Here is a 72,089-nt window from a genome sequence, read left to right as displayed (position 1 = left end):
AAAGATCAGAAAGAGAAATTAAGGAAACAATCCCATTCACCACTGCAACAAAAAGAATAAAATACCTAGGAATAAACCTACCTAAGGAGGTAAAATACCTGTACTCAGAAACCTATAAGACACTGAGAAAGAAATCAAAGATGACACAAGCAGATGGAGAGATGTACCATGTTCTTGAATTCAAAGAATCAATATTGTGAAATGACTACACTACCCAAAGCAACCTACAGATTCAATGCAACCCCTATCAAATTACAGTGGCATTTTTTACAGAACTAGAGCAAAAGATCTTAAAATTTGTATAGAGACACAAAAGACCCCGAGTGCCCAAAGCAGTCTTGAGGGAAAAAAATGGAGCTGGAGGAATCAGACTCCCTGACTTCAGATTATACTACAAAGCTACACTAATCAAGACAATATGGCACTGGCACAAAAACAGACATATAGATCAACGGAACAGGATAGAAAGCCCAGAGAGAAACTCACGCACCTACAGTCAACTAATCTATGACAAAGGAGGAAAGGATATACAATGAAGAAAAGACAGTCTCTTCAATAAGTGGTGCTGGGAAAACTGGACAGCTATAAGTAAAAGAATGAAATTAGAATACCCCCTAACACCATACACAAAAATAAACTCAAAATGGATTAGAGACCTAAATGTATGACCGGACACTATAAAATTCTTAGAGGAAAACATAGTTAAGAACGCTCTTTGACATAAATCACAGCAAGATCTTTTTTGATCCACCTCCTAGAGCAATGGAAATAAAAATAAAAATAAACAAATGGGACCTAATGAGACTTCAAAGCTGTTGCACTGCAAAGGAGACTACAAACAAGACGAAAAGACAACCCTCAGAATGGGAGAAAATATTTGCAAACAAATCAACAGACAAAGGGTTAATCTCCAAAATACATAAACAGCTCAGGCAGCTCAATATTAAAAAAACAAACAACCCAATCCAAAAATTGGCAGAAGACCTAAGTAGACATTTCTCTAAAGAAGACATACAGATGGCTAATAAGCACATGAAAACCTCCTCAACATCACGAATTATTAGAGAAATGAAAATCAAAACTACAATGAGGTAACACCTCACACCAGTTAGAATGGGCATCACCAGAAAATCTACAAACAACAAATGCTGGAGAGGGTGTGGAGAAACGGGAACCCACTTGTACTATTGTTGGGAAACAAATGTGTAATGCAAATAATAATTATCAGGAATTAGGCATGTAAGAGAGTTAATCACTGCTGATTTATACATGTTCAAAAGTTAATAAAAGACTAGCATGGACAACTTTATGCCAGTTAATTTGGCAATTTAGATGAAATATTGAAATTCCTTAAAAACATAAACTACCAATCTTAATTCTGGAAGAAATAACCTAAATTTCCCTATAGTTATTGAATGCATTCAATTTATTATTAAAAACTTTCCCAAAGAGAACTCTATAACTGAGAGTCTACCAAATATTTCAAGAAGAGATAACAGCAAAACATTTCAACATAGATGAGGAGGAAACACTTCCCTACTCAATTTATGAAGCCAGCATTGCACTGATAGAGCTTGTGCTGACATAGTTTATTCCATACAAATTATATTTCAATAAAATGTACAAGTAAGGTATAATTATAATATATAAATATATACTTTATACAAATATTTAAATATTATATATTTAATATACATATATATTAAGTATTTGTCCCTGTTTTATATATATAATATTTATATATATGTGTGTTTTATATATATATGGAGCACAAGGAAAAAAGAGGCCCTTAAACATTCTCTGGATACATACCAATGGAACATAATAGAGAGCACAGAAATAAACCTATGCATATACAGTCAACCAATTTTTGACAAGAGCACCAAGAATACACAATCAGGAAAGGATTATCTGTTCAATAAATGGTGGTGGGAAAACTGGATATCCATATTCAAAAAAATGAAGTTTGGGCTTCCCTGGTGGTGCAGTGGTTGAGAGTCCGCCTGCCGATGCAGGGGACACGGGTTCGTGCCCTGGTCCGGGAAGATCCCACATGCCGCGAAGCGGCTGGGCCCGTGAGCCATGGCCGCTGAGCCTGCACATCCGGAGCCTGTGCTCCGCAACGGGAGAGGCCACAACAGTGAGAGGCCCGCATACCGCAAAAAAAAAAAAAAAAAAAAAATGAAGTTTGACCCTTATCTAACACCATGCACAAAAATGAACTCAAAATGGATTAAAGACTTAAACATAAGACCTGAAACTGTAAAACTCCTAGAAGAAAATATAAGGAAAAAGCTTAATATTAGGTAAGCTTTTAGTTAATATTAGTTAAACTAACTAATATTAGTTCTTGGCAATATTTTTGGATATTACACCAAAAGCACAGGCAAAAATAAAAAATAAACAAGTAGGATTACATCAAACTAAAAGGCTTCTGCATAGCAAAAATACAATCAACAAAATACAAAGCAACCTATGGAAAGGGAAAAGAAATTTGTAAACCATATCTGATAAGGGATTAGTGTATATCTCCAAAAAAGCCATACAAATGACCAAAAGGTACCTGAAAATGTGTTCAACATCATTAACCATCAGAAAATGCAAATGAAAACTACAATGAGATATCACTGCACACAGTTAGAATGACAATTATCAAATATAAGAGATAACAAATGTCAGTGAAGATGTGGAGAAAAGAGAAAATTTGTACATTGTTGGTAGGAATGTAAACTGGTGCAGCCACTATGGAAAACAGTATGGAAGTTCTTCAAAAAATTAAAAATAGAACTACCATATGATCCAGTATTTCAATTTATGGGTATATATCCAAAGGAAATGTAATCATTATCTTTAAGAGATACTTCACTCTCATGTTCACCACAGCATTATTCACAATAGCCAAGACACAGAAACAACCTAAGTGACCATCAACAGTTGAATGGACAAAGAAAATGTATATATGTACATATATACATATATACACACACACACATACATACACACATATATATGTATTCTATTGTATATTTATATACACCATAGAATACTATTCAGTCACAGAAAAAGAGAAGAAAATCCTGACATTTGTGACAACACGCATGGGCCTTAGGGCAAGTGCAATAATTGAAATATCAGACAAGAAAAGACAAATACTATATGATTTCACTTATATGTGGAATCTAAAAAAACCCTGAACTTATAGAGAGTAAAAATGGTGGTTTTCAGGGGCTGGGGTGCCTATAGTTAACAATACTCTTCATATGCTTAAATTTGCTAAGAGGGTAGATCTTGTGTTAAGTATTCTCACACACACAAAAAATAACAATAATAATAATAATATGATAGGAAACTTTGGAATGTGATAGATATGTCGACAGCTTTGGTGGTTGGTGAGGGTTTCATGGTATACACTTATCCCCAAACTCATAGAGTTGTAAATATTAAATGTTCAGCTTTTTATACGTCAATCACACCTTAATAAATTGGTTTTAATCTTTCTTCTCACATCTAAGAACACAACCCTAACTAGGCTCCTATGTTATTTCATGAGGAATTTAAATTTCTCCAATGGGACATCCAACATGACAAATCCTATATTTGGTGGCAGCCTCTTTGGATTGATTTGAAAATTCTATCTCAGTGTCTGAAGGTTCTATAAGAAAAGGGATTCTTTCTCACAGAAATGTACTGTGGGTGTAAATATGTTATTTGTTAAGGATGGTACTTTAAAATATTGTCATTCATTATCTGTATGTCATTATGTTAGATTCTTAAGAAATGGAACAGAAAATAGGTATGTTTTGATTGTAAATGGTTTAGAAAGTGTTCTTCCTTAGAGTGAGTGTAGAATAGCTTGTCCTTCCTCAGATATTTCAGATAGTCATTTCGTCACTTGCTACTCAATGTGTGACTTGAAAACCAGTATTATCAGCATTGGCATCAAAAAAGGGCTAGTATGGGGACTTCCCTGTTGGCGCAGTGGTTGAGAGTCCGCCTGCCGATGCAGGGGACGCGGGTTCGTGTCCCGGTCCGGGAAGATCCCATATGCCGCGGAGCGGCTGGGCCTGTGAGCCATGGCCGCTGAGCCTGGGTGTTCGGAGCCTGTGCTCCGCAACGGGAGAGGCCACAGCGGTGAGAAGCCCCACCGCAAAAAAAAAAAAAAAGGGCTAGTACATAATGCAGAATCTCAGGCTTGGCCTGATCTAATGAGTCAGATTTTTATTTTAACAGGATCTCCAGGTAAGTAATGTGCACAATAATTTTGAAAAGCACTGATTTAACCTACCACGACAGAAAGAGAAATGACAGCAAGAAGGAAACCCAGCTTCCTGAATATTCTCAGTTGCCAACGACTGTTACCTTTAACATCTACCCCCTCCTCTCTATTCCAATTCTGCTTTACAAAATTTAGCTTGTATTCACTCTTGCCAGGAATCTTGCAATAACTTTGTAACTATTCACTTTTTTAAAAAGTTGCCCCCACTCTTAGATTTGAAATCATCCAATCTTGACTTAGCCTGTCTAGAAATGGGGAATGTGTAAAGGGGATTTGTATCTCACTCACTCTGAAAACTTATAGAGACTTGATATGTGCTAATTATTGCTAAGGGAAAATACAAATGAATTAATGGATTCAAGAAGAGATTTAATATTTCCAAATGCTGTAAATTAAGTATACCAACAATGAACATAAATAATGTTATTTCAGGGGTGAAGTGTAGAAATGAAGATAAACTACAGTTGCTGAAGGAAAGATCAATGGAACCCAAACTTAAAAAAATACAAATAATGAGATAAACTTTTTCATGAAATGAATACCTCAGAAAAAAATATAAAAAAGAAAAAGAAATGATATGTTAATAATATCCAAAGGGGTTTTCAAAGAAATAAATAAGGATTTTATATATAAATATATATATATATACACACACATACTAATTAATGAGGAGAAAATAATGAAATCCACAAAGACTTTGAAATGACTAGGATATTGACCTGCTTTCTAAAATTGTCTTTAACAGAAGATAAATAAATAAATAAATAAATAAATAAATAAATAAATAAAGCTTAGGTAGGGAGTTGAAGCAATCAGTATGCAGTGAAGATCTTGTTAAACACAGAGAAGACAGGGTCATTTCAGAAATCAACCATTTTGTTTTTCTACTATACAGTCCAGTATGTTGATAAATACACACATACATAAATATATATATATAAATACATAAATGTGTATATATATATTTTCTTTTTCATGCCACATTTTTAAGACAAAATAGGGAGACATAATCTGTTCAGTGAGCTTGCTTCCCAATGATAAGCACAGCTTTGTTTATTTTCACAGGTAACTTGAGACTATAAAAGAGAAAAGCTATGAGCAAACAAGGCTCTGTTTTCTTAAAAGGAGAGCAGCAGTCATCTCAACTCTTAGTAAAATAAAGAAACAAATCCTAAGATAAATATTGGAAGACATCTAGAGGATAAATGAATTATGAAAAGCAAGCAGTATGATTTTACAAAGAAAAAAAATCATGCAGGCAAATTTAATTGCTCTTTTTTCCTCGTGGATCAAGTTTTGAGATTAATAGATGAAAGCAGCAATAGATGTGGTATATCTTGATTCCAGCAAAGCAAAAGGATAGCGTATCTTATAAAAATTTTACTCAAAGAATTAGTTTAAATTAGCTTGGATATGAACACTTTTACATGGAGTAAAAATTGGTTGAAGTATCAAATAAAAGGGCTCATAATAAATGGCAGCTTTTCTGGGAGGGAAGAGGTGTCTAGAGGACGGCTACAAGGGTTAGTGGTGAGTCCAGTTCTTTGAAACAGGCTCGTTAATGATGGGAATGAGGAAGTAAACATCATGCTAATTAAAGTCACAGACCCTGCTAAGCTGGGAAATATTGCACACATGCCCAAGATTGGAAAAGCAATAATGAGGCCCGAGGAAGTCTGATATACGTTTAAAACTTCATTTTGATTTATCCAACTTGGAAAATTCATTGGGGAAAAAATCCTAGGCCACATAGTAGACTCAAGAGCAAGATACCCACAAAAGCTGCAGGGCTAATTGATATCTGTTCAAGAAGCAACCAAATCTCAGAGGCCTCATCATTTGAGTCAAGATATGATAAGTCTAGCTGGTTTGGAAATGTGTTACCTAAATCCCTTATATTCTAATGGTCAAAGCGAGGATTCATATTTATTGTGTGTCGGTCTTTTAGAACACAGAAATTTGTTTTAGGCATCTCATCTCCAGGAAGAGGTTAAGAAGAAATAAAGGTGGTCCAGAACACAATAACAAAAATATTGACAAAGGGTTAACAATGGAGAAACCTTACTAGGATGGTTTATCTAACATGGTATCTCTGTTGAAAGTTTGCTTCACTTGTTGATAAAACTCCATTCCTTTCAGTTGACCAATTTCATGTATAGTACCATCCTTTAAAAAATGTTAGGGGCCTTATGAATAAAAATGTTTGCCAAACTATTACTTATCATAGAAGAAAAATACTGGAGGACTTTCCTGCTGCCACAGTGGTTAAGAATCCACCTGCCAGTGCAGGGGACACAGGTTTGACCCTGGTCCGGGAAGATCCCACATGCTGCGGAGCAACTAAGCCCGTGCACCACAACTACTGAGCCTACGCTCTAGAGCCCTCATGCCACAACTACTGAAGCCTGCACGCCTAGAGCCCATGCTCCACAACAAAGAGAAGCCACCACCATGAGAAGCCCGTGCACCACAGTGAAGAGTAGCCCCCACTCACCACAACTAGAGAAAGCTCGCACGCAGCAATGAAGACCCAACGCAGCCAAAAATAAATAAATAATTTTAAAAAATACTGGAAATAACCTAATGTCAAAAATAGATAACATTATGACAACATAAAGGATAATTTTGCAGCCATAGGAAATATTTTGAAAGGATTGTTAGAACACTGAAATGAAACACCAAATGAAAATAAAGATATCAATAAACAAGATGCAAAATTACACATACAGTGTCTTCCCAATCTTATAGTAGTATATGACCTGAGAAAAAATATTGAAGGAGATTCACCAAAGCATTAAAAAATGATTATCTCTGGGTGGTTGTTAATGATTACTAGAAATTTTTATTTTATTTTCATATTTCTCTGAATTTTTGAAGGCTATCTGACTGTAATAATTATTAACACAAGAATGCAATTTATAGGACATAGACATGTAAATAAAGAAAAAAAAAGAAAGCAACAAGACTCATACATTAAATTTCTAAAGGAAGCCAAAGTCCTAGAGACTACCCTCTCCCATAGTCATTTTTAAGCCAGATTCAAAGAATAGAATGGAAATACAGATGCATTAGGAGTCCATTACATAAGACCATTTTGATGGCATGCAACAACAGCAACTTTATAATACGTATATATGCAAATAAGAGCTGATAAATTGGAGCTCAAATGTATTTGTTCCATAGTCTCTTTGGAATACCATTAGAAGTCTGAAATTTCTTCCCAATCATAGAACTCTTAAAAAATATATATATATAGCAGTGTGTCCATGCATCGTACTTAGAATGGATAAGTATATCTGAGGTTAAAGAGATTTATAAACAAACTTATTGATACATTTGTTCTTAATATTGTAAGTTATATAGATTGGTTTTTCAAAAAGTAGATTAAAATTTTTTCACCGTGTTCCAATCAAGCATTAGCTTACAAAACGTCAGTTTCTCTGTTGATCTAAGGAATGCTCACTAACCTATATTGTTATTTCATACAATTTGATATATCTTTCAAAAGTGAGGTGTTGTCCATGTTTCATACAAAGGCATTGTATCTGAAATGTGAAGAACACATTACATACAGCAAAATTAAGGATTTGAGTCTGGAGATCAAAACCTCTCTGTACTTCTCCTATGATCCTTTCTTTATCAAGCTATACAAAATTGTGCTCCTCATCTACTATACAGTGTGGGGACGTTCATCTTGTTTTACCAAAGGGGATCTTGATCTTTTCTCCGGTTTGTCCACATCTCTTATATGAATGTCAGCAGGATCTTTACTGTTTCTAGACTAATGGCAAAGAAAATAGAAATATTACAACTGCTGCTCTGCGTGTGGTAATCATTTTGAAAAACTGCAGTTTAGATACTCACATTGAGCTTTCATTGCAATCCACAGTGTATCAAACAATAAGAATATCTTTAGGGTTTTATTAACCCTTAAAAAAAAGTACAGTGAAAATAAAGGAAATGGCTCGATTTATTCTTACACTAGGAGGTGTGGTATATATGGAGTAGATGTTTATTCTCATATTCAACATATTTCTATTTAACAGAATTAGTCCCAGCTATCCTGAAGCTGTTTATTCCTTTTCTAGATTTCTCCAGATTTTTTGACACTTTACTGTCAGGATCTAGGGCCCACCCACTGGTTTCAATCAATTAACAAGTAACAACATAAAGTTGTTTATGAACAACAATGAACAAAAAACAACTTGTTCAATTCTTTAAATACTGAGATCAGATAGTTTTAGGAAACTTCCAATGTTTTCCTGTCCTAATAGCTCTCCGAAGGACCTAACAGTGTGTGTTTATTAGCTTTTTGATGTGTTATCATCGAACTATCCACCGAGCCTACAAAGCCTTTTCCTTTTATGTTTCTGATTATTCAGTTTATGTACATGGACTTTATAATAAATTGGTTTGGACTCTGGAAATAGTTGATGTTTTCGTAAAAACCACACATAATTTCATGATAAGTTAAAACACCTTAATTCCATTTTCACAAATTCTACTCATTTAAATACAAAGTAAGATTAATGTAGTCCTGGAACTCATTTTAATGAAAATTAAAAATGACCTGTTTATTCAAAAATTGTTCATAATTTCGGAAAAGTAAGTTTAAAAAAGGAATAGAACTTACTTAAAAACTAGACTCAACTTCTTTTTTCAAAAAATTAGAACTATAAGTGAATGAAGTAAAGTAAAATGATTCAAGTTTTTTAGCCTAATGATCAATGAAAACACTGAATATAACTGTACTTTAAATATGTGACTAAAGGTTAGGACAGATACTAAATTACTTTTAGCTTCTATTATTGACTAATTATCAATGAACATTTTGAAATATAAATTAAAATGCTGATATTCAATATAATAAATACATATAATTACACAAAGAATGGACATTACTCGAATTCCAAATTGATGTCTGATAACTTATTCCAATGGAACACAAGTTTTCTTTTCTTAAAACAGAGCTTTTCTTAGAATGTATTTCCAATGGAATGTCTTCTGGACATGTAATGGAATGCATAAAGAACGATTTACATAGTCTGCTATCCCTAAACTCTTCTCATATTCTTTAGGTAGAGAGGAATGCCATACTTAGAATAAATTTAGCATTCCTATTTAACACTACCTTTTGTTTCTTTAGTGCCAGATCACTAACACATTATACAATTTTGATCCACACCACAATTTTCTGAGTTAAAGCCTTAACCTAATAACATTTATTTTAATAACACAATTTTCTTTTTTTGCAGCAAAATTTCTTTAATACAAGGCTCTCTGTAAGGTAAACAGAATCAACTCACTACAGCTGATAAACATACACCAACTAGCTCAAAGGTCTTAGAACAGTATCATAATATTCATCTATAGCACTGTTATGATCACCATCCTCAATATTTTCATTACAGTTTACTGAATACTTACTATCTTCTAGAAATTGTCATTATTGTTTAAGATTCGTTATTTCATTTATTTCTCACAATACATAAAGCAAGTACTGTGATTGTCTTCAATTATAATGCTGGAAAAATATGATCAAATAAATGATCACTTATCATCAAAGGTTATTGTCACTTGGAGAATAATTCATGAGCTAAGACGTTAGAAGAGCCATACTAGGGGCTTCCCTGGTGATGCAGTGGTTAAGAATCCACTTGCAAATGCAGGGGACACGGGTTCGAGCCCTGGTCTGGGAAGATCCCACATGCCGTGGAGCAGCTAAGCCTGTGCACCACAACTACTGAGCTTGAACTCTAGAGCCCACGAGCCACAACTACTGAAGCCTGTGCGCCTAGAGCCTGTGCTCCGCAACAAGAGGATCCATCGCAATGAAAAGCCCGCGCACCGCAACAAAGAGTAGCCCCCCCTCGCTGCAACTAGACAAAGCCTGTGCGCAGCAATGAAGACCCAATGCAGCCAAAAATAAAATAAATTAAAAAAAGAAAAGCCATACTAACTGCTTATATATCTTGACTTGTAATCAGACCATCTACACCAGTATCCTCAAAAAAAAGGTACTAAATCAAATGATCACTATATTCCATTCCACAATAAATGAATAGATATTAGAAGCATAGACAAGCTCGATTCCATTTGCATCACTACTTACATGATAGTTGTAATCAGAGAAGGTCGAGAATTTAGCTGTATGAAGGGATTTGTACCCATACAATACTTCACTTAGGCACATATCCAAAATTAAAGACCTAAGGGGAAAATTAACAATTAAATAAACAAGTTCTTTAGGTTTAAAATCATAGCAATAATTAAAATTATCTTAAATTTATGATAAAATAAAGTTATTTCTCTAATAAAATAGTTTCTAGTAATTTTCAAATCATATTTACAATAATCTTCCACTGTCATTACATTTTTTTTTAACATCTTTATTGGAGTATGATTGCTTTACAATGGTGTGTTAGTTTCTGCTTTATAACAAAGTAAATCAATTATACATATACATATGTTCCCATATCTGTTCCCTCTTGCGTCTCCCTGTCATTACATTTAAGTAACTATATATTGACAGTCTATGGATAGTATTTTCTCACCTTATAATTTTTACCTTTATTATACATCTATTTAATGGTATACATTAAAAATCTGTTTAATATTATACAAAATCAAAATATCCTTCAGTTAAACTACAATCCCTAAAATAATGTGCTTATAACTATTTAAAGATAATTGCTAATGGTCCATGTAATTTATTTCCCCATATTTTAATAAGACAATGTTTGTTTTGATTTGAATAGCATAAGATTCAATTTCATTATTATTTCAGCATACTACAATATTAACTATAGAAATAAAATTTATTTGTGGGCATATAAAATTAATATATTTTTAGCTTTTTAAAAAAGTAACAGCTTTATTGAGATATAATTCATACAACATGAAGTTCACTCTTTTAAAGTCTATAATTCAGTGGTTTTAGTATCACTAAACAGAGTTGTGCAACTATCACCACTAATTCCAGAACATTTTCATCACCGCAAAGTGAGACCCTCGTAACTAACCATTAGTAGTCAATCTCCATTGTCCCTTCTCCCTAGCCCTTGAGAGCCACTAATATACTTTCTATCTCTAAAGATTTTCCTGTTCTGGACATTTTATATAAATAGAATCATGTGGCCTTCTTTTATAGCTTCTTTCACCCATGTTGTGGCATGCAACAGTACTTCATTCCTTTTTATGGCCAAATAATATTCCATTCTGTGGATAAACCACACTGTATTCATCAGTAGATAGACATTTGGGTTATTCCCACTTTTTAGCTTTTATGAATATCCATGTACAAGTTTTTGCATGGACATGTGTTTTCAATTTTCTTGGGTATGTACTTTGGAGTGGAATTGCTAGGTCATATGGTAACTTTATGTTTAACTTTTAAAGAACTGCCAGACTGTTTTCCAAAGTGGTTGTACCATTTTTACACTCCCACCAACAATGTATGAGGGTTCCAATTTTTCAAACATGCTCACCAACACTTGTTATAGTCATCCTAGTAGGTGTGAAGTGGTATCTCATGGTGGTTTTAATTTGCATTTTCCTAATGACTAATAATGTTAAGCACCACATTGTATCTTACTGACCATTTATAGCCAATATTTTATAATAACTATAAATGGAATATAACCTTTAAAAATTGTGAATCACTATATTGTACACCTGTAACTTATATAATATTGTGCATCAACTATACATCAATAAAAAAATAAAGTGAAAAATAATCCACAGAATGAAAGAAAATATTTGAAAATCATATATCTGATAAAGGTCTAGTATTCAGAATATATAAAGAATTCTTGCAACTCAATAATAAAAAGAGAACACATTTTAAAATGGGCAAAAGATTTGGATAGCTTTTTCTCCAAATAAAATTAACATATTTTAATTTCAATTCAATTGTGGATATCAAATTAGGCCAGTTTCATATGCATAGATAAATAAAACATGAAATATTGGTATTTTCACATCATAGATTATGAAGCCAAGGTAATTTATTAATCACAGATATCTGGGGAAGGCATTACTCTAAAAGTCATATACTCAGGGGCTCATTCATTGGAGAAAATTGGATATGATCAGAAATGAATGTAGATTTGACCCAATAATCAAATGTTTATGAATATCTGACAAACCTAACTTTTTTTTTTTTTTTTTTTTTTTTTTTTGCGGTACGCGGGCCTCTCACTGTTGTGGCCTCTTCCGCTGCGGAGCACAGGCTCCGGACGCGCAGGCTCAGCGGCCATGGCTCACGGGCCCAGCCGCTCCATGGCATGTGGGATCCTCCCGGACTGGGGCACGAACCCGTGTCCCCTGCATCGGCAGGCGGACTCTCAACCATTGCGCCACCAGGGAAGCCCCAAACCTAACTTTTAAATCTGCCACTCGTTGGCTGATATGGCTAGGCATAGTTAAATTATGAAACTGAATCTTTAAGGGATGTATTTCTAAGAACTGCTTAAAGTCTCACACTGAATAGATAATAGAATTTGAGCTATAATGAGAAAATGCCTTATTATTATTATTATTATAGCATAATAATTATAGCTGACATTTTTATGTGTTTACTGCCAGGCACTTTGCTAACAATTTAAAAATACTTCTTCAAGTCTTTCTTTGTACAATGCTACAAGATAAGTACTACTATCATCTTATTTATAAATGAGAAAATAGGGCTTGGATATATTAAGCAATTTGCCCAAAGGCACACAGTTAGTCATATGTTGTAGAGTAGGTTATAAATCTAAACCAGTAAGAATAAAAATTCTATAATTTCCCTACTCATTTAAAAAGTTTTTTAAATGAAATTACTTTAAAGTAATCTGAAGTTAATGGAAGAATTTAAAGAATAACGAAGTGCTTACATCCAGGTCAATCAACTTTTTTGCCACATTTACCTTAGTTCATTGACTTTACCCCTAAATACTTTGTGTTTTTCTTAAGAACAGGGCAACAATAATTTTTTTACAAAAACACAGTACAATTATCAAATTCAGGACATTTTACGTTTATACAATACTATTATTTAATATGCAATAATGCTGAAATTCATTTATTGTCCCATTACTGTCAGTTATAGCTATTATAATTTTCACTGAGCTATGATCCAATATAGTGCCACACATAGCAGTTACATGTTGTGTTTCTTTATTGTTCTTTAATCTGGAAGAGTTTATGATACAAATATTTTGAAAAGTACAGGCACATTGTTTTGTAGAATGTCTCATTGGGGTTTTCTAATGTTTCCTAATGATTATATTCAGCTTATCTATTTTTGGTAGGAATACTCCCTAAGTGATGCTGTGTCCTCCTCAGTGTATCATTATTAGGGGGATCCAGATGCTAGTTTGAGCATTATATGTCATGTGTACTTTGATCACTTGGTTAACTTGGTTTTTATCATGTTTTTTCACTATAAAGTTACCATATTCCCATTTGTAATTAATAAATAATATATAAAATTATTCTGTTTCTTTTTGAAACTCACCTAATTTTTGATTATCTTTGCACCCTTTGGTGATCCCTACTTCAATAAATTATTACATTTATTTCATAGAATTGTTTCAAAAAAGGTGACCTTGTATTATTTCTTGTACATTTACTAATTGACATTCTTTATGAAAGGAACATTCTCTTTTTCACATATAAATTATCAGTATGGACTCAAGGATTCTTGTTTTATACAATGGTTTAAAATTAATTTTTGTCATTACTTATTTTAAGTGCTCAAACTTTCCAATATTTGGCCACTGTGAGTCCCTTCAAGGGACTACAATTTTTGACAGGCCTGCCATTTCAAGAAAATAAGTGCTGTCTTACTTTCTAATATAACAAGATGGTCCAGCTTCACTCTATACTTCCTCAAACCCAGCCTTGGATTCAGCTGTTTCTCCAAGGTGCACTGATTACTTTTATTTGGAAAAGATATTTAGAAACGAAGGTGTAGATGCTAGGTATGCTAATTGCTTTCAGGGTATTACAGCCCCAGAGCCCAAACTCTTAACTTAAGATATACAACCAACTCTGGGCAAGATAGAAAAGGTGTGTAAAATAAAGCTTGTATGCTTATGCTTATAGTGTATTCACTCAACAAATATTTATAGGCATTGGGCAAAGCATGGGACAGGCGACAGATCATAAAATAGGATTCTAGAACTAACACAAGTTCTTATGGCTCCTCATGTCAGAAGCTAGGAAGTCACCACTCATCCTAAAAACAAGTAAAAAGCTAAACACTATGAAAAATCAACAAATCTTCTTGGATCTATAAGAAAGGGGAGGACATAGGGCAAACCACTGCTGTCAAGATTGGAGAGACAGGTAAACACAGAGTTGAGGCTTACCAAAGCAGAGACTCAGGAGCAGAAACTGCCACAAATATAAAAATATCTTGATATTTTTATTGAAAATAGTGTAAACATTTAGTTGTAAGGGAATAAATATCAAATCGGCCTAGAGTAGTTGGTAAATGTATAATAGGGGAGATGGGACTGAATGCTTCTTAAAGAAAAAGTTTTGATTTTCATTATTGGAGTGAAAGAGTATTATTCTAGGCTGAGAGAAACATGAGTAAAGGCAGATAAAATGGTATGTCTATGGAGGGTAAACTTTATTTTGGAATAAAATTTAATCTGTTTTGTTTAATTAATTTAGGTAGATTGAGTCCAATTTTCAGATTATGAAGTACCCTGAAAACCCAAAGTATATTACTTAGGGCAAGAAGAATCTATTATAAATTCTTTAGCAGAAGAGCAATATAACAAAACTATTAGGACATCAGACACATTCATCTTTTGCTGTTGCGTGTTTTTTTTCATAAGCTTCCTTTTTCAAATGTGGAAATTGTCTTGACTTGCTTTTTGTTATTCAGCTGGAAAAAGGTAAGGCTAGAGGAAAACTGACTGCTTGACTGACAAATTCCTACTTTTAACCACTGTGGTGCAGATTGCAACCTGTCCACCAGAATCCCTTCTCACTCCCATCCATGCTGGTTCCATGACTGACCAGCTGTACTGCATTTCCCAGCCTTCCTTGCAATTAGGACAGACCATGTGACCATGTTCTCACCAATACATTATGAAAGGTCTATGTCAGCTGGGGCCTGGACATGAAGGCTTCTATTGTACAAAGGACCACAAACTACAGGAGATGCAGAGAAAGAACTTAGAGGGAAAGCAGATCCCAGAATGACCCTGTGGAGCACAGCCATTGTGATCTCTTTGTCATTGAAGCCTAGCCTTACTTACTGTGCTATATGAAAATCTTCCCCTTCTTGAAGGGCATCTATCCTTCATCATTTGTTATGATGACAAAAGAGTTGTGCCAGACAGAAGCTACACTGATCTGGGAATCTTTAATTTATACTGCAAAATTTACTCATTTTAAGTGTACAATTTAAAGGTTTTTAGTACATTTACTGAGTTGTACAATCAACATTTTCTAATGTTAGAACATATCTATTACTCCAAAATATCCACCTACTCCAGACATGGATTTGCTTTCTCTGCTCATAGTGATTCTATCAGAACCATCATCTAAAACTCTCATAATGCCTGATATAGTGGCAACTAAAATATCCTGCTTAACATTGCCTCAAACCAGGGGCCCCATTTATGGCAAAGACATGACAATGGGTGCCTAAAAGTGGAATCAACTGGTCTTTATACCTCACTATTTGGAATCATCTAGCCTAAAAGAATGAGAGAAATAAGCTAAGCTAAGGTGCCAGCTTGGGAATAACATCATACAGGCTTACTGTCCTGTCCTCCAGGATGTAGTACTTGTGTTGAACTAACGGCCAATGTACAGTGTCCTTTCTCTAATAACTAGAACATGGATCTAGAAACAATGAGGTAGGAATGAGGGAGGCTTCTCTCACCCTCTCATCATCACTTCCAAGGAACCACTTGTATCATATGTCCTCTATAACACTCAACTCTAGAATCTGCTACTAGATATATAGCTTGGTTTATTTGTTGTTTGTTTTGTTTGGGTTGGGGGAGAAAGGAGAGAGCGCAGTGGGGAAGAGGAACACATCTACCAGAGGACACACAATAAAATTTTCACTGATTTGAAGCTCTAACTACTGTCTAATTGCTTTGACACTTAGTGCCATTGGAACAGGAGGCAAAATTAGGGATGATAAGCTTACTATAAAAAGCTATGGATATGTTATATACTATGGGCAAGAAGAAATATGTCTGAAACCTAGGTGATTCCCTGGATGATCTGAATATTTTTGTCTAATGATAATGGTATATGGGTAATATTCCCAAGAAGGGCAAGTTAAACTAGAAGTTCAGACCCCTTATGGATAAAGGTCTAAGCCACATCATTGTTCATGGGCTACATATCTACCAAAGCACTTGCTGGAGATGAAGAATGCCCATTGTGGCTGGTTGAGAAAGAAAACGAAAAATAGCAATTAAGGTTTTGAATCAATTAAGCTACAGTGGCTGGGACCATAGCTTGTTTTATTGCCCTCAAATTGAATATATGTAAAAAGATTCCTGCATATTACCTTGAAAGGGATTTAGATGAATTGAATTTAATGAAGGGCACATGGGATTTGAGTAGTGCAAGGATTTGAGTTGACTGTATTGGATGCATACTTCTTGAACTTTCGCTCAAACACTCTCTCCCAGTCTTATTACAACTTCTGCTGTGCTGACCCGTTTATTGTATCCAGTCAGCTTCACACAATGAAATGTCACAGTGCTTTAGTGTGGACTTGGGTTATGCACCTCTCATTTCCTGTTCCAGAACTGGGCACTTACATATGTGTAATCCAGAAGTGGAGAGGAGTAAATACCTTACAGGCCATCTCTCAATCATTAAATGAGGGAGCTGACTGATAATCTTTCTCTAGGCAAGAAACCTCTGAAGATACATTTCAGACAGTCAATAGGATAAAGCATCCAGTTGCCTGTAGAGGTGGCTGATTATTCCATTGGCCAGTGTAACAAGGATTCTTTATAATGGCTCCCTACTTTGCTCCTTCTGTCCCAGGTTCCTACATTCTGGACTGCACTCCTAAATAAAGTACTTGAATTTAACCTCTGGCTCAAGCCCTGCTTTTTAAGAAAAACACATTGTCAGTTATCACAGGCTCAAGTGGGTACCCAGGTAAATGTGCATGAGAGTTTTCTCACAGAGTGCAGAATAGATTGAAGAAAGCAGCTAAAGTCCTTGAATTTCCCAAGACAGAGAAAGCTGGTGGTCAACATTTTTCAGCCTCTCAAGGGATACTGAATTACTAAAAAGGCTAGCAGAAGTGTGAAGATTGGAACGAGAATGGTACATTTTTACGTATCAGACAACTGAAGACCATGGCTAAGCTATGAGTATTGAGTGTATGCAGCACAAAGCAAGGACCAAGAAAAACAAGTTATTCCTGAACAGTGACCAGAAAGAACAGAGCCTATCATATAGATCAGACACCACTCCACCTATGTGTTCCAAATCCGCCCCATAAGGCTTTTGAAAAATCACTTCCAGCAGAGTATGCAAACTGGATGGGAGAATACTATTTTTTCCTCTTTGCATTTTACCAAATACGGAGACTTAAACCAGTAAGTTACTGTAAATTAGTAAGACATAATTCTGTCGTCAGTGGAAATAAATGTTCAAGAGCACAATTAATTTCAGATAACTATTGTTTTAAATTCTACACAGGGATTTATACACTGTTTGAAAATATAAATTTCATCTCACTAAGGCTATATACCCAAATAAGATGGCCCATTTTTTAAAATCCCTTTTTTTATTTTAATTTTTAAAATTTTTACCTTTCCATCTACTTCATTTTTTTAACTTTTTATTTTATATTAGAGTATAGTTGATTAACAGTGTTCTGTTAGTTTCAGATGTACAACAAAGTGATTCAGTTATACATATACATGTATCTATTCTTTTTCAAATTCTTTTCCCAATTAGATCATTACAGAATATTGAGCAGAGTTCCCTGTGCTATACAGTAGGTCCTTGTAAAATGGTCCATTTTTAGAGCAGATTTTTCTTAGTGTTCTACACAAAGATATGCTACCAAACTAACATTCTATCTGTGAATATAAGCTCTATTTAAGGGGATATAGTATTATATAGCTTGTGTTTTGTTTGTTTTGTCAAGTGAATAAACCATGGAGGCATACAGAAGATTCTTAAGCTTTCTTCTTCTTATTACTTTAATGTACAGTTTTAACAATACAGTTATTTTTGTATCTATTGGAAAGAAAACCCTTGGGCTGACCAGTGCTAATGTCAACTTAGTTAAAATGGAAACTACATTTTTCAGATTTACCCACCCTTAAGGTTTAGGATTAGAGCTGACCAACAGAGGAGCCCATATGAGATGTGAAGGTGGAAGGAACTGAAGGCCATTACTAAGAGAAGTTCAGGGGTTATTTGAGTGACAAGCAGACACAGAAGTCCCTGGTGGTCCCAGATTGCCCTCATACTTCTCTGCTGTACCTCCAGCTCTTCTTCCTGACTGATAGCCCTGCTGACTACCAGGGCCCCAGGCCCAGCAAGAGATACTCCCCTGTGGAGTCACAGAGATGGCAGTTGCACACAGAAAATGGCTTCCCAGATATCTTACAATAAATACCCCTTTACAGTACCATTTTGAAGGCTGGATGTGCTTAGCTCCTCAGATTTCCCTGTAAGTTCTGACTTATTCAGTCACGCAAGACTTCAGTAGGAATGATTATGGATTCTTTCCATGATCTTCTGACTTCCTCCCTCTCTACATTATTTCCCAGCTTCTCGCACATTTTAAAGACTGGCTAATCTATACAATCAATTATCCATTCACATAATACTCCTTGTACCTCTGCTTCCCTGAATGAACCCTGACTCATACAAATCCAAACTAATCTCATTTTCAAAGAAACAGACATTTGCTGGGCACCTTTCTTAACCTAGGCATTGGCTTAAATACTAGTAATTCAAAAATCTTCATGATTAGTAGGAATAATTCAACCAGACTTAAATAGGGTCTGTACTTTTAAATAAGTGACTTCAATCCAAAATTCATTTCAGAACTTAAAGACATTGATGATCCAAATCTTATCCAATCCTGATAGGCATAATAATGTTTCTGTGTTCCTAGCAGTACCCCTAGCAGTGAGTCTGCTTCCCAAGTCCACTGGGCTATAGCTTTGGGGAGTACAAAGAGTGGTGACCGTAAGTCTGAGCCTGCTTTTACTGGTAGAACAACTCTCACTATTTTATCTGCATCTGTTATGAAGAAAAATATATTACCATGGATCTCTTAAACCCAGACCAGACATTTGAACTGTCATTTTCACCTCTGATTTCCATCAAGGTTCACAAAGCTTTTAAAGGCACTCAGTAATGTATCCTGTATATCAAGATCCACAAAGGCGACGTTTCTGTTCTACAGGGGTGAGAGGCAGAGCGCTGGACTCTTTGTAGTCCACGACCAGGGAGTTCAAAAGCACCAACAAAGGACTTTTATGCAGCCAAGGACTTTTTTCTATGACTTTTATTCTGAGCAAAATGTATTCAGCCAAGAAAGAATGGGAAATAGTGGTCTTAAAATAATTTCTACAGCAGAAACTGGATTTCAAATGATATAATGAACTAATGTGCAGTAAAGGAATAGAAATAATTAGCTTAGACAAGGCATTTGATAGAGTTGGCAGAAAAATAATTGATCTACATTTTATGTGATTCTTTTAGAAAAGGACTATATGGATAAATTAATAGTCTTTGATAGCTATATTCCAAAATATAGATACATGATAAATACGGGCATATCATTTGTGATACATCATATGGACTTGATTATAATTCAGATATTTGTTCTCTTTATGAGCCCAAGACTAAGTTCTTTTTCATAATGGAAATTTCCATTTAGATGTGCAAATTTTAGTATATACATCTTGTTTATATTTTGGTTATTTATAACTTTTACGATTTCATAGAGATGTTGACAAAATTTACAAAATATAGTCACAATGAAGTTGTAGCATGCATAAAACATTGGAACGAGAAATAAATTAGACCAAGATGGGAAAACTTGAAAGAATATGTTTACCTGCTTTGTCAAAAGTTGGAGCTATTCTTTGGACAATCAATTTACACACTCAGGTCATTTATTTAGCTGTAGTATGGAATTGTGCTGATCTCTCCATTCTCTGAATTAGGAATAGAGTTATTGGTTATGAATTTTGTATTTCCTCAGCACAAAGGTAAACTGCTTACAGAGGATGGAAGTCAATTGCTTAGGAAACCACATAGTTCACTATTATTGCCTCATCTCAGGCTACTTCCTGAGGGCCCTTTACATCCTGGTGGTACGACCAGTAGCTTTGGGCTACTATTTCTGCTTCAAACGGAATACCCTTTTTAACCCAATGACTTCACAGCTTTTAAATGACTGATTTCAGTACTCTAAACACTGGCAGTTTTAAACTGTCTTTTGCCTGGAGCTTTGCCCTAATTTTGGTATCCATTTGATCTAGTGCCCTAAATGTAGCTTCTTTGGGACCTCATGACCTATCTCTCCCAGACTCTATCTGATGTTAGTGTCCAACTTTTATTCTGATGTATGCCCCTGTCCTTAAATGTGACTATCTGCTACCCTTAATCGCAGAGTTACAAAGAATAACCATTCATTCATGTTCATTTTTTTCACAGGAATTTATCCTTTGCTGTCCTCAACTTGTCCTAAATATATTATTTCCAATTTTCCAACCAAGTTATTCTTCTAAGTACTGGTATTATAAAACGTTCATGCAGTTTTAAAAAGGCACTCAGTAATGTATCCTGTATATTAAGATATATACTATTATTATCCATATTATCATCTTTAATAATAAGTTACAATTATTATTTCAATTTTTAAGCAGAACTATAAGCCAGGACTGTGATATTAGGGACTGAGTCATGTTGTACAACCCCTGGAGCTGTGTAGTGCACTCCACACAGCAGCCGTAGTATGTGCTAGACACTTATAATTCCTTCTTATTTCATCTCTACAATAGCAATACGAGATGGTTGTTATTACTCTCATTTTATAAAGGTAAAATTTAGTCATATGCTCAAAGTCATACAGCTAATAAGCTGTAATCTGGAGTTTTTATTTCAGGCTTGACTCCCAACCTCATGCTTTTGTCATTACACTGTGACTTTGCTTTAATTTTTAAAAATTATAAACAGTACGTGTGCTTTAATACATAAAGGATAGAGCTACTGGCTTATGCCAAGTCTTTCTTGTGACTATTTCCTGTATTTCACATTTTCCTTCAATCATTATATATTAAAAGGAGGGGTGGTAAGAGAATACAGCAATCTACCAAACTTTATTCAAGACAGGAAATTTTGGGGGTTTATTTCTAAAGGCAATTTGTTTAGTCCTTAGACTTAGGAAATGCTGCAGTTATCTCTATTATAATGCCACCATCACTGTTAAGGCAGGAATATTTTCAAGGTTATAGGCATATGGGCTGAACTAATCAGCAATTGATTATACTGGTTGTTCTTAGACACCCTTCTTTAGCCTTCCAGAATTGGTAAAGAACACATTCCATTGCCGTATTTGACACATTCATTCACTGGTTGCTCAAAGAAATGAAGGACATAGTGTCAAAAATATTTTGAGGCTTTTCACTCTTTTTTGGGAGATACTCAGTTTAAAAATAACTGAATCCATTCCTACTTTAAAACTCTTTTGAAGACCAATCTGTTAAACCCAAATAAAATAAATAAAAAAGTAAGACTTATTTGAAAAAGTCTTTTGCAATGTACTATGGCTATGTGAGATGTTATCATTGGGGGAAGTTGGATGATAGGCACAAGGGAACTCTAAAAATTTTTGTAATTCTTATGCGTCTTAAAACTACTAAACAATAAAAGTTATTAAAATGTGAAAAATTGATAAAAATCATTTGTACTCATTGTTTTAATTCATTGTCTTTTCGGAATCAGATACGTGGTTCTCTCTAGGTCTTCACTAATTGAAATGCCATTCATTGATCACAATACAATTAATTCTGTAATAGTAGTCACATTTATCCATCTAGAAGCTAATTCTAGGAGTGTGGGGGATTAGTGTAGAGAGGAGAAATGAAAAAGGAAAACAGAAAGATAAAACAACAGAGGGTTTCTAATTGTGAGAGAGGATCGTGAGGAACCATGAACAACATGGAAAAATATAATTTTGATTGTCTGAATGTTTGGTAAATTATGAACTCATTTTTATTCCCCAACAACTGTTTATGGACATCTGTATAGCAACATAAAGAAAAAAGTTTAGGAATACAATTTAAGTTAAAGGTGGAATGAAATTATGGGGCTGAAAGGCACTTCTTTATCATCATCATTATCTTCATTCTTGTTACCATTTGTCAAATACCTATTTTTTGTCAGGTACTGTTCTAAATATTTACAAATTTTATATTAGAAGCCCTTAGATTCTAGCTAGAACTATACACTTTTTTTCTTTTTTTTCCGGTATGTGGGCCTCTCACTGTTGTGGCCTCTCCCGTTGTGGAGCACAGGCTCCGGATGCGCAGGCTCAGCGGCCATGGCTCATGGGCCCAGCCGCTCTGCGGCATGTGGGATCTTCCCGGACCGGGGCACGAAGCCGTGTCCACTGCATCGGCAGGCGAACTCTCAACCACTGCGCCACCAGGGAAGCCCTATACGGTGCTTTTTATGAACCCGACTTGCAGGTGTTAAACGGCCCTGCTCAAGGTGTCCGTTAGTAAGGGAGAGGGTAAAACCTGAACCCAGGTAATCTGCCTCCAGAGTTTGCACACCCGCCACCTGGCAACTCTGCCTTCCTTAGTAAACAGCTAAGAATGGCCTTGCCTTTTGGATACTAAATAATGTAGACCTTCCCTTCACTAACCTGGTACTAAGTTTGAAAGACACCTTTTTTGACAGTTTTAATGTGTTCAGATGTACTGACCTGCCTTCCAGCATTTTCAAATCTTTGTCTTTTTCGTTAGTATAAGAATGGGATTATCATGGACTTGTTAAAATGGCAGGGAAACCTATAGGCTTCTTTTAAAGAGCTCTGACCTAGTTTTGTAAGTGTGAGATGTGCTGTTAAGGTTTAAGGGTCAAGATAAGGGTTTCTTTGCCTTAAATTTGCAAATCTCTGTTAATGAACCTCAATTATGGCCTCTACTTGGTTGCTTCTCTATATACCAGAGCCTGAATGAGACTCTTAGCCCTGAAAAATTTAGAGTTGGAGGAATCTTTAGTCATTTGGTTCAACTCCCTGCTTCATAATAGGAGCATTTAATTGAGTTGAAACTCATCAATCCAAATAACTTGCCAACATAATTACAATATCATGAAAATTAGAGTGAAACGTGTTAATAGAAAACATTGTTCTTTTACAAAAAGTTTTTTGTTACTTTGAATACTGTTAAGTTCTAGGCAGTGTATACCGTAAATGCAGTATTTGAAGTTTGCAAAAAGAGGAATTAAGAGACAAACCTCTAAAAAGGAACCTTTTCACTGTATTAAAATCTTATACAAAATATTTTTTATCTTAATGGGATGGTACAAAGGGAGTAATGATGTTTGTAATTTTTCAACACGTTTTTAATAAATTCACTTTAAATGTATCTCAAGTGTTTATAAATTGTATTGTTTTAGGGAAACAGATTTTCTCTTAACATTTTTAGGATGGGGTGCAATAACAGTCAACTTGCTTTCAAATCCTGGCTATACATTAGGGTCACATGGAGGATTTAAAGAAAAAAAAAAATTAATGCTATGATCTCATCCCAGGCAAAATACATCAGAATCTCTTGGGTGAAACTCTGTCAATGCTAATGTTTGAATGCACCTTCCTCCCACCTAGGTGACTTTCATGATTCATACCTTCTTCTCTTTCTTACTTACTGACCTCCAACTGTGATGCCTTTCTATGCTTGTGAAAATATTTACAGGGTTCTCCCAAAGGCCTTTTCTTTTCCTTTAAAAAATTTTTATCTTTGTGCATTTAAATATACTTATACTTCAATTATTTGGTAAATTGAATCTTGACATTTTCTTAATAATACCTTGACCCTAGTTAAAATTTTCCTTCATTTGCACTTTCCCAGTCTTTTAAATCTTCCTCTATTTAGCATGCATTTGGTTGTTTATCTTTGTGATTTAATTATAAGCTTTTAGGTTCAATTTCCAATACATTTTATATAACTTTCCAATAGTATAAAGCACTGACAAGATTATCAACAGCTATCTGCTGAACTAAATTGAATTTGGAAATTTGATAATGTTTACAGTAAGAAATAAATGTGGAGAAAAAACACAATACCTCTTCCTTACCAAGGTATTCTTTTGTTTCTGGTTCACTTATATCCTACTTTTATCATCCTTTTGTTGAAATTTCTTAGGGAATAAGGCCAGTTTTGAAATAACTTTTAGAAATATATATGTAACATAATATGTATATATATATATATTATTTATTTATTTATTTATTTTTCTCCAGATTCATCTCAAGTTTAACCTTCTCCATGAACCTTTTCCTAACGCTGTTCTACCTTCCCTCCACTTCCAGAGTTGATTTCCTTTGTGCTCCCACAGTACACTGTACAAATTGGTCACTGTCCTCATTGTTTTTTTTAACAAAACGTCTGCTGCTTGAGGGCAGGGATTATACTTATTCATCTTTGTATATCGAAAACTTGGAACTCAGTTGTCATGAAAAAAAGTTATTTGATTAAAAGGATGGAAGATTCTGTGGCAAACAGCCTATGTGTATTGTTGATCTTGTTCAATTCACAGCTGTATTAGCAGTCAGGACCCAATTTCTCTCTCTCTGCAGAGTCATCTGAATTAGATGACTCTGCAGCAAATAGGCCGTTAGTTTGAGGCTCCTGTGCAGGGTTTCTAATTATATTGCCAATTTTCATCTCTTTTATAGATATTTTGTTTTTTTGAAGGATGATTTTGGGGGATAGGAAAATTTATATAGTACCATGCATAGTCCAAACAAGTAATTATTAGAAACCTGGCTTCATAAGGGAAACCAGTGTGCATATGGAATGATTTGTTTCAAAGAGTGATACCCCTCTTGTAATTTTCTGTGTTTTCTTTGCTTTTACCTGATATTTTTTGATGCTAAGTAAAGCCCTAGATTCTGTTCTTACATTTCTCTTTCTCAAAAAAAAAAAAAAAAGAAATTGTTCCATTCTATCTCTGTGCTATGCACAAACTTACATGAATTTTAAGGCATACTTTACTTCAGAAACCTTGTAAAATTTTCTGCTACTTATTAACTATAAATACTACCTATGTTTTTCTATGGTGATTTATTTGTATCAAACTAAAATGCAATGCTTTTCCTTTATATGTGCTATTTGAAAAAGAAACTGCCTATTTAGTTAACTCTAAAAACTGGTATTAATACAAATAATTAATATCTTAAATATACTTTTTAAAAATTGTCACTCGTTTTTATTTCTTATCTGTTTGTGATGTTCTTCCAAATCATTATGAGAAGAGTCTTAGAAATCAAACTGAACAGCAAACTGTGTCTTTCAAAGCTTCACAAACCCACCTTTTTATTTTGTCTTGTGCTGTTATGTAAAATTTGCCCTAGCATTTTGCTCAGCAAGATGGCAATTATTAACAATATATTTCTCTAAACTGTTGCCGCAAAGCTATTATTCACGCAGGGTTACAACCGAGTTAATTTTGGAAGAGAGCTGTTCAAAGAGGCCCAGAACTGTTGTGCTTATAAACACTGCCTTTTCTCTTATTTCTAATTAGTGTGAAATGGTTCCAAACAGGAGTCAGCCCCGCAGAAGTCTGTGTAGCACAAAGCCAGGCTCGTTAACGGACACAGGGAACAGTTTTGTTTTGCTGAATAAATAACTGCGTCATAAAGCCTTTCAAAAGGAACACAATCTGATTTACCATGCTCCTTAAATGTTGAACGTTGTTTATGCGCCTCCAAGTCTTTTTTATTAAAACTTAAAAGGCCTATTATTATGACAATGTAGATGATAGGTTTGCAATGTTCCCTGCAGTAGGACTGTACACTTCCCTAGTAATACAATTTCCCCTTCTCTTTTTATTTTATAAATAAATTTTTATGTTTTGTTTTGTGTGTTTCGGATGCATGACGACCCTTCTAAATTTCACATTATACCATGAAAGTAATTTTGCTAACAATAATTACAATATTGTAAGAAAATCCATTTATCACTTTTTCTACAAAATTTGGTTTATGTTGTATTACAGATTATGATTTTCTTCCAATAAAAATTCACAACCCATATTGTTAGTAATTTGTATGTGTGTTTAAAATGGTGTAAATATAATTCACAACTGGAGACCTTCCGACATTTGCATTAGAGGAGTCAATTGGACAATTACATCTGACTGAGAATATAACTCAGATTTCCCATTTGGTATGCACTATAGAAAAGCCCAGACACCTGACTGTATATTACTAGACAAATCATACAAATTGTGGTCTTATGTTTGCCCTGGATCACTCAGTAATGATGTGCAAAATTTCTGTTTCTTCTTGGGAAACAAATATGTCTTATGTTTTCTGCATCCTTCCAAAATGCTTAGCATATTTCAAGTACACAAAGTGGGTGGGTGCTCAATGAATGTTTTTTGAATAAATTTATGAATGGATATCAGCAATATTGCTCTCCTCACTCAAAATAACATGAAAAGCTAAATTGCTTTAAATGAATGCATTTAAAATATGCTTACATGAAGTAATATGTGTATTACTGTATTATGTTTACTGTGTAACTGTGGAATGTCATTCACTGTTGTACTCTGAGATACAAAGATGTTTCAGATTCAGATCAGAATACTTGAGAGATTATAAAGTCATAATCCCTTATTGCCTTGACGTTGAAATTGTGCATTCATATTTAGGCAGGAATCACAAAATTTAATTCTAAATGTGTTTTTCATTCTGAAATCAGTGGAAAATTTATTTAACCAGTGAAATGCTAACTGCTATGGAAAGTAAGGCTCACTGAAGTGGTCTGGTTAAAAGAAAAGAGTGCCAAGAGAATGTCAGTTTATGTGGTCAGGTGAAAATAAGCATTCAGAAGCCAAGGAGCAGGTCTGATACTTTCCCCCCCTCTTCTGATTTAACTTACTAGATCCTAAATTCCAAGATACTTTCTTTTTCTATCTTTGTTAGCATTATCATGATCTTTTCCTTACTGCATATTCACAAAAACCAAAGAGATGTTTTAAGGAGGTAAACAGTAGCTATAGGTAAAGCTGTAGACATAGATTATTTTTAAGAAGATATATATATATATATGTATACACACACATATATGCATATGTTATGATTTGGAATATTGTTTAACATTAACTTGTAGTTATTTCCCCTGATAGTCTTGGTATATAGTTTATTTTTACTGTGTTTCAGCTGTATGCTCTGAGGAAAGGGACGAAATATTGCTTAAAGAGCAGAGTATCAGCAAAAACATGACCTGAGAATTTTCCACCTTTCACACTGATACTTCCCACAGCAAAATTTCTCAATTCCTGCAGTGTCTTTTTTTTCTGCCCCTGAAATCTCAGTAGCTTCAGCACTCTACTCAGAGATCTAGAAAAGAGTTTCTTCCTATTAAAATGTCACATTTAAAGATGGGCAAATCAATTTAAAAAAACAGAAAAATCTACATGAATTAATTTCTAATTAAGAATTAGAAAAATCGACGTGAGTTGAAACTACTGAAGACAAACAGTACCTTCTTCCCAGATCGTAAGTTTTCATATATTTGTTTGACACTAGCATCTCTACTTAACATCAGGCAAATAACCCGTCTTCTAACCTAACCAACTCTGCTTTCACTGAAAGAAGTTGAATTTGCAGAGTTAGTTCTTATATGTTCATGTGTGTGTGTGTGTGTGTGTGTGTGTGTGTGTGTGTGTGTGTGTGTGTATGTTTTGACCAGGCTAGAAGACATCTCATTTTTTTTTTTTGTTTGTTTACTTTCTTGCCCCCTTGTGGAGTTTTATTACTCCTTCATTAATAAAACCAGTATGTGAAGGGGAAAACAAACAAGATCCAGTTTTTATCTAGAATGTCTTTTTGAAACACTAAAAGTAGAACAAATTAAGAATAAGTCAAAGTTGGAGCTAAATAACCACACAGAAAAGACTAGCTATTCTTTTTACCTTCTGATTTCACCTTTCAGTAGTATTTTAGTTAGTTCTCAACACTGCCTGATTAACGTGCTTTTCGTGAAGCATACAGAATTTTTGCAAGATATTAATTTACTAAAGCTGAAATTAGGTGTCAATATGCTATGATCTGGTGGTAATTTAGGGAAAAAAATAAGAGAACAAGTAATTTGTTACTTCCTTTACGATACTGGGATATACCTAGAGTTCCCTTTCTAGTAATGTGAAAGTGTTCATTTAAGTTTCACATTAAGAGGGCAATCCTGGGTGAAAGTCAAGCACTACATATCTTTAACACTGTCACAGTAGAGGGCTCATAGATGAAAGAAATGCAGTGAGAATTCACCACCTAATGCTCCTCCCTGTACCATAGGATTCCCTTACCTGTAGTTAGCCTAATTAAACTGGATAGGGGACTGTTCTTAATTGGTTCCCTGCTCTATTAAGTAATGCAGATTTTTTTCCTAGCTGTATAAGGAATCTTCCCTTTTTGGTCATACTCTGTATGACCTGGAAATTATGCGTTTCTGCACTTCCATGCTTTTCTTTATTCCCTTCCTTTGAAATTATGAATATTTTCATTATTTATCACACTAAATAACACTACAGTCTCATAATTTAGATGAAATTTATCTGAGTGAAGAACACTGTTTATTAGATTATTTAATTTCCAAATTGCTGTACTGTTAAAATTGTCAATGGTACTAATGGAGTTTTAATATGTATTGAGTGCCTGCTTTGAGCTACATATTATGCTGAGCATTTTCTCACTCATTTCCTCAGTTGGTCACCCCTATGATGGTGGTGGTAGTATGATCTCCACTTTAATCCCTGAGATAAGACATATAGTATTAGACATTCAATATTTTAACCTGGGACTACACAACTTCACAAAATCCATTTACACCATGTTGTCTAAATATAACACATTATTAAAATGTCTTTCCCACATTGGTCAACCCAGAGATCCATCCTGAATCCAATACAGTTTCTAATGAAAACAACAACAAAAACTTCAAATCAATAATTTTTCACTGTTTTATCACATTTAAAAAAATCATGCACTGTCACTTATTCTTTTCACATATGTTGTTGTTGTCTTGGGTTTTTGTTGTTGTTTTCATTAGACAGTGGTTGCTGTTTTGTTTTGTTGATTTTATATTTCTTTGTTTTGCTTTTGTTTCTATGTTTACTTTTGGGAGCCCAAAGATTCTTTATGCTCTGGCCTATAACCAAGTATTCTGATTATGTCAATTTTAATATTTTTATTCTGTCCTCCACCCCCCTTCCCTCCTTCTTCCTTTCTTCTTATTACCAGAAAACCTATGGTGATGACCCAAACCAATCCCCTGTTTCAGGTCTTGAGTTTTCATCAGGACTGAGATTAGAATCTGAACCTTCTGATTCTGGGATAACTGCTCAAACTACCTAAACTGTTTTGCTTTGTGTTTTTGTTCACTTCGGTTTGGTTTGGTTGTTACAAATGTTTGTTGTTTTATTTATTTTTCCTAATACAAAGATCACTTTAAAAAAATCAATTTAAGGGCTTCCCTGGTGGCGCAGTGGTTGAGAGCCCGCCTGCCGATGCACGGGACACGGGTTCGTGCCCCGGTCCGGGAGGATCCCACATGCCGCGGAGCGGCTGGGCCCGTGAGCCACGGCCGCTGAGCCTGCGCGTCCGGAGCCTGTGCTCCGCAATGGGAGGGGCCACAACAGTGAGAGGCCCGCGTACCGCAAAAAAAAAAAAAAAAAAAAAAAAAAAATCAATTTAAATAGCACTGATGGTGTAGATCATAAACTATTCTTTCATATAAATCCAAGCGTTCTAGCCTCTTAGACTTCAAAGAGATTACTGTGTTCTAATATCATTATGTGGCTTGAGAAAATTTTAAGAGGCAACTCTACATGTTATAGGACTCAAAATCTAGCCAATAATGTTCACCAACATTTTTTTTCTTATGTTTACAGAATGATGAAGATTTGCTCTCAGTGGTGGGGTGCATTTGTTCTCAAATGTTCTGATATTTTGTCAAAATGGAACATTTCCATTTTGGCTATAAAACAAGTGGAAATTTCAAATTGCAGCAATAAACTTCTGTCTGTCAATATTTAAAAGATCTATACCAGATTTGCATGCACCATTGTCCTCCTTGGTAATTATTCTGTAGTATCAAAATTCATAACTGGTGTGATGTACAGTACTGTTGCCTGGCTTAGTTGACTGTGATGCTGGTGTGAAAGTATTGCAGGAGAAAAATGTAAATTCAGGACTCAGGTCACTTTCCATATTTTTCACTAGCTTAAAAAAACGAAAAAAAGATAACTTCTGAGGATTTTTCCAATATATTGATAGTGTGATAAACACTATATTATTACAAATGGCTACCACTATAAATAGAAAAGCAATACATTGGTATTTGAGCAAAAGAATAGCATCCAATCTTACCATATTGTAATATTAATAATTAAAATTTTGGAAAGGTTGGTAAACAAAACTAATTTGCCCGTGTTCTATTTTATTTTAAAAAATCATATTTTAAAAAGTCTATTCTATGGTTTCAAAATTGAAGCCATCAGCCAAATATGCTATCATTTACAACAGATGTGCAAAACACCTCAGTACAGCTGTTGCTTAGCAAGGCCTACTGGTTTGTGATATGTGATAAATATGTGATATTCTGGATAAACTGAATATTCACAAAAGCTCCTTTTCAATGAGTTGTTAGTAATGAACTGAATTTTTTTATTGTCTATAATTATAAAACAAAACTCCATTGACATAATTGTTGTTTTCTTTCAAAGTATTATTTTTTAAAGTATAGAACTTTCTTTTCCCTAAAAAGTCACACAAATAATTAGAAGTGAAGCTAGGATTCTAATCCCTGCAGCCTGACCCATTAACTAATGTACATGTTGCTTATTCAAGCTGATTATTTGGTAAACTGACTGCCTGTTATACTCACTTGCTGTTTCCTTTGGCTTCTTATGTGGTAACAAATACTTTGGATACGAGTTTCCAGCACAAACAAGAATTTCAAATTATCTTGAAAATACTATTTATCTTAAAGATTTAGATGCCAAAAACAGAAACACAAGTGAATTGTTTTAGGCCATTGGGTTGATTATGGCTAGGAAACTACTTTTTTGTGTTTCTAAGGTTAGACTGAGAATAACATTTCATTTTCAAATGACAAAAGAAGGAAATAAGACCAAACTTCCAAAAATCAATTAATGAGCAAATATTAAGAATAACTGGAGCATTTATTAGCAATGTGATATAAAAATACTATAATAGGGCTTCCCTGGTGGCGCAGTGGTTGAGAGTCCGCCTGCCGATGCAGGGGACACGGGTTCGTGCCCCGGTCCGGGAAGATCCCACGTGCCGCGGAGCGGCTGGGCCCGTGAGCCATGGCCGCTGAGCCTGCGCGTCTGGAGCCTGTGCTCCGCAACGGGAGAGGCCACAACAGTGAGAGGCCCGCGTACCGCAAAAAAACAAACAAAAAACACCTATAATAATTACAATCAGTATTTGAGTACTTAAAATGTACCAAACATTCTATGGAGTGCTTTATCAATTTTCCATATTGACTTCTTACAACTCTATGAAATAAGTATATTGCTATGCAGTTTCCATATGAAGAAACTGTGGTTTGGATTGAAGATAGTTATGGTCTGAATGTTTATGTCCCCTCAAAATTCATATGTTGATACCCTAATGCCCAATGTAATGGTATTAGAAGAGTGTTTAGGTTATGAGGGTGGAGCCCTCATGATGGGATTAATGCTCTTATACACAAGACCCCACAGAGCTCCCTCGCCCCATTCACCGTGTGAGGACACAGAAATAAGGTGCTGACTATGAACCAGGAAGAGAGCCCTCACCCAGAATACAATTATACTAGTGCCTAGATCTTGGACTTCCCAGACCCCAGAAATGTGAGAAATACATTTCTGTTGTTTATAAGCCTCCCAGTCTGTCATATTTTGTTGGAGCGGCCCAAACAGACTAAGACATGTAGCTCTCCCAATAATCATTATGTACTAAGTTACTGAGATGGAACGTGAATGAGTCAATAGGGTTTCAGAGCTTATCTGTCAGAGCTTATCTGATTAACCACCATGCTCTCCTCATACAAAGCAACAGAACTATCTTTTACTGTATTAGAATATACATGTGTATGTGTATTTAATGAGTTATTTACTACTATTACTATTACTTTTAACACTATTTTATAGATGAGAAAACTGATGCATGAAAAGATTAAATAACTTGTCCAATCTAATCTACACTGCTCTATAAAGAGAAAGAAAACTGGAAGTCATCCTCCTTAACAGTCCATGAGCCCTCCCTCCTCTATTAAAATCTAAGTTCTTCAAACATTAATTTAGTATTTATTATATGTCAAGAACTGTGTTGAACCAATCCTTTAAAATCATTTAGTCAAAGAGGTTTTTTTTATTGTTAGATGAACCAGACACAACCATTAGCTTTTTGGAGCCTCCAGAGAGCTGTCAAGTTTTCACAATGTTCTACAATTTTACCTAGATATTTACTTTAGTGACCCAAATAGAAGAGCTTATTTGATCACGTATTTTGTAAATAAAATATGAATACAGGTTGCCAGTTATCAATAAAATAATCTGTTCAAAAATAAATGATTAAAAAAAATCACTAGAAGTAAATCACAGAGTTGGATAAAATGAAGTCTGTGCTTCATTTTCAGGTTGCCATGTTCCCTGCTCTCTCTGATAAAGATAACACAAAGGATGTGTGGTAGAATATAAGACAGAATTTAAAGCAAAAGCCAATCAATGAATTAAAAATCCCTCTGCTTTCTTAGGACAACTTGCTTGTGAAGAGCATAGGATTCAATGCTATTTTTTTTTTTTTTTAATTCTACTTAAGTGTAGACACAAATTTGATTCTGGATACACCTGGTGTCAAATCAACTCAAAACCAAGAACAAGGGAAAAATTAATATCATTTTAGCTATTCATCTTAATGGTTAACTCCAGTTATAATTTACTCAGTCTTAAATGCCTTAATATCATATGTAGATATGGAAAACTTTTCGACATGATGCTGTTTGCTTAGTTATTTGTTTTTGACCTGGGCAAGACTCTCAATCCTCCAAATAAAATGTTCATTAAGGCTAATTTTCCATTATGTATTAAATAACTTCTGAATAATAAATTAGTAAGTATGGAAAGTAGTTTCAAAGAAATTAAAAATTTGAAGGAACTCCAGCATGTTCAACCTAATCAGCATTTCTAGACTTTATATTTTCCATCCAGAACCTCATTAGGCTCTAGTTGACCAGTAGTCTGATCTCACTTCCTGTTTTCCAGAGGATTTTATGAGTTGAGATTATCCTAGGTCAATAGGATGGTATTACAGCAAGTTGTTCTGGATGAAACAAATCAAGATAACTTCTCACCAAGATGTCTCAAGGAAAAAAAAAAATGAGCCAATTGCATACCATAACCTAATGTTACAATGTAAATGTCACATGTTAGAATACACTGGATATGACTAATTGCTTATGGCACAGGAAAAGTTATTGCAAGAGATTTGGAAGAAAGAGAAAACAGATTATTGTTACACATCTCGTTCAGTGGTAAGCACACATTTAATTTTTTATTTAAAAAATGTCAAATTAAAATTTGCCGAAACATACTTACAAAAAATGGCATATTTTCAGAAGATTTTCTTTTTACAATAACGTAGCACATTAAATTACTTTATGTGCTTGGTATCCAGTGTCTCTTTCACCTTTCCCTCTCTTGAGAACTCTTTTTTCCTCTTTGTCCCCTGCACTTCTTTGATTTACAATATTGCTGTGTGTGCAGTCCTCTAGAAATGTGAAATGGAGCAAGAGGTTGTAACAGGGGAGGGAAGAAATCTAACAGCTAAACAGGTGCACACAGGAAATAAATAAAAAATCAGAAATCAGGCCCTACGGGTGCTATTAAAGGAGCACTGGGTGAAAAACTAATTTTGTAGCCCTTGTGCCCTGTGAATTATTGTTGTGATTTACTCAATCACACTGTCTAACAAACTCAAATGGCTTAACACTCTAATTATTCTGTGTGCAACATGCAAGAGAGCAACTTCTAACTGGCCAATTATTAAAGAAAAGAAGTGATTCTGGTTTTCTTTGCTTTGTTTATTTATTTATTTATTTGTTTGTTTATTTTTTGTTTCCCACTATAATGGAGGACATATTCATACTTAAAGAACACCTGACTCACATTGTAATTTTTTAATGGTCCACATAATTACATGTAATATGGTAATTGCTTAAATGTTAACTGGTTATTTTTGTATAATAATAATCAGCATAGTATTCTCCTCCTTATTCATTTACTAAAGATTTATTGAACATCTACTGTGTAAATACCTACATACAATGACTGTGCCAATTCATATTGGGACTCCAGACATTTGGAAATTTTTATATTTTAGACTAGTCAGTCTACATAATGTATTTTCCCAATAATATCTTATTTTTTGTTCTAGCATTCTATTCCATCATTTTACTATTTACTTGCTAAACTCATGAACTTTGTACAGTTAAAGCAAGTTAAATTTAACAACATGTAGCTTTGTTTCATGGTTACTGGCTGTCAAGTTTTGTGCTAAGTGCATTCTATCTTTTAATCATCATAAAAACTGCAATAATTATCTACTATTATTATCCCCACTTTAGAGATGATGGAATGGAAATTCAAATAAGTAACTTGCCTAAGGTCACACCTTTAGCGTATACATTCAAACTCAGATAGCCATGCTTCAGAGAACAATCTGTTAATGATTATTCTTTGTATTATCTGCATGCAAGTTCATGAAAGTTGTTTGACATATAAACAAAATATAGAATTTACACAGAATGCTTTTTTATTTTATCTAATATCTGGCTGCCTGTTTTTTTGTCTTTTAATTTTCAAGAGGAAAGGGGTAGAATTAAATAATTTCATAAAATGTTTCCTTTAAATATGACATTGATACTTTTCTGTGGATTTTCTAAGAAAATCATTGTAATAGATGACAAATTCAAAACCAAATGAGTTACATATCAAATGCATTTCAGGGTATTTAGTTATCTGTCTAATTCTACTGACCTGTGTTTATTTGTTTTTCTTTAGATAATTCAGCCTCACCTCTTCACCACATTTTTTTTTTCTTTTTACCTGTTTTTTTACTTTTCCTCCCCATTCACTTTAGGGCTTTTCCTCCACTTTCCTTTTATCCTATTCATCTGGCAAAACTTCAACTCAGAATGAACCCCACTGTCCACTTTCCCAGAACTCACATAGAACACCTTAGTGGGAGTCTCAAAAGAGCCTTATTAACTCCACCATAAATTCCTAATCACCAATCTCAAATGATGCTCAAAGTACCATTAATTCTATTACTGTTTTACTGGTCAACTCACATTCACACCTTCACCAACAATTTCAAATCCCCCCTAATGTCTTAAAACCTCTGGCTGCTCACTTTCCTCATTAATGCTTACTCTGGGCCAAATACTATGATATGTCATTTATTTTTCATAGCCACTTTGGAACATTTACTCTCAAATGTTTCAAAGGCATATAACCCTTAAAATCCTGAAATCCAAACTCACCATTAGCCACTCTTTGGGAGTTCCTAATTTCAGTGATTGGTACCATCATGGATCCAACTGATAAAACTAGAACGTTTGATGGTATCCTTGACAATCCTTCTTCACACTTTATACCCAATATATATCAAGTACTAATGATTCTGTTTCCTAAATTTCTCTCAAATATGTCTAATTCTCTCTGATACCATTATCTTAGGCCAATGTACCATTATCTTTCACCTGGTCTCTTGAAGAATTGATGCATTAGTTTTCCCAAAATTAGCAGCTTAAAACAGGGCCCTTTGCTCAATGTCTCACAAGGTTCAAATCAAGGCGTTAGTCAGGCTGTGTTCTCATCTTGAGCTTGGGGTCTTATTTCAACCTTAATTCAGGTTTCTAGCAGAATTCAGTTCCCTGTGACTACAGGAATGAGGACTCCATTATCTCACTTGCTGTTGGCCAGGGAATGTTCTCAGGTTCTTGCCGCGTGGCTATCTCCATAGGCAGTTCACGATATGGATGTTTGCTTCTTCAAGGTCATCAGGATATTCTTTCCTGCTTTGAATCTCTCTTCCAGGAAAAGACTGGACCCTTTTTAAAGGGCTTTTTTAAGAGGACTCGCATGATTAGGTCAGGGCCAGGATGATGTCTCCTTTGTTGATCTCAAAGTCTTACTGCTTAATTAAAACTGCAGAATCCTTTCACCTTCGTCATATAACATAACACAATCAAGGGAGTTAAGTTCCATCATATTCATCAATCTTACTCAAATTCAAGGAGAGAGTATTATACAGGATATATATAATACATAAGGGAGTGAGGACCTTGGGTGCCTTCTTAGAATTTTGCAAACCACAATTGCCAAGTTGTACCAAAATTAATTCTGACCAATCTCCACCTCCATTCTTTAATGCTGGAGGAATCTTCTCAAACACAACTTCATCATTTTGTTTCCTAAATTAAACTCTACTTTCACTGTCTATTGTTGTTGATATGAATTCAGTAAATGAATTTTTACAGGAACTATGAAAGCTAGCATGGTCTGTCTCTATCCACCTCTCTGGCTATATCTTCTACCCTATTCTCTTCACTCTGAATTTCAATCAAAATGATTTTCTCTTGGTCCCTTTATTTACCATGTTCCTTTTCACACACCCTCATGTCTCTGCCTGGACCTTTCTTTCCTCCCTTTTCATCTAGTTATTCTAACTCATTCTTCAGATCTCAAAGTATCACTTCCTCAGGTTAACTCTCTCTTTCATAGGCACTCTTTGCAGTATATACCTTTTTCACAGCACTTTTCAAAGCTGAATTTTCTCTGTGTTGTGAAGTGAATATTTCTGTCTCCTCTACTAAGCTTCTTAGGGCAGGGGCCAATGAGAGGTTTTATACCCTTGGGTACCTCCTGTATTTGGAATAGTATCTAGCACAAACTCAATCAGCACACGTTAACTGACCAACTAAATGAATAAAAGTTTCTTATATAACATCTACATTTGGTTTTGAAAAGAAATACAATGTTCTTCCTAAAGGAATTATAAATATTTCTGCATGTTTATTCATAATATATTTTTGAAGCATAATTAATGTTCACCCTTTAATAGAGTATGTAAGTGAGTATTGTGAAGGTTATGTTATTTGGAAATTGTCCTTTCCATGAAAAACATGATTCACGTTTTGAACAACTCAAAACAAATTAATCTTTTACAGTCATGGGGGGCAAATAATTAGAAGGCACGTGAAAATATTTGCAGAGAAGATGTTTTAATTGCAGGTTTTTAAAAAAGAACTATACTCTGACATGCTGTGAAGATTTGAGAGGCATTTCAGTATTAAAAGTTGGAGATGTAATAAAATCTAGTTGAACAGATAATACCAAAAAGTAAAGCAGCAGAAACTGATGTAGACCACTAGAAATCTGTTTTAGTTTAAAAAAGTAATTAATCAGGTTGATTTTACTTTCAATCTGATTAACTCTTCTTTATGAAACTACATAAGTAACATCCCAAGTTAAAACTAGAATATTAATTTGAATAGAACAAGGAATATGTAGGGGAAAGAAATCTTGCTAAACCTAATGCCTACCAAACAGAGATTTGTTTTGTTGAGTAAGACTAATCCTCTAATTCACCATATTTTCAGTTTGAATTTTCTTAATTCTGCCTAAGTATTTAGATTCAGCATTCTAAGAAGTCTAAATTCAAGACTCATCTCTGCACCCAAGCATTCTGAAAGATTCGACCCTGAATACTTTCTGCTCTCAAAGTTGTCAAACTGCCAAAGCCCTAGAGGAGGAAGTACTCTCAGTAGTTACTCATATTATTTCTGATTTTAGAAATATATTTCACCAGTTATAGACTAAGATATTTACTTATGTTAGTGGATATGTTGAATGATATGATTATTTTGAGGGCTTATTGCCCTGTTTATTACAATATTTCTGAAGTGAAGAACTCTCTCTCAAACATGTTGAATTCAAATTCAAGTCTATTATTAAACATATTAAGGATTATTATAGAATAATCCTGGTAGACTGGTACCATTATACTATTATCCCTGTTTTTTCACTTTTATGAAATCAAAATCACTTGAGTTTTATAGACAGTTGCTTATATTAATATTCATAATTTCTACTAATTCATTTTAAATTTAGAGTCAACAACAAATATCCATTAAGAGGTGGATGTGAATCAGGTTTCATTCTGTGATAGAGAATTACGGAAAAGTATACAGAGGATCAAAGACACAAGAATTAGAAGAACATGTGGTGTCACTGATCATTCATTACACACACGTGAGTTTTCGTTGCATCATATACTTTTATATAAATCATAATTTAGACAAATGTATTAGAAGTTTGACAAAGGCTGTATACTATTGGAAAGCAGGTGCAAAGCTATATAAATATTAAAATAAATCACAAAGATGGAAGTTATTATATATATGTATATCTATCTGTGCATATGGTATATAATCACAAAAGATACTTCTTTGAGACTGTTAGCATAGACACACCCTTAACGTTGGAGAATGTCAGCACATATATAACACCTGATAGCAAGTGTTTTAATAAAAAAATATTTGTGTTAGTCTTATGAAACGAAGTATGACTCATTCTTTAAGACTTCAAAGTTAATGTTTAAAGAAAAAAAAACTCTCTTCCCAATAAATTTTCCACTCTGCAGTCAGTGACAATTACTCAATGTTCTATATTTTACATTGTAGATTTATTGCTGTCATGATAATATGTGGTTTTTTCTACCTTTTATTCTTTGTTTTTTAAATTGCTATCTGCTTTGAAAAATAAAAGCACTATATCAATAAAAATTATTTATGTCTTTTGAAAAAATTTTTTTAATTTGTTAAAATCCAGCATAAAATCCTAGTTTCTATCTTAGGCTGACAATGCCTAGGATTTTTATCTGAATTCATCAAATATCTACAGAAACAGATGGCAAGATGAATTATAAAATATTCCTCCAGATTTGGGATAATTCAAAAGTTTGCGTGGCTGTAAATGCAAAATATCCAGAAGTACTTTTACATACAGACCTAACAAAATATAAGTGTTTATAATTAAGGCTAAGTCAAGTCCAGGAGCCAAACATACTTAATCATATTGTGACCCAGGTATTGTGAGAATTTAGGACTAAAATAATGCAATTTGTTCATTCTCATCCATCTGTAGTGTGACTGTTAAAAGTCACATTGTATTGTCTTTTAAAGTAACTTAGTTTCCTCATTTGGACAAAGTGTTAAATATATATGCACACTAAAAGGCTCTTTATCTGACCTAATAACCTCCCAAACCAGCACTCGTGAATAAAAGCTATGGCACAATTGTAGGTGTTTTCACATTATTTTAGGGGAATGGGGAGTATAGAAGTGCTGCAGATACAAATATTTGCTATATATGAATACATACTCTCCTAATGACTGTGAGGAAAGTTTTAATTCCCACCACATAATGGTCCATTTGCCTCGAGTGTTTCAGATGGTTCAATAATCACTAGCCATGTGTGTAGTTTGTTGAATTATTTAAGCTTATTTCCAGGGGGAAAAAAGACGGGGAGGAAGGCAACTGATTCAATGCAAATGAAAAGCTTTTGAAGCTCCCTATGGTGAAGATGTGATTACAGTCAGACAGTTAATAACCTAGACTCAGAAAAATCTGAAGGTTTTAAAACTGTCTGGCCAGTCAGTAAATGAGGTTTTTCCACACTATCGACCAACTGCCATGCGTTGTAATGGTTTCAGATCTGCTTGGAGTTGGAGTGGACCCACAAATGAAGTAAGAATACCACCCCCTGTACTTTTGATGATTAAGAAAAGTAGTTTGTAAACCTCAACGGTTTTCCTTTGGATTTGGGACTGAGTCTTCAATGCATACAGTTCCTAACTTCAATTGTTGATTTGTAAAGTATCTATATGTTGGGGTAGGGACTCCCTCTCAAAATGACCACTACTCCTCCACCCATGGACATTCAATGCATGTTGCATAACTGGAGAAAACTGATGCCAGAAGAATTTGTGGGCAGCAGTACTCCTTCTGGTTTATTAGATCAAATTGAAACAGAAATTTGAAGACCTCAGATTTTATTTTAGCTGCTACTCAAAACCCATTTGACACATCTGTAGAAAATATATTTTTACTTTGTTAAATGTTCTTTTAATTCCGTGGGGTACAAAATTCTTTTTATCTACAAATCTCTTTGCAGAGATGATAGAGAGATATTTTTGTGAGTTTCATGAAGACGCTTTAATAATTACACAAGTGCTATATGTTTGAACTCAGATGAGTCTTTGCATCATTTATACAATGGTCACAGAGAAGTCTGAACTTGCTTTGAAGAAATTAAAATAATGTCAAGTGTTTTACCAAGTTGAGTAAATATGACTACAAAATTCGTCCTGAACCCTGTGGATGAAATCTTCTCCCTAGACTCAAAATCTCGTTTAATTGATCTACTTTCCTAAAATTTTATGTGTCAGTTATCTTGTTGTTTATGAGGATGAGAGAAGAAACCATTTAAAAATATTTTACCTTATAAGAGGTTTTGATTTTCTTCTGTAATAATTTCCTTCTTAGAACTGTCTTATTAAAAGTGAGGGTTTTACCGTCAGGGCCAAAGGCAGCCTATTAAAATGCAGTTGCATTAACCCTATTTTGGAATGCATGTGTTGTGTTTTTTTCTTTCAGTAAAAAAGCCAAAAAGGATATTAACATTTCCAGTCATCTAAGGGAAACTTCTTACTTCAGACTCAGCACTAAACTTGCTTCTGCATTAGCAAAGGTACAAGATTTAAGTATTTATATACTCATTCTCACAGAAAATTTTCATTATTTACTTCTCTTTTAAACATATAAAATCCCATAAATCATGCAAAAAAAAAAAAAATCCTCAGAGTGGAAGATGATCAGTTGTATAGCAAATGCAGTATCATTAAATATTCTACCAGTATCATTAAATATTCTATCTCATGTTCACCAACCAGATTAATTAACATTAAGAAACTTATCTTGGAAAAATGTTTTGTTATGGCTCAATTATTGATGGAGTTTACATATTGAACTTAATCAGCAGTTTTTGCTCTCTGCTGCACTACAGCATAAAGTCTCCCAGTTCCTCATTGTGAATGACAATTTTTTTGTCCAGTGAGACTTGAAGACGGTTACTTTTCACGTAATCATGTTTTTGCTTTCCCTCCCACAAACACTTGTAAAGAAAAGAAGAAGAACCGTTAATGTATTATGATTGGGAACTATATGAAACTTAATTGATTTTATATTCAAAACATTGGAATTAATTTTTAGTTTTTTAATCTTCTCTTGAGAAAAAAACACAAGAAAAGATATTTGTGTGTGGCTTCTTGAGTAAATTTACACACAGCAATATTAATGATAAAGAGAGAAAGTATTCTTTACTGCAGAGTTAAAAATAAAATTTTACTTTCACAATATGTGGTGAATTCTACTCACAATTTTTAGCATGTGGTTTTAAACTATTAAGTTTTATATCAGGAGTCGAAATGTTCAATTTGACATAGCTACTATTTCATTTTGAAAAATACCACATAAATAGCCTTTCCTTCTCCAAAATTATCAATATATGATTTATATCAACACACATAAACTGAAAAGAAATAGGTCATTTATAAAATTATACACTCACACTTCGTTCTAATGTAATAAAATATTCCAAAGCAAACAAGCAATAGCACCCACACCCATGATTGAAAACTTAACCCTCTCTATACTGTCTATGTTAATGACAGTCATTGGATAAAAATATATTTTACATGACTGTAAAGATCAACATTAGAATCTGTGTAAAAGACTAGGGATTTAGCTCTGGAAAAACCCTGAATGCAAACTTTTAACATAAAATTGTATCGTTGTCATTTGTAGAGTATCCGTTTCTCTTTTATATATACTTAGATAAATTATTTGATGTGATTATTTCTCAGGAAAACAAAACTGTAAAGTAAAAAAGTATCAGAATCTAGCATCATTATACGAACTTTCTTCTGACAATATCCAAATCAGCAAATTGGCTACCTTTAAAAGGAAATCACAATTTCCAAAGTTTTACCAGGCTACATATAAATACAGTAGAATGAAAAAAGGATGCTTAAAATTAATATAAGCTAAAAGTCATTGACTACAAACATGGACTATATAATATAAAGTGTTTTCTTCAGTGTTTGTGTGGTTTTGGCACAAACACAAAGTGTTTCCTCAAAGTTAATATGTGGTCTTTTGTGAAATATTGGTTAAAGAATTTGCATGAATGATATAAGCTACTATGTCATAGGTAGGACAAGAATGGTACTTTGCCAAAACTGGATAAAGCAAGTATAAGCAGTAGCAAAAAAACAGAAAACATAAAAAACTTCACCAATAAAATTCTTACAAACTATATATTAAAGGGAAAAACTATACAATATTATTATGTATTTAATATGTGAACAGAAGCCTTCTACTACTTAAATCGGCTCAATATTTTTTCAACAACCATGCAACTTTATTAAAGTTTATTTACTATGTAAATAGAATTTAATCCAAAACATTGTATGACTATCGCTTTGCTTGTACTACTTTCCCAATAAAATAAATGAAGAGAAAGGACTTGATTACAAAAGTTTCCTGTAATTTGACAATGAACAACAGATTTGCATTACTACTTTCTCTCAGATTTTGAAGTTGAAGTTCCCTGGGAAGGCAACAAATTCTGTGTAGAAGGTGGATTGCTGACAAACACCAGCTTCAGCATATCCAGAAATTGTATGTGGTTAAAAAACAAAATAAAAACTATGTCTCCTTAACTCAGCATCCTATTGGTGTGAGAACTGAAGGGGGGAGGGAGAGAAGAGGATTTTAATTGATTCTTAGAATCCAGAGAGTTGAAAAGGTCAGCATGCAGAGTAATCAAAATGTGCAACCAAATCCTAAACCAGTGAAAGAAATAAACCTGGATAAAACTAGGGCAGTTTTCTGTTTCTGTTTTTGTTTTTGTTTTAAACAGGGTGAAAGAGCAGTTTCTATATGTAAGAAAATAAACCACTTAGAAGCATCCATGCTTAGAGTATTAAAGTGGATTATTTGCCTTGTTGGTTTGGGAAAGTCCCTATCAATAACAGGTGAGACTTAAATGCACTGCATTAAAAGACTAGATTGTTCATTAATAAAAAAAGGAAGAAGCTAGAACTATAAATCAACAGGGACTCCTAGGGAGTTTTATATTAGGCAGTAATTAAATAATAGTTCATGTTGCTTTCTTTCACTGGGAATTACATCCTTTTCACCTCTTCTCTGCTAAAGCAGAGACATCCATTACGACGAGAGGCTACAACACTTGTCAGATGCAATCAGCTCCAAACAGCTGAAGGCCAACTGACGTGTACTCTCTTAAAGCAGGGTTTCTTCTCCCCACCAAGCCCACTGTCCTTTCACGTGCATGCAACAGTCAAAAGGGATCACATCACCTAATGAAGAAAAACAGAAGCATATGGTAGGAAGGGGCCTCAGCAGGAGATGGCTGAAATGCCAAGGCTTGCACATAAACAAAATATATGCAAAAATGTGTGTTCATAGAAGCTGTCAGGCACAGCTTCAGGAAATAATAAGCCTGCAAAGGAAGATAGAGTTTTCTGTGATCACAGTTACCTAGGAGTCTGTATTTTTAGTTTAATATTTTACTACTCTGTAAAGTGGTGCACCAGAGCAGGCTAGTCCCAGATAGTTAATTATGCATAAGCAGTTGTAAAGTTTGAATTTGCTGTATAATATTGAGCCACATATTCTTCACAGTGTATTTTGCTTATACCTATTGCAGACTTCCACGTGGCAGCTGAATTGCAAACTGTAAGTTACTTCAGCGCTGCCTTCCTTTTTGCACCCATCACCATCCATGGGTGAATGTTGAACTCAGTTCCTGAATTCACCCTGTCTTCGTAACACTCATCTTTTCGGAGGTGTATTAATTAAATATTTTAGATGTGCATTGGGCACATCCTCCCGTATTGTTTCTTTCAGATTTGCTTCTGTGCAAAGTTAACGGTCTTCATCAAAATCCTTTCTTCCCATAATGGCTCTGATCTCGGGACTGCAGCTGCCCTGCTGCACTGAATGTTTATCATTTGCCAGGGAAAACGCACATTATTTCCCCTTTTGACTTGTCAGTTTTTATGTTGGGACAACACTAGTGTTATCACTTTGTATAATCAGTTTGACTGGAACCTTGAAACTTGTGTGTCCCTTTACTGTGAACATTTTCATATTCTATGATGATATTGTTAGAACTGGGGGATTTGTAAGGACAGAACTCAAAGACAGAACTCTGTGTGATTTCTAAAATATGACTACAAGCATTTTATGTACCAGTGCTGACAACAGATAAAACGAGCTATTGTTCTAAAAAACCAGAAGTGATAATGTGCTCTCCTGTAGACCGTTGCAGTTATGAAAAAATATACTACCTTCAACCTGAGTAAAAATGCTTTCTTTTAAGTTTGAATTCCATAAATAATACACCTTGCTCCATTTAAATATTTTGTATTTTACATGAAGGATGATCACATTTCTAACATTATATTTAAAATTCATTTTCTTAACCCTTAACCATCTGTTCTCAATGGCACCTAAGAAAGAAAATACACATTTATTTATTGATTTATTTATTTTGAGGATAACATTAAAACAGGCTATATGCTTTTAATTCTTAAAAAGAATCCTTTATTGAAAAGGTGCCTGGAATCTGCGATTTAGCGTCTGTCTAAAACTAAAAACTTAAAAGGGATGCAATTGGTTATGTGACTAAAAATCTGTGTATAAAGTTTGGTTTCCCCAATACTCCAAATGCTTTATATCCATTTATTGATCCATTTGTTTCACTGTAGGAATGTAAATGTGTAAATGGTACTTGTGAGCAATTTTCTTTCCTTTGGAAGTGATATGAAGACACTTTGCCAGGCATGGACATAATCAGAATATCAGGCCTGTATTAATCTTTACTTTGAGCTAGACAAGCATCTGACAAAACACCTTCCTGTCAGAGAGTCCTACTGTTGGTAGTAACACGTGGATGTCTTCTTGGATCACTTTTAAAAGGTTTGTTCCTCTTTTTCTCTCTCAGCATTTCATCCTAAAACTTCCACTTTGAGTAAAGGAGGAAATCAGAAAAGACACAACTTGGGAATATGCATCTTTCTGAAACTCACTCTTACACTAGCACTGACTGGATCAAAATGAAGGCAGAGTTCAAATAGGTGGTAATTTATTGCAGACTATTCAAGACCAACTGATTGAACCTCGAATTCTACTCCCAGTAAGGTGAACCATGCCTTACCATACATTTTCTTCTCTGTGGATAAATATCGAGAATTGGATTAAGATACTTTTCAGAATCATTCTTTCTTTTGGCAATGATTCTTTAGGTGGATCTAAGACAGCTCTGTTTGGCGCAGGATTGTCCCAAATGTCCTTTTAGCTATTTCATTACAGGCAAGGGGAGAGCCAGAGAGAGTAACTTCAGGCAAAATGTTGACTCCTCATGGCATGCCTTTGATTTCAGTGCGAAGGTGTCTTCAGCATCCTGTTATGCCCCTGATTCATCTCCTAGTGCTCAATGTGTTAGCAAAGCTTGGCCCTGAAGTGCTTTTTTTTTTTTCCTTGAAGTACAGTCTTTCAGACACTTCTGGCGATTTGGTTTTAAAATGTGGAGTAAAGAGAATAGGTCGGTAGTGCCAGGGGAACAGCTGCACTACACAATTACTAGAATAATTCAAAATAGAAGTTTGCCTGAATACTGTGGTCATTATGTAGGTTTAAAAGAGCTTATTGGGCAAATATTTTGCAAGAGGGAATAAACATTTGTGAGCAGTTCTCTAGGATAGTTTTGAATGCTTACTAATTTTTCTCCTGTACCCTTCAAAAAGTTTCCAGGAATAAAACAAGGTAGACATCTAATAATATCTTAACACAATCAAACACAAGCAAACAGGACCATTGCTTACCGTGTTCACAAATATATTCAATTTCCTAAAACTTTTATTATTAAATAGCTCTTGGATAAAGCATTTAGATTATTCTCATTTACTATGATCATGTGCAATTGGTAACAGATAATTTAATTTATTCTTTGCTTAACACATAATTGAAGAAATTGACAAATATCTCATAAAGAAAAAATCTGTATGGCATCAAGAATTCTGAATTCATATTGAATAGTTGAAGATTGTTTTATAAACATGAAATTCTTCCTTTTAAATTATAATTGAAGTTATTCAGAGAAACATGTGTTGGTGTTATAAAATATTTTAAATGTTAAATGTATGTTGAGAACAAAGGCATGATTTTTAAGAAGTGAATTATTTGAATATAAACTTATATTTTTAACCTCATCAGAGGTGGTGTGAATGCAGATTAAACCCATCTTTTTTCTTATATTACTAGGATTGTACTATATCTTATGGAATTTGAAAACACTGAGTATTTTCATATCTTATTTGATCTCGTGAAAATGAAAAGACCACTAATACCCGACTAGAGGCAAGTGGAAGAATCCAGCTGAACATATTTCACAAATTCCACAAAATTAAGGACTTTGTTATTGGCCAAGAAGTGATGTCTCTTATTCAGCTCTAGGCAGAAACAATTTCTCTTCTCAAAACGATATTCTACCAAAGGCAGTTGTTAGTGTGGTGTTTCAACGCAGACACACACTTTAGAAAATACCTAGACACAGCAGATCTGTGAAAGGAACCTTGTTCCAATGCAACCCTTGGAACCCTCTTGTACTGTTGGTGGGAATGTAAAGTGATACAGCCACTATGGAGAACAGTATGGAGGTTCCGTAAAAACTAAAAATAGAACTACCATACGACCCAGCAATCCCACTACTGGGCATATACCCTGAGAAAACCATAATTCAAAAAGACACATGCACCCCAATGTTCATTGCAGCACTATTTACAATAGCCAGGACATGGAAGCAACCTAAGTGTCCATTTACAATAGCCAGGACATGGAAGCAACCTAAGTGTCCAACCTAAGTGTCCTAAGCCATAAAAATCAACAAAATTGATTTATTTGTAGTGAGGTGGATGGACCTAGAGTCTGTCATACAGAGTGAAGTAAGTCAGAAGGAGAAAAACAAATACCGTATGCTAACACATGTGTATGGAATCTAAAAAAAAAAAAAAAAGGGTTCTGATGAACCTAGGGGCAGGACAGCAATAAAGACACAGATGTAGAGAATGGACTTGAGGACATGGGGAGGGGGAAGGGTAAGCTGGGAGGAAGTGAGAGAGTGACATGGACATACACACACTACCAAATGTAACATAGGTAGCTAGTGGGAAGCAGCCACATAGCACAGGGAGATCAGTTCGGTGCTTTGTGACCACCTAGAGGGGTGGGATAGGGAAGGTGGGAGGAGATGCAAGAGGGAGGAGATATGGGGATATATGTATACGTACTTTTATTTTCAGTTATAAATGAAATAGAAAAAAAAAAGCAAGTCATATGTAAGTAGAAAATAGACAGTGCAACTGTGGGAAATCAGGAAAACTGAGTAAATAAGAAATTGAACAAGTACATTGATGATTCTTGGTATTGCTAGATTGTTGAAGCACCTCAGATAATATTGATTTGACTTTGGGACCATTTAGTCCTTTCTTTTTTTGAATTCTTTTTAAGACACTAAAAGCCCTCTCTTGCCTTCCTTGGTCCCTTCGCATTTCTATGTGTTTACCAGGCTTGCTGTTATATATCCTGTTTTACTAACATTCAGTGCACCCTGCTGATATGTAATGATTCATTTATTTTATTGTTGAAAGCTTGTGTAAAGAGTTTAATGTCTAAAATATCAAAATATAAAATGCAAACGAACCTCTGGATCAGTTTCCAATAAGCAATAAGAATAAACGTAGTAATATATATCCCTCGAGAAAAAGTCTGAATACAAAAGAAGAATAAAAACACTACTTCTGATTGGTAGAGTCATTCAATACATTTTCACATGGAGGTGCCAAAGCTGGATGTATTAAATGTATTTAAGTATAAAAGCACAAAGATCATGTGGTATCAGAAACAATACGAGATGTGGTATTTTACCTTGCATTTTAGCAGGAGTGTCAAAACATTTGGGGCTTCATTTATTTTTAAACTTAGGTGCTTTAGCAGTGATACATTTGTAAAGCTCTAAATATTAGCTCCCAGAGGTTATGCTTTTTATATTCTCTAACAGCATATATTATTTGACTAGCTGACAGATATTTCAATTAGGAGAGCCTTAAGTTGAAGATTGTTTCGATAGAGTAGCTTCAGAGATTGACAGTTTGGCACTACCTTTCAACAGGCTTGGCATGTTGCTTTCAAAACAGGCAAACAAAATCATCCCCCTTAATTAATAATTAATAATAATAATACATGGGTCTAGTACAATTAATTTTCTATATGGATTGTGGTTTTATACCCTCTACTCTTTTCCTTTGACAGGTAAATGGTTGAAGACAGAAGACTTATAGATTTTATATCTAGCCCATGAGGATTTTGACTGATTCCATTGAGCAGGCTCAGGTCAGCTAAGTCCTTCCCTTCAAAGCATCATGGGTGTCTCCGAGCATCATTGCAAGCTTGTCCTGGCAGTAAGCCAGGCTTCAAAAGCCGTTCACTGCAGTCACTGACTCACTAATGGGCAACTGCAGGCTTTCTGATTTTCCTTTCGTTTCATGTGTTCATTTGACATAAATTTAATTAAACCAAATCTGGTGTTAGAGCAAGACGAGATAAAAGTGATATGTCTCAAATTAAAGAACTGTGAAAGATACAGGAAACAGAACTATGCTTTTTTAAAAAAATCTGTTTCTGTAAAATATTGTCAGTTTTCATAAGCTCACTACTTAAAGTCGACCAAAAAAAAAAAAAAAAAAAAAAGATACCGGTATGCATTATTAAGAATAATGTGTATCCAGGGTTAGATGAAGGTCTTGGCCCCATATTCTCTGTAGTAAAACCTTTCATAGAATTCTTATGTTTTCTTTCATTCTCACACTTCAGGTAGTCACCTCTTCACAGGATATAAGACAAGTCTGCCCTTCTTCTGGCTACATAGCTCTAGTTGTTAGACAGCTCAAAAGCACACAACAGCAGAAACATGAAAAGATCACATATTAAATGTAAAAGAAATCATCAGTTTTCAAAGGTCTCTTTTGGTTTTTACTTAAGGCTAAAGAGGAGATAGAGTGAAAAAGATCATGTTGCTTAAAAAGCGCCATTTAATTGCTTTGAATGTTGCTTTAGGAACCATCCAACTTTCTCCTTTTAAAAATTGCTTTTTCCCCATTAAAAGAAATCCCAGACTAGAAATACACTATGTGAACTAAAAGCAGTTTTGCAATCTTCCTCAAGAATGCTCAGACTGATCCTCTTCCTTCCTGCAGCTGAAAGGCTGTTACTTCCTAGGACCACACTATAAGTCCTGGATGTAAAATGCTTACTCTGAGCAAATACACACAAACTAGCAAGTGATTGCAGTGTCCTGTGGATAAGAATCAGGAAAACCAGAAGAATTGAGCTGACAAATTGTGTGATAGAAGGTAGATTTCCTTGGGGCAGAAAACAGTGTGTGGCGTGTGGACCCTCTGCCTTTCTTGCATTCCAACTTTTGATGGCCGACTTCTTTCATTACAAACAACTCAGATGCCTCCTGCGTACTCCCCTGACTTGATTTCTTTCTGTAGAATTCACTGGGATTTAGACTCAGGGTTTAGGATTATCAAATCCCTCTGTAACTTCTTTCATTTAAAAGATGAAAAATTAAGGGCCAACAAGATTAAGTGACTTGTTCAGGGTCACACAGCCAGTTGTTAGCACAGCTGAGACAAAAGCTACATCAACTGACTCCCAGATGAATGTTTTTGTTTTTGTTTTCAGCACTTTGAGTACTTCATTAAAATGGATCTTTTGGATTCTTTAAAGTAAACTCTTTGTATTTCCAGGTTTTTGTCATGCCTCTGACCTAAGAGAAAATATTCCTAATGGAATAGGTAGCATTAAATCTATTTAAGATTTTCAAGCGCCTCATATAGATTTCTTCTTTTAGTACTCAATAAATGTTACTCATTGGTCAAACCTTTGTTTTTCCAGAATTACCAATGGGACCATGTTTAGACTATGATTTACGTGGAGCAGACATTACTCGTGAAAGCTATTCACGTCTTTAATATAACCACAGAACAGAGACTACATTTCATCCACAACCAAGCAGAGTGGTGACCCTCAATACAATAGACAGTCATTTAGTCCTTAAGATATTTCCTTTTAAATTTTACTCTGAATTCAAATTATCATTGAAATAGAAAAGACAGATTGTTATATTCCCCCTTAGACAGAAAGCTTTAAAAAAAAAAGAAAACCCTTCTGATCCTTTAGTCATGGACCTAAGTTTACTTACAGAGATATTATAAACTTTCTATATCCATATCTATTTATCTTTCTATCAATATAGACACATTTTTAACATAGACTCTAGTCTTTATTAAAACTAAGACTTGAAGACTCTAGTCTTAAGTTTTAAAATGCTTAATGAGACTTTGACAAGGTCCACAATGATAGCATGTGTTAACATAATTTTATCAGTGTTTGTTCAATTTACTGAGTTCATTTATTTAACAAATATTCATTAAATAAGTACTATATGCAATTCACTGCATACACACAGCAAAAAGGGTGAATCAGCCGCTGAGTACTTGGTAATCACTTTACCCAACAAAGATGCTGTATTTTTCTTATGATATATACATATTATATACTCAAGTAATTTTACAATGTTAAACTTGACACATTATTCAAATTACTGTAATTTCACAATCCTGGAATTTAAGTATTTTGTTTTCATAAAGGCTGACCTGCTAGTGATAGACTTTAAAGGTAGAAGTTCTATAAGATGCCATACTAACAGTTGAGTTGATTAATCAAAATGTAATTGACAGTGTTTATAAATCTCGCTATGCTGAACAACTGATGGTTTAAAAAAAAACAAATTAAAAAAGCACAAATAGGGCTTCCCTGGTAGTGCAGTGGTTAAGAATCCGCTTGCCAATTCAGGGGACACAGGTTCAAGCCCTGGTCCAGGAAGATCCCACATGCCTCGGAGCAACTAAGCCCATGCGCCACAACTACTGAGCCTGTACTCTAGAGCCCACAAGCCACAACTACTGAAGCCCACGTGCCTAGAGCCCATGCTCCGCAACAAGAGAAGCCACTGCAATGAGAAGCCTGAGAACCACAGTGAAGAGCAGTCCCCGCTCGCCACAACTAGGGAAAGCCCACACACAGCAACGAAGACCCAATGCAGCCAAAAACAAATAAATAAAATAAATTTATATATTAAAAAAAAAGCACAAATAAATTTCAAATCACCAGTCTTAACCATAAGGGCAGGAAAAAAGTATCGTTATCATCTAATGCTTTAATGACCATACAACAGTCTTCAAAAATGTCCCTTCCTTAATTGTTGCAAACCTGTCTAATCAAATATCTTTGTGATGTCTCTCTAAATATTTGGGAGTTTAATTTTTAAACTTCATGTATCAATTATAACAAAATTAAAACTTCAGATGTTCTTATCACAATATTTAGAAAAGCAGGTAAAATGCAACTTTGCACAGGTAATAAACACCTGTATCCTTGATACAGGACACAACCTTTGAAAAGCAGAGTGACTCCTCAGGTGCAGGAAATCCTGAGTGTGTCCCTTTAAAGCATTTTCCCCAAGATTCTCAACAGTAATAAATCACTTCTGACAAATTAGCATCAAAGAGTTTTTGAATAAGTATAAAAAACTATCTGTTCATCACTTCTTAAGAGTGTTTAGAAGCAAATTGCTTATAAAAACTGACGTGTGAAAAAAATCAGAGTTCAGAAAAACAAGTAAGAATTTCAAAAATAATCTGTACAAATCACGTTTTAAAAATTCCCTCTGATATTCAGTGTATTGGCATTTCATCTCCAATACTTAGAATTTGGTTTAATATCTTAGCAACCATTATTAGGCAAATGGCTCTTGAAAATGACTGAAAAATGTAGACTGACCCTTGGGAGAGTCTATTTTTCTCCTGTTAAGAATTTAGATAATATCTAAGGCTTGGTGCTTGACATCTTAAACTTCCTCACAATGAAATTATGGTGCAGGGTAACCCAGTACCAAACATGAAATGACAAGTAATTATTTTTTAAAACAAGGTTTGATAACATCTGGATGAATGGTTGTCTTTTTAAATCTATGTTCCCCCCATCCTTGCATCTTGTTTGGCATCATATTAGACAGAGTCAGTCTTGTACACGGAATTTCATCTAGGTCTCAGGTCACAATTGGTCCTTTTCCTCTCCCTCCTCTCCCTCCCCCTCTTTTCCTCCTTGCCTTCCCCCTCTTCATCCTCCTCCACTACCTCCTCCTCCTGTTTTTTTTTTAAAAAACCATAGTAAGGATGAGAAGAGTTCATGCCTACCATATTATTAATCAAATATATTTCATTTGGTTTATTTCCTCTCTTCTGATTGACAAAGAGAGGTGGCACAGAACATCTTTCTCACAAAATTTTATTGATCTGTGTTTTATACTAAAGAAGCAATTCTTGGTAGAAATATAAATGCAGCACTAGGGCCTAAATGATACCAAGCAGGTTTTGGCATTTATCTTTCTCATTGCGTTTCTGAGTACCTCTTTAAATTCTGTGCCCAAAGTGAGCGCCTATTTGCCTTAACCTTGTTCTGGCCCTGTGTAGCTCGAAAGCAGCCCTAGACAATACATAAATAAATCAGCATGGCTGTATTCCAACAAATTTCTATCTGTTGACACTGAAACTTAAATTTCATGTTATTTTCAAACCATGAAATATTACTTCTTCTTTTGATTTTCAACCATTTAAAATCATAAAAACCATCCTTAACTTGCGTGTACAAAAACAGGCAGCTGACTGACCAAATCTGTAACTTTGGTTATTGTTTGCCAACCATACCTTTTGAAATTCCGGCATGTCCTGTTTTCTAAGAGCAACTACTCTGTAAAAGTTACATTAATATTAAGAAGGCTAGAAAACAATAATAGTTTTCTTAGGAGAATGAAATTATGGGTAACTGTTTCCTCTACAATGTGGTTATGTTGCTTTCATAATTAAAACTACTTAAAATATTGATAGCTTATTTTTATAACTTGAATAATGTCTCTCTTTTGGAATGCATCAGAATCTCAGAACTGTGTGAGTTCACTTTTGATTGATTCTCAACGAGAAGTTATTCTTAACATGAAATTTCAAATCAACCAATGCTTAGCCCTTAGGTCAAGTTATTTATGATTTATGGAGAAGAGTGGGCATACCACAGGCACTCGGGCTCTTAATTGTCATTAAATGCTAATTTATAAACACATATTTGTATATGTATTTATGGTAGACACGTGTAGTATTTAAACAATCAAATCACTGGATTTTTAAAAATGACTATAACCATCACTCAAACATCCCCTACTCCTCTCCCAAACAGAAGAAGTATATTAAAGAAAGGTGGCAAGATATAATGGAAAAACAAACAAATAAAAACCATGGGTTTGGAAGACGATCTATACCCCAGACCTGTTTCTTGAGCAGGTGATCAACAACTAGAATTTCTTTTCTGTTATTAGATCCTGGGAAAGAAAGAGGATATATTCACCAATTACTTAGGTGCAGGGGGGAGATAGGCTTATCAAATCACAGAGTCAAATTTGAAACAAATTTGCTCATAAAAAGTCACAAAAAGTGGTTAAGACCTCTAGTGTTAGTAGTTCTATGCAGCAATCAGATAGCTTATTGGGGCTGATTGCTTAATTAACCATGCAATCCCCAACCTTTCCCTATACAAAAATATATTTCATATTGTAAACTGCTTACTTCTCAGCATAAGTTTGCTTCACAAACTGTCTGTGAGTTTAGCTTTATAAGTGCATATAAAGTTATGCATGGCTTAAGCGATGCTGTAAATAAATAAAACATAAAAATACTGCCTATCTGGCTGCAGAAGTGAGCTACTACCAGATTTCAGCCCAGTTGGCACAAAGATAATGCTTTGGAGCAATTCAAGTCTGAAACAGCTTCAGCGATACCATTTAAGCTTGAGGTATATTGGCAGAACAAGGATATGACTAAACTAAATTTGGCTTAAGCCACCTATTACTCATACCCTCTTTCTACTGCATTCACACTCCAATTAAGAAACTGTACATGATACACACACATATATTTATAGTTTATGTTTTTCCTGTGTTGGCAATGAAACTTTTTAAATTACTTTCCATAAGCTGTGAGAATCTTCTATTCAGATCTATTTGATAAGATAAACTTGGCTCCGGAAGTGGTGGGGTGCATGGGTTTTTCCTGTTCATCTTACAGAAGAGTTCCATTTGTACCCATTACCTCTATCCCATTACCACTTCCCACTCCTCTCGCTATGTGGGATAACGATCATCTGTACCCGTTTCAGAGTAACCAACACTCACAAGGCGGTTCTGTGCCAAACGCTTTGTATGCGCTACTATCATTTCCAATATAAGGAGAGGTACACCAATATTTCAAAGTTAAGAAACTCGTCTACGGTTACAAAGTCAGTATCTTCCGTACCAAGATAACAATCTAGTTTTTTTAGTTATAATTTAGGTACATTAAAAGACACAATGAGTTTTGACAAACATACTTAAGTTTGTACCACAACCACAATCAACATACAAAATATTTTCACCACCATAAACACTCCCTCTTTACTGTTTATAATCAATCTGCTTTCCCCACCCACAGATCCTGGCGTCTACTGATCTGACCTCTGTCCCTATAAGTTTGAGTTTGTTAGAATGTGGTAAGTATGGAATCATACAAAATACAGCCTTTTGTGTGGACTTCCCTCACTTAGCATAATACTTTAAGATTTGTCTTCATTTTTGCATGTTAATTCCTTTTTATTGAGGGAGAAATTGATCAGCAGTATTCCATTGTACAGAAGCACTTCAATTTGTTTATTCACTCACATGTAATGGCACATGGGTTGTGTCCAGTTTATAACAATAATAATTAAGTCTTTAAAACCATTCATATAAGGTATTTATGTGGACATGGATTTTTGCTTCTCTTGCATAAATACCTAGGAGTAAGATTGTTGAGTCATAAATATATTTGTTCTGTATGTCTCATTTTGTCAGAAACTGCCAGACTGTTTTCCAAAGTGAATGTAATATTTTACACTCCCACAGGCAATGAATGCGAGTTCCAGTTGCTTCGCATCCTCACCAGCCATTTTAACAGGTGTGTAGTGGAATCTCATTGTTGTAATTTTTATTTCCCTAATGAGTAATGACATTGAACACCTTTTCATGTGCTTGTTTTGTCATTTGGCTCTTTTCTTTTGTGAAATATCTTTTCAAATCTTTTGGCTCTTTTAAAAATTGGGTTGTTTTATTATTGAATTCTGTGATTTTTAATATATATTCTGGATACAAGTAATATATCAAATATATGTTTTGCAAATATTTTGTCCTCGTCCATGTGTTTTTTTTTTTTAAGCCTTAGTTGGTTTTTTTTTTCTGTACGCGGGCCTCTCACTGTTGTGACCTCTCCCATTGCGGAGCACAGGCTCCGGACGCGCAGGCTCAGTGGCCATGGCTCACGGGCCCAGCCGCTCCGCGGCATGTGGGATCTTCCCAGACCGGGGCACGAACCCGTGTCCCCTGCATCGGCAAGCAGACTCTCAATCACTGCGCCACCAGGGAAGCCCGAAGCCTTAGTTTTTTTTTTAGAACAGTTTTAGGTTCACAGCAAAATTAAGAGGCAGGTACAGAGATTTCCCCTATAACCCTGCATATTCATAGCTTCCCCCATTGTCAGCATCCCTCACCAGAGGGTACATTTTTTACAAATGATGAACTTACACTGAAATATCATAATCACCCCAAATCCGTAGTTTACCTTACAGTTTACTCCTGGTGGTGTACATTCTATGAGTTTGGACAAATGCATGATAACATGTATGCATCAATGTAGTATCATACAGAATATTTTTAGTGCTCTAAAAATTCTCTGTGCTCCATCTATTCATCCTTCTCCCCCAAACCTCTGGCAACCACTGATCATTTTACTGTCTCCATAGTTTTGCCTAATATAAAGATATTTGTAGAAATATGATCAATGAAGTATTACTTGAAATAGTAAAACTTGATAAATTATTAAATTTGCTACAGTGTCATAGTAGACTATTACATAGCCAAGAAATAATAATATATATAGTATGTATCTTTACTATATTATCAACATAAAAATATGCCAAAATCATATTATTGAATAAAAACTTATAAAACAGTGTTATGGTATGATTAAAACAAATATATTTAGTAAAAAATTAAAATTATCTTTAAAAAAATAGCTGCCATTTAAACCAGCTATTCCAGGATATAGCAAAAAATAATTATCCCAGAAAGATAACCATTCCTTTGTGTGTAAAACATTTTTTCAATAAGTCAGATTGACATGAAATAAAATGGTTTTAAATAAAATATAAAAGAGTGACTGCTTGCTTTTACAATGTCATTTGTGGTGCCTCTAATGGAAGAGAGAGCAGAGATGGAAGAATGGGCAGCAATTACATGATGGGACACCAAACAGAATGATGGCCACTATGTAGGGGAAATATATATCACCTGAACCAAGATATGTTTGAAGGTGAAAATGGGCTCTTTATAATTATACCCAGTGGACTGGAATATAGTCAGCTATGGTAAACCAGAAATGTGTCATCTGCTTACCTTTCAGTAATCCCTGATAAGGATCATCCTTGGTTATTCATTTTAGGTACCATCATATTTGGAGATGTCATTCTCTTCTATTATCCCAAAAGCTTTCATGGTGATTATCATGGAAAACAGCCCTGTGCTAGTGGAAATATAGAGATATGAAGGTAAAGAAGGCTGAGTAATACATTATGTGCAATTGGACAGATTGCAAAAGGGGTTATTTAGACAATTTAAATAGCCTTGGAAATCCACAGGTGGCTATGATCTAACTTAAATATTAAAGGTAGGCACAATTTCACTTTGTACTCACATATATAGCAATATGTCTGAAGTGTAGTAGGAGCCTAATAAATAAATATTTGTTAAATGTATAAAAGAAAAATACCTATACAGGAGTCTTAACATTCCTAGGGGCATTTTGTTTGTATTTAAAAATAATAATGGCTTAATGTTACTATATGCCAGATACTGTTTTAAATGATTTATATACATCAATCAATTTGCTACTTATAGCAGTCCCATGCCCTGCAAAGGCCAAGAAAAACATACCTGATATTGAAAAAAAATGGATATTATTAACGTGCTTCCATAAATAAAACTGCACAACATTGAAAACCATGGTCCACCTCAGCAAGAAGGTATTAGAAGTGATTTAGAAAGTTTGGTCTTGGTTGGGTAATTTTAGAGAGAATTCATATAAGTAAGAGTTTGCTCTGAATTGAGTATTATCAGGAAGGAGGGGGGATTCTATGATTGTATCTATTAATTTGTATGAAGAACATGTTAAAAATGAAATGGGGCTAAGGTAAAATGGATAAAGAAGCAGGCATTTCTCACGTTATCTGTGAGAGGGGGATTTAGTAATTTTTGTGGTTTACTCAGTGATCATATTTTTTTTTCTGCTCAGACATGGTTATGAGTGATGTTGGTCGCAGAATGACCATCTGATGGTGGTGATGTCTGGCATTGTTTTGTTCAGTGGGAGAACACCCAGCCTAGCTGTGAGTGCAGGCCTAGCAACAAGGTAGCTACCAACTGGTAGAAGCTACTTTTCTCTTTTCTCAGTAATATTTTATTCCTATTTTGTAGTCAAGGAAATTGAAATACAAACAAGTTGAGTAACTTGAACAAAGGCATAGAGTTAGTAACTGGTAGAGGTAGGAAACTGGGGTTTCTGGTTCTAGAGCACCTGTGAATTACTATGCTAGGAATGGTTTTCTATAACATTCAGAATTTTTCTTGGAATTGTTATGAAGAAAAGGTGCTTTTTTTTCTTGTTGAACAAGAAGTTTTGTTTTTATTTTTTTTCTCTCTTGAAAATGAAGAAATTGCTGGTTTCTTTCATATAACTGATTCTGTGTGGAGACTCAGTGAATTCCTTTTACTATATTGATATTTATATATTTTCCAACAATATTTGATACACACATGTTCCTTTTTTGTGTCTGAATGACCTTGACTCTGTATTCCTCAAGAGCAGGAAATCTCCCATTTAAGAACTTCTGACTTCAGACTTATGTATGGTAAGGGACACAGAAGTTGGCTAATGTATGTGTTGAGCCTGAAGAGAATATTGGTTTCAATTCCACATCTCAATACAGGGCATCCAGGCAGAATGTCAGTATGATTACAGGAGCACAAGTCTCTTGTAATTCTGATTATATACTGGTCATTGTCCTAGAAGATGACTTTATTCTAAATAAATCCTGTTGAAGAGGAAGGGAAGGGAGAGCATGGAAAAAGTAATTACAATGCCTCCTGCCTGTTTAGGGTTTTTTTGAGGACTGAAATAAGCCTGGAAAGTGTTGGCGGTGAGAATAAAAGTTCAGGAAGAATGGAGGTAAAGAAAATCAGTCTGTGCTTGACACTCCTCTGTCAATTATAGACTCCATATTTTACCAATTCTCTTCAGTAGGGAACTTATATTCTCTTCTTTTACCTACCGACAATCACAGTTATTACACAGATTTACTTGCCTGATAATAAACATTATTTCTAATTGGTGATGGTTAATTTTATGTGTCAACTTGGCTAGGCCACAGTACCCAGATATTTGGTCAAATACCAAATTGAGTATCTCTGTGAAGATATTTTTTAGATGAGATTAATATGTAAATCAGTAAACTTTGAGTAAAGCAAAGTTTTATTCTATATTATGGGTGGACTTTATCCAATATAAAGGCCTTAAGAGAAAACAGATAGAGGTCTCTTGAGGGAGAGGAAACTTTGTCTCCAGGCTATCTCTGGACTTGAACTTCACCAACTTCTCCCTGAATCTCCAGCCTGCTGGCTTATACTGAAACTTTTGTACTTGTCAGCCTCTAAAATCATGTGAGCCAATTCCTTAAAATCTATCTATCTATCTATCTATCTATCTATCTATCTATCTATCTATCTACCTACCTACCTACCATCTATCTATCTGTCCATCCATTCTATTATCTCTGTTTCTCTGGAGACCTCTGACTGATGAGATTTCAACCCTTCCTAATTTCATACTGGAGATTCCCATCAACTTCTTCCTTCATTATTCTTATCCCAACTAGGGCTGAAGACTTGGGATTCCCATACTTGTTCCTCCAAGTCTTAAAATAAAACTCTCTAGAATTCATTTTTTTTCACATCACCACTGCTACTGACCTAATTCATACCATCATCTCTCCTGAATTAATGCAACTTCCTAAGTAGTCTACTTTCCCCTTTCTTCCCTTCTTCCACTACATTTTCCACACTGCTACAAAACTAACTTTATAAAATATAGACCTAATGTTGCCATTCTCGGTCTTGAATATTTTGGTGATTTCCTATGAATTTCAGGAAAATACATTTAACAAAAATTTTTTGGTGAAAAATACATGATTATATCCATTAAAGGCACAGGAGACTTCATGAAAAATAGAACCACACTTTGGCTTATGTAAAAGTAAAATATACTTAAAATATTCTAATGAATTTTAGAAATTAAAATAGGAATATATCAATGCACAGTATTTCCTTTCATATTCTTTAATCAGGATCGTCTAGTCTAAGATTGCTTCACTGTGATTTAAAAAAAAGGTTTATTCTTTAATAGTAAGCTACTAGAGATTACTCTTGTCCATAATTAGGATCAAGGTTTTTATGGCTAAATAGAGGTACCAAATAACTCTATCCTCTTTCAAAGGCTTACTGTAGTTTTTTTTTTCTTTTCTTTTTTTTTTGCAGTATGTGGGCCTCTCATTGTTGTGGCCTCTCCCGTTGCGGAGCACAGGCTCCGGACGCACAGGCTCCGGACGCACAGGCTCAGCGGCCATAGCTCACGGGCCCAGCCTTTCCGCGGCATGTGGGATCTTCCCGGACTGGGGCACGAACCCGTGTCCCCTTCATCGGCAAGCGGATTCTCAACCACTGCGCCACCAGGGAAGCCCTTACTGTAGTTTTTAAAACATAGATCTACAAAATTTTTCTGGAGAATAAAAGTAGTTCCGAAGTCAAAACTGTATTTGTTTGATAAATTTACAAGAACATATATACATATTATTTCAGGACAGCAGCTAGAATCCTTAAGAAATAATAAAGATTTTCTAAGCTAACTAATGTGATGTGAAGCCAGCCTGCCTTTAAGATCCTCACATAAACTCTATATAGATTTATGTTACCTTTTCCTGAGAACACACAATATACTGTGTTTATGTCATGAAGATTATCATTCTAAGAATTTCACATTTTAATTTGAATGTTTTAAAATTTGCTCCTTTTTTGGGATAAAATATGGCTTAATAAAGGCAGAAAAATATAATGGAAAAATACAATGAAATGATCAAACTTTGTTATCAGTTCACATTTGGTATAAGTCTAGAACTGCTACTTAGATATGCTGATATTTTATTTTCTATTACAGTCTGGTTTATTTCATTTTATTATAATGCTAATTACCACCATTTAAATGACTTAATGTAACTCACTAATTTGTCTTGATGTATAGCTTAAGTAGCTATACCTTAAAATACTTTTTCTGTTGGCTTTTTGGAGAGAGTTATGGTAAGTTTTCTCACACATATAATTGGTTAAAGTTCAAGAACTAAAAATTCGAATTGAGAATATTAGAAAATAAATATTTTCTTGCTCCTCTCAAGTTAAGATTTATAATAAGCATTATTATCATTTTAAGTTATAAACAGTAAGTTGCAAAATCAGTTTATTTTTAAATCTTACCTCTTCTGACTTGAAGTCCACTTTTACATTCAGTACACTACGGGTATCTCTTCTCTATTAGTAACAGTCCACAGTTTTCCCAATTCTAGTCCCAGATGACTCCATATTTTCTGCCCTGCTTTCCATACACATCACTGAAATACAAGTATAAAATTCCATAAATAAATACAATCATAACAGTGAAGAGAGCCAGGGGGTGTAATTGGATAAGAGTAAAAAATTAAATATTTCAATAAATTTCTACATGACAGAAAGTAGCTAGGAACACATTGAAGAATGAAATGAGTTCAGAAAGCCTCAGCCCAGAACGTTTCAGGGGACTGGGGAGATCTGGGAATCAGTCTGCTGGTTAGCACCCTAGTGAGGCCCTGGTCTCAGGAGTTAGCAGGTACAATGAGGGCCAAGGGTGAGTAACAGACTAAAGGGAAGGAATTGACTAAAGAGTTGACCAAGTGCCTTAATTAGTACCAATCCCTTCCCAACTCCCACCTGCAGAGAGATATTTTAGCTTTTAATCCCAGGCCAAAATGAATTGCTCTTCTCTAAAAGTATTGAACAACCTGTTTGCACAAATCACAATAGCCTATATATAGTATTGTGATTAACGCTGTAATGAACATGGGAGTGCAGATATTTCTATGAGATACTGATTTAATTTCCCTCCGATATATACTCAGAAGTTGGATTGCTGGATCATGTGATAGTTCTATTTTTAATTTTCGAGAACCCTCCATACTGTTTTCCACAATGGCTGTCCCAATTTACTTTCCCATCATCAGTGTACAAGGGTTCATTTATTCCACTTCCTCACCAACACACAACTGTGATTCTTAAACATGAGTGTGCATCAGAATTCCCTGCAGGACTTTCAAAAACACAGATTTCTGGGTCCTAGCCCCAGAATTTTTGATTTAATAAGTCTGAGTTGGGGCCTGAGAATTGTGTTTCTAACAAGTTTTCAGGTAATGCTGATGTTGCATGTTCAAGAACCACACTTTGAGATCCACTACATTACACAATTGAGATTTCAGTTTGTTTTTTTTTTGAGACAGCAAGACATGAATTCAAACTCCAGCATACTCCCTTTCAAGCAAAATGACTGTGGTAAGATGAACTAAATTGGAAACGTTTCTGTTTATTTTTCTGTAAAATAGGGATACTATTGTAAAAGAGTATTTCAAATCTTAAATAATATAATGAACAGAGCCCAGCACATGCTAAACAGTCAATAAATGTTACTATAATTTTAAAAATGCAAAATGATAATATTTTTATATCGTCAGGCATTTTAGGTCTCCATGTCTGTTTTCCTAGCAATTTATGCCTGTAGGCAACAGTGGTAGACTCTAAAATATGAATAGGGAACTCAAAAGTCTCTTACATTTACATCGTGACTACATCTGAGTCTTCCTTGATTTTGCTGACAAATCTGTGCATTGGGATTAGTGCTTTTACATGATGAAACCATTTAAAGGGAAAATATTTCATAACTCTTCTGATGTGGTATTTTGTATTTCTAATTTGGTCAGATACAAATAATTGTTCTTGTCGTAACATCCATTGTGAATTGCTCTCTTGCAGTGGCTTGCCCCTTCTTCAATTTGATAGGGAGTCACGGTCTGCCTTTCAGCTGGGGATATCCACATAAAACATATCTGGGGCAGTTTTTTAATTAAGAACATCATAACAAAGAGAAGCTAATTAAAAATGATTATGCCTATACGTAGTGAGAATTCTATACATATATGTGTATTAAAAGATACCCACACATACACATTTGTGACAGGGATGTACTTATGTCAATTTCCAGTTCATGCTTGTTAAGAAAGTGATAATAGTACAAGTCCCTCTCTGTTTTGGTCTCATCAGGTCTGTATTCCTCTTCTCTAAGGTCCTAAGACCTCTTCCTTGAGCCACAAATCTCTAAGCTGGTAGGTCTCTTTTTCAGTTACAGGCCAGTTTATAAGCTTTGAACTTGTGGGTAATGAACACAGGATGACCAAGCTCTTTAACTGGTTAAAACAAAACTTCCACACAAGTTGCAAAATGAAAAGTGAATGAGATTAATTGGCTGAAGAAACAAAATTCTGCATTGAATTAAAAGTTAACTTCTCCAGCCCATTTCCAAACTTTACCTGTCTTTTGAATATTTTCCGCACATTTAGTTTTTTTACCCAGAAGGGTGTTTGTGGGGAAAAAGCGTCAATGACTCAGTTCAATTTTGCAAAGTACTAACAGTTCTAGAAAGGAAACCTGCCATATTGAGTAAGTGCAAAGTATGATTATTAATATTAATATTTTTAAACAGCTGACAGATGGTGAAAACAATGAAATATTTTGATAACTCCTTGCTATATTTTCAGAGACTTGAAGGCTTATTGAAAATATGAGGTTCTAAATATTTGAATACGTGGATGCTTTTTCAGATCAGTGTGACCAAATCTTTTTTTTGCAAATACTGTGTTACAGTTTAAAAATTAAGGTGGTGCTAAAAGAAAAGGGGATAAAAATACATACAAATGAAAGATTCCTGCAAGAATTCTAGTGCGATATCAGGCATTGCACTTCCAGGGCAATCTATGCATCTTTCAAACAGAAACTCCCCCAGATGAGCTTGTCTAGGATCACTAAAAGAACTTGGGCCAAGTATGTCAGCATTAAAAATACCGAATTGGCTGGAAATACTGTTGTATGTCAACCTTTATTTGTCCTTTAAACCAAGAAAAAAAGAATAAAAGTATGCCTGTAGGCAAAATAAAGGTCCTCTCTTTCCTTCCCCTCCCTTGCATTCCTCTTACTCTCTTCAACGTATATGAGATTTGTAAAATGAATTGTAATAGAAAGTTCATATGACAAAAATTACAGTGGTGTGGCCAAGAAAACACCCAGGGGGCTTTTAGCTTCCGTTGTGCCAGGAATGAACTATCAGATCAGCCTTCTGGACTCAAATGCGACACTGTCAATAAGGATACATCATCTTTTTTGTGGTGTAGAAGAGCTGTCGGTTGTAATTCCCATTATTCTAAAGCCAGGATTTTCCATTAGTATAGCCACCTGCTGGGTTTCTCTACTCAGGTTTAATGGAGTCTGAATTAGAATTTATCACCATCTGTGGGAAGACAGGAAATGAGAGAGCATCACTAATTCCTTTCTTCATTTGCAAAGTGTATGTATAATTTTCATAAGGAAGTAGCAAAAGCAGCCGAGGTTGGAAATGGATGGAAGAATATTTTAGCTCACATTGACATCAGAGCTCCAGACCAAGGGGGACACATGCTGTTTGTTCTAAAGCCAATTCCAGCAACAAAAAGAATGTTTTAATTTCCTATGTAATGTAGTATTGAAATCATGCAGATTCAGGATGCTATTTCTCTTCAGCTTCCAAAAAGATCTCAGAAGATTTAATCAGATCTCTAGTGAAGATGAAAGACTTGGATACATATCAAGTTCACAAAAATGAGTTCAAGGTTCCTAATTACTACATTAGCTTATAAACAGAACAGTATAGAATATAGGTGTCTATTATATGTAGTTCCTTCTTTTCCTCCAGAGATTTAAAAAAAAAAAAAAAAAAAGCTTTGTAGAACTCAAGAAGAAAGACCAGAGAACATCAAAACCTTCAGGATGATCTCTAGAATCAGTGTAATGCCTTAAATTCATATAACTGTATCTCAGGGGTTCTGACTTACACTAGCAGATAGAAAGCTTGCAAATCTGATCTGCCCAATTTTTTACACTGCTCCATCAGGGTAGGGTGTTCCCTTTTGGAATCTGCTGTCCAAATACATAGAGAAAAACTAAACCATTCCCAACATACCAGCTGTGAGAGATATTGCTGACCACTCCAGCTAAGAACAAGCAGAGGATAATGGCAGTTCAAAGGATGAGGGGAAAAAATCCTCTCAGGAAAGAGGAAGGATTTAAAGTCAAAACAGACAGACACAGACACAGACACAGACACAGACACAGACACAGACACACACACACACACACACACACACACACACACACACACACAGAGCCTCTGAAAAAACACTGCATGCCATTGTCTTTCTTCAGGAACCATGAGTTCATCCCTTTCTCATGAATCTCCCTCCATGTTTATAATCTCGGATTAATGATTCTAAACAGTGAGCCTGTTCTAAAGTCATGGGGGTCAGCTCTGTGGACTTGAGGAGCTTGGATAATTGGAAGGAATGTTACTTATTACAGTGAAGCAACAATTCCAGGGGAGGAGAGGAAGAAGCACAACAAATAACTGCACTGTTGTTCTTTAAGACTACCAAGAGAGTTCGCGCTCCTATCAGGGAGGCTGTGAAGACTGTATTGTGACAAAGCAAAATGCCTCCTGGGTGCCTGCTTCTAGTGGAAAGCTTTTGATGTTTGATCTGTAATGAGATGGAAGAGGAAAACAGTCCCTTGGTTAACTAATATATACTGGATATGAACAGATTCAAAGATTTAAGTTTCCGTTCTGGGACAAGATCCCCCATGCCACTCATTTATTATTTAGGAAATTCTGTAAGTTCTTTTCTTTTTTGTACAGAATGTGTGATGGGTTTAACATACTTCTGCTTTCATATCTGGCTTGGATAATAACCCTAATAATTAGTATGCCGTATTTCACTTTTACTAGTTTAGCTCTTTCTCAGTGTGGGTATGATGTGGCTTTATGTAATTTCCTTTTGGCGTATATGAGCAATCAGAATTCAGGGCTTCTTATTGGGCCTAAGCACTTTGTACTGGAAAGCGGAGGGGCAGTAACCTAACACAAGTGCAAAGGGTTGCACGTAACACAGAGCTCAAGATAAGATAGAATGAAAAAAATGGAAGCAACAGCAATAAATAAATAAGCAGTTAATTTTACTCCACACGGCATGCTACGGATGATGTCACACATATGGTGATTCATACCAGGAGCAGCAACTTCAGAGACGAAGTCAAACCCTAGAAAATCTGTCAGTTTGGGTTAACAGAACATTGTTATTACCTCAAGTCAAGCAGATGGAGGGCAAACTTCTCTGCTGGATTCTGCTGCTCTTTAATTAATGTCCACATTTATTATGTCAATATAATGCATCACATTTGGTCTAAAGGTTTTTTTACTTTTTTTTTTAAAGCAAGAATGATTATTTCATTTAATTTCAACATTTGAACAGTTGCACAGGATTTCAGAGGCATATGCAGATACCCAAATAATAATGTTTGTATCAGTGTATAAAAGAAAAAGAAGAAAAGGAACCAAGATGGTTTTACGTATTTCATTCTTGATGTAGAGATGGATTTGTTACTTCTTTTATGAGCATTTCCAAATGAGGGATTTTGAGTACATGCATATGAACATGTAAGAAAAACAGGAATCTCAGATGATAAAGCTATGCAGATCTTATTACAGTGTTATTCCTTCATAAAGAAATTAATAGCTGCAATTCATTTAGTGCTCTGTTTAGTCTTGTCAGTGAAGAATAGCAAGTAGGAAGATAACACTGTAGAGACATCTCATCTTATCTCGGAAACTTTGATTTTCTTATGTGTGTTCAAAAGGAACAAGGAATCCCTGGCATCTGATATTGCGCATGAGAAACTGTGGTGTTAAATCTTTAGCACAATTCAAAGAATAAGCCTATTATGTAACAATGAAAGAGGACATGTGCCATAACTACAAACATGCTTTCTTAAATAGATGGCAGGCTTGCATTGTTCATTTTGGGAAAATATATTTTCAGTGTCGGCTCTAGCTTTTAATTATTTAAGTTAGTCAAACCCAGAATCGTTAAAATGTGCAAATATTACCTGGAATCACTCCAAGAATAGGGAATTGAGGAATAGAGTCTAAGATTCTACCATGAGCTTCACATTTTTTAAAAAAAATTATTGATAGTTTAGGCCAGTGGTTCTCAAACAGGGGCAATTTTGTCCCCCAGGGTACATACATGTCTGGGGAGGGAAGTGGACCTACTGAAATCTAGTGGGTAGAGGCCAGGAATGCTGCTAAATATCCCCAAGTACACAAGATAGACACCAAAACACAGAATTATCTGGCCCAAAATGTTAATACTGCTGAGATTTAGAAACCCTGGTCTACGTCAATAAAACCACTTTGTCGTCTCTAAATACATGAAAGATCTCCAGATGAGTAGGGGAAAAGCATTTTCCAATTCAATTGATTTGTTTCCATCATAGGTACTATAACTAAGGAACACAATACTAACCTTGGTTGTGTTACTTGTCAGTGAATTATATTATTATATACGACAGGAACATAGTAATGAAATACGAAATAAGTGAAAAGTTTCATATTTTATAGGTTCTCTTCCATCCACTTCTCTTTCTCTCTGTCTCTCTTATTTTTACATCATTTTCCTCAATCTGTCTTTACATTTCTCGGAGGAAAAAAAAAATCTCAAAAATGTACTGAATTGGCATGTTAGCATTTCTGTGTCTGGAATCCTTTTTAATTTTCAGTCCTTCAAAATCTGATGCAAAACACCTCTAGCAGGAGACTTTTCCTGTTCCTTTTTACTAATGGTTTATTATTTAGTTCTGCATGCTTAACATTCAATTATTTGGTGTTCTTACAAATATGAGTTGTATTTCACAGTATATAGACAAGGTTATATTCAAAGAAATAATTTGTAAATGATGGGTTAAACAAAATTAAACTGTGTTTACTGCAAGACTTTTCAGAATCTTGAATATACTAATATACGTTGTAAATATCAAGAAGAGGATTTAGTAACTATTTTTTTTCCAAATCTATTCCATTATAGAATTTTTTTTTTACATGAACTTTCTATTACATCTGACAAAATTTGGGGTCTGAAAAACATGCCATGGATCGCTCATGAATTGTCTAGAATGTCCTATTCCCATTGCTGGGTATCGTCCATAATTCCGCTTTCTCACCTTAAATATTCCAAAGCTACTAGGAAGCTAAGGATCTGGTATCTGCTAGAGAACAGGCACATCCACAGGGCAGAACATAATACAATTCCCTTGCTAAACCTCTACTGCTTGTGGTCCACTCCTGGTCCAAAGGAAACACTAATACATGCTTTAATCAAAAAAAATCTGAAAATGCAGGTCAAGCTGGGTGCAACCGCCTCCTTTGACTTGCATGTTGGTCATTAGCCAACCTGTCTCTGGCCATTTAGACATCTCTGCATGAGACAAGCATTGCTTGCTTCTGTCCCTCATACTGAAGAGGATGCAGATTAAATTCTTTGAGGAATCTCACTGAAGACCCTTTACTGAACAGGTAGCCCATTCCAAGTGCTAGGGACTCACAGCACAGCCTCCCCTAATAAAGTCTTTTATCAGATTTTCTAATTTCCACCCTAGAGTCTATTATAGCTTCAATACAATACTTCACTGAAGTATCATACTATGCTTTCATTTATTTTTCATCTATTTTTTTTCCAGTCCTATAGGCTGGCCAGTCTCATAATTCACCCTGCTATCTCATCTGCTCTACTTGTTGCTTCAGTTTAAAGTTCTAACAAACTGATAGATATATCTACAGGGCTGTGCATACAGAATCATGTACACTGTCCTGTAATTTATGGATAATTTAGAGAATTTTCGAAGATAATTTCACCTGTACTTGGTTTTCACCAAATTTGCTAATGTCGGAACCAGACTCCAATTGTACTATTTGACTACTCTCTGTAGAAAAGACCAGATAACTGAGTTAGAAACCTTACCTTTTACTTGTAAACTTCTGACCAGCTTTCTAAGTGAGCTAAATTGACTCACTCTACCTCTTTGTTCTGTTTTTCACCTGAGCAATATATTTTCCTATATTACTTTTTAGTAAAAACTTAAAGCACAATGATATATGATGACTAAAACATGGTCTCAAATGTAAGATTCTTCAATATACTCATGTTTATATTAAAGTCAGTTAAATGTGCCTCTGAAGCTTTGGTTCATGTTCTATTTTATATATATGTGTGTGTGTGTGTGTGTGTGTGTGTGTGTGTGTGTGTGTGTGTGTGTGTGTGTGTATATATATATACGTATATATACACACACATACATAGTAGAAGACATTGCTTTGTTTGTGGAGAGAAATTCTAAAAACTATAAGGGAATAACATTTAAAATTTCAGTAATATGATAAATAAAATATTGAAATGTTGTTTAGTACAACAAGAAAATTGATGTTTCCAAAATTCATAGATGTTCCATGTGAGTTTAATCATGAGAAAAGGGAGGATAAAAAGAGAGCAGAGGAAAATGGCTGTTACCTAGATGGATAAGTTAGTATTTTATTTTACTTTAAGAGTCAAAATAGGGGAATAGATTATCTTTGTAAATAAATACAAGATAAGATATAGGAATGTATTCACGTCAAGATATTCTTATAATATGGAACCAAAATACTGGATGTGTACACCAATGCCCAGAAGAATTTGAAACTGAGTAATGGATTTATAATGTTGCCAAAAATTCAAGTTTAGAAGTAAAAATAATCATGTAAGAATGAGAAAGCTAGCATAACATTTCTGACAGTACAAGAATTAATAAAATGACAAATAATGTTTTATGGTGTTTAACTGCTTCAAACTTATTATATAATGAAAGTAATAATAGTAGATAACATTTACTAGATATTACTAGATTTCATTCTTTCTAATTGCTTTATAGACTGTTAATTCATTTACTCCTTATAACTGTAACAGAGCAGAATCCTAGGAGGCCTTCCTGGGACAGACCCTTCCCTCATATCCTCTGCTTTAGCTCCTCTCTAAAGATGACAGATTCCGATACACATTCCCTTAGTTGTTTTGCAGATGCTGGGATCCTCACTAGCTGGAATAAATTAACACATCCCCTCCCAAAACCAGAAAATACTTGCAACAACTTCTCACCTTTTTACTTCACCTTACCATCAACCAATCTGAGACTTGTATAGGAGGTGATCACATACCCTGGGACTCCCCTCCTTTGCCTTGCCTTTAAAAATGCTTTGCTGAAACCCATCGGGGAGTTGGAGCTTTTTGAGCATTAGCTGGCCTGGACTCCTTCTATGGCACCTTACAATAAACACTGCACTTTCCTTCAGCACAAACTGGTGTCAGATGTCAGTCAGATTGTGCTTGGGCCAACGGACCCATGTTTTGGTTCTGTAACATAACAACCCCTTGAGATAAGTTTGTTGGGGAGGAAGAAATTTTCCTCTACCCTTCTAAGTTCTAGCTGGTCTAAGAATTAAATTGACATAATACAGATTAACAGGATAAAATCAAACAAAAGTTTAATAACATGTGTACATGGGAGAGACCCAGGAAAACTGAGTAACTCACCAAAATGGCTGAAGCCTCATCCTAAATACCATCTTTAGCTAAAGACAAGAATGTTGGGGGTAATGGGTTGGAATTTCAACAGAAAGGAAGGCAATTCACCTGAAGATTGAAAAGCAAATGTCTGGTAAATAAATGTTTGCTAGGCCATTCAGGGACAACAGGACACAGAGTGGACTTTAATCTCTAGGCCCTACAGAGTTTCCCCCACCACATCTAGCCCATATTCTCTCCAGATATCTCTGGTGATAGCTCTACTCCGGGAAAAGGCCCTTTACCTGAATTTTTAGGCAGCTAACGTAAAAAGAAAGACTTCTTGAGTTTTCTGTTTCTTAAAAATAATCAGCCTAAATTATTCCTCATGACAAAGAGACACAATTTGCAGAACCAATTTGGATCCCCTACAAATTCTATCATTATCCCATTATATAAGTGAAAAAGTAAAGCACAGAGTGCCTAAGTAATTTTTCCAAAATCAAACATCTAGTGGTAGAGCCAGGGCAAAAAACTCAAGCAGTTTGGCTCCAAAGTTCTCATTGTTAACCACTCTGCTGAACAGCCTAAGAGAAGCATACTGCCAGTAAAATACAATGAGAAAAGGAAACTCAAAGTCACAGCAGATATTTCATTAAAGTTAGGTTTTGTATTTGAAGGATCTGGGACTATATTAGCTTATACTTGTTTTCACAAGTATATTAACTGTTTTTTTTACTGATAAAACACTCTACAAAGACACTGATGAGGTATGAATATTAGCTATTCCTATCATCATCATTATTGCTTACTATTACTAACTTTCTGGTTGTTAAGTCTGTCAGCTAAAATAAGGTGTCCACTAAGCTTTCAGATACCATACACTATATATTTTCTAGGAAAACCTGGATTTTAGTAATTGTGCTTCATGAACAAATTATGTCATGAATACATATATATATATATATATATATATATATTCAAAACAATGAGACTTGGGACTATGCTTTTATTTTCTATATTTTCAATGCTTACCTAACACTTGCCACTTGATAGAATAATAAATAATATTTTTTAATGTTTTAATTATTAAATGTTTTAATGATTACTCAAAAGTAATAAATAAACGCTATCTGAACAAATCAGTCAACTATATAATAATCCTATTGGTTAGCAGCTTCGGTTAAAGGAAGGAATTAAGGCTCCTTTAGGATATGACCTCAGCCCATTACTCCTTAGTTGT

The sequence above is a fragment of the Grampus griseus genome (genome assembly GCF_964374135.1).
Source record: "Grampus griseus genome assembly, chromosome: 6".
Taxonomy (NCBI): Eukaryota; Metazoa; Chordata; class Mammalia; order Artiodactyla; family Delphinidae; genus Grampus; species Grampus griseus.
This window is presented reverse-complemented; position numbering follows the sequence as displayed.